Here is a 72,089-nt window from a genome sequence, read left to right as displayed (position 1 = left end):
TAAAAATAAAAAAAAAAATTGTATGATTTGACTACTTAACCTTTTGAAGAAAAGCAATTTCATGTGCTCCCACTAATGGATTGATACGCACGTGGCAATGAATCCATCATTATTGACTTAATGAGATACTTTGGAAATTACATGAATATTGTTTGATTTTTTAATATGGGGGTGCACTTTTTTTTTGACATTATTAATTTGCAATATATATATACATATATACTATGTTCAAAACACGATTAATATAACATTGTAGTTTGTACTCCATATCTAAAACTTTATTATATTAGTATTTACTACGAATACAAAGTCTGCACTTTTTTTTACATTATATTTTTTTAATATGGGGTTACTTTTTTTTTTTTTTTGATATTGCTTGATTTTATTAATATGGAGTCCACTTTTTTTTTTACCGTGAGTTTGGAGATGGTGGGTTCCACTTTTTTTTTATATTGCTTGATGTTGTTTAGTATGGGGTCCACCCTTTATGGGGTGCACTTTGTTTTTTTTTTTATATTATTAGTTTGCACTATTTTTATGCATATAATATATATACATATACTATGTTCAAAACACAATTAATATAACATTGTAGTTTGTGCTCCGTATTCTAAAGCTTTATTAGATTAATGTTTACTACGAATACAAAGTCTGCACTTTTTTTGACATTGTTGTTTAGTATGGAGCCCACCCTTTTGGACATTATTAGTTTGCACGCACTCTCTCTCTCTCTATATATATATATATATATTCAAAACACAATTAATATAACATTGTAATTTGTGCTCCGTATCTAAAACTTTATTATATTAGTATTTGCTACAAATATAAAGGCTGCATTTTATTTTATTTTTGACATTATTTATTTTTTTAATATGGGATTCACTTTTTTTTATATATACATATAGTGCTTGATTTTGTTAATATGGAATACTATGTTCAAAACACAATTAATATAACATTGTAATTTGTGCTCCGTATCTAAAACTTTATTATATTAGTGTTTGCTACGAATACAAAATCTACACTTTTTTTTTAATATGGGATTTACTTTTTTTTTTTATATTACTTGATTTTATCAATATAGGATACTATGTTCAAAACACCATTAATATAATATTGTAATTTATGCTCCGTATTTAAAATTTTATTATATTAATATTTGCTACGAATACAAAGTCTAATTTTTTATTTTTTTTTGACATTGTTTGTTTTTAAGTTGCACTTTCTTAGAACTGAATTATTTCTAATCCTCGGAAATGTTACTCCTTTTTATAAGAGCTCTAGATAAAGAATTATTAGTTTTAAATAAATCCATTCAAGATAATTTGATTAATTTGGGATAAAAGAGAACTGGACATGATGAAATGGTAAATTTTTTGTGGAGATCACATGGTGATGATATCTGCTGCCAACAACGTGTGAAGTGAAAGTTTTCGTGGTGGAGCTCACGTGTAAAAAAATATAAACTATAGTAGTACCTTTTTGACCATAAGGGACAAGTTACATACTCTTTAACATTCAGTACAACACAAATTATGCATAAAAATTACGTAATACCATAAATGTCCAAACGGACGACGAAAAAGTGAGTGAAACTGGCTCTTCTATATAGTTAGAAAATTGATGGTTCCTTTTGTCCCCCTTCAAATAAAGGGGCTATTACTGGAGTCTTTCGGAATAACAAAGGTGATTGGATCCTAGGTTTTAATCAAAATTGTTATTCTAATTCTCCCCTTCATGCAGGATTACTTGCAGCAAAACAAGGCCTAAAACTAGCAGTTAGCCAACAGGTCTTTCCATTGGAAATTGAGCTAGACAGTAGTGATGCAATCTCGGCCATCCTAACGGGGCATGAAATGTATGCTAACATAATTTCCTCTTGTAGATGGCTAATGACCAAGGGGAGTCAAGTTTCGCTCTAGCATAATTTTCGGCAAGAGAACAAAGCATCGTCTGGCAAAGGGAGCTCTCAAAAAACCCAGCTCCACCAATCCTTATATCTATCCAAGTCCCCCTATTTTTGTAATTAATTACCTAGCTCTATATAAATGTGCTAGTATCTTATGTATTAAGAGTATTACGAAGTGTGTTGTTAATCTTTTAGCTAGTATGGGTAATCTCAGTGTCCTAAGCGACACTATGGATGTAATATGAACTCTGCCTGTTTTTGTTTATATAATATAAGTACCGTTGCTGTTCAAAAAAAAACAGAGAAAGTCCCTCTCAAACAAATTATATCTTGACGTGATTTAGAACACCCATTTCAATAAAAATTACACTTTGACATGATTTAGAGAAGACCCAATTTAAAAAAAAAAAAAAAAAAAACATTTTTACATTATTTAGAGAAAACCCATTTCAAATTACACTTTTACGTGATTTAGAGAATGCCCATTTCAAATTACACTTTTACGTGATTTAGAGAATGCCCATTTAGAAAAATTACATTTTGACATGATTTAGAGAAAACCCATTTCAAAAAACTCTGACCCATATAAAAAAAAATTGATTCTAACTGGAAATTAACAGAGACCTTACAATATAGGATTAATATTAATGAAGAGAACTAATTGAAAGAGAAGGATAGCCTGGTTAACCTGATTATAATTGGAATTTAAGAAATTTGAATAGTAATGAAGAGAGTTAGATGAGAATGGAGATATGGACTCCACTCTTTGGTCTATTTAACAGGTGGAGATATTGTTGAAAACTTCGATCTATGTGTGGTGATGGGAAATAATATTGGCCGTTGATGAGGATATTTGACGTTGGAGATGTAATGAGATGAAAGTGACGAAGATTGATGAGCTGGCGTGTTGTGTTAGTTTCAATTGAGGTTCCAAAATTTGAATGTTTTTTCTCCAATTGTGGGGTGTGGGGAAATAGAAATATGGGCGGGACTAATTAGCGATTACCGCCATGGATATGGGCCAGAAGCAACTGAGCTTTAGGTTTTGGGCCAATCATTCTGTACGGCCTTCAATTCGAGTTTTTGCGCGTATTGGCCTTCATATGGACTGGTCTAATCTTTGTCCCTCAAATCCCCAGTCATTTGCAGGATTGTCCTTCGCGGGGGTGGCCTTTAATTTTTGGCTTTCATTAAAAATTCCTTGATTTTAGATTCAAATCACGCTCAATCGAAAATTTAAAAAAAAAAAAAACGCAAGACAAAATTTTGCATGCTCAAGGTAGAGTTTCAAACTCTAGTTTAAGGTAGAGTTTTGGATAAAATTCTGCCTTGTAAAATTCCTTCTTTATTTCACTAAGTTAACCCAGAACTTCGGGATATTAGCCGAAAGACAAAAATTATAGACCACCCCCAAAAAAAGGCCAATCTGCGCAAAAAAAATGTGCAATTCGTAGGAATGCCCTTATTTTGTGGTGGTCTTTAATTTTCCCCCATTAAATTGGTGGTCTTTAATTTTTGGCCTTCGTTAGAACCCCTTGGTTTCGAGTTTGAATCTCAGCTTAGTCAAAAATAAAATCACAAAGTATAGTTTGGATTCGCAAGACAGAAATTTGCTACCTTCAGACAGAGTTTGAAACTCTACCTTGAGGTAGAGTTTGCAGTCAAACTCTCCCTGATCAGGCCGAGTTTTGCCTTATACCTGAAGGCCAAATTCTACCTCAAGGCCAAACTTTGACCCGAACAGGCCTAACTTTGCTACAAAACTCTGCATTGCGAAATTGTTTTTTTTTTTTTTTACTATGCCGAAGTTCGAACCCCAAACCTCATGGTATTAGGCGAAAGGGTCAAAAATTAAAGTCCACCAATTTGAGGGACAAAAAATTAAAGACAAGTGCATTTGAAGGGCAGTCCGCACAAAAAGCTGATTTTTGCCCCAATATCTCATTTAATGAAAATGTGTGTTGTAAAGTACATTTTTTGTGCGGATTGCCCTTCAAACGCACTGATCTTTAATTTTTACCCCTTAAATTGTTGGTCTTTAATTTTTTCTCTTCGCTTAAAAAAGTAGCCGAAAATATTCCAAGATTCTGGGTTCGAACCCCCGATCACTAAAAAAAAAAAAAAAAAAATCGCAAGGCAAGGCTTTTGCGAAACCTCTTCCTTAAGGCCTAACATTTGCCCAAAATTAAGCCTACTCGGGCAAAAGTTAAGCCTTAAGGCAGAGGTTTGCCTTAAGGCCTAATTTTGGCCAAAAGTTGACCTTAAGGCTTAACTTTTGCCCGAATAAGCGTAATTTTGGGCACAAGTCATGCTTTAAGGCCTAATTTTGCTACGAAATTTTACCTTGCGGAATATTTTTTTTCTGAGATGGGGTTCAAACCTAGAATCTCGGGGTATTAAGCGAAGGGAAAAAATTCTAGACCAGTAATTTGAAGGGCAAAAATTAAAGACCTCCCCAGAATAAGGACAATCGTGCAAATTCCCTTATTCTGAGTTCGAATCCCAGAAGAATAAAAAAATAATTTTGCAAGGCAAGGTTTCATAGAAATTATGTCTTTTCGGGCAAAGTTACATAGAAACTATGTCTTATCTGACATAATTTTCTAGAAATTAAGTTATCCTATTGAAACTATGCATGTAACTTTGCTCCAATAGACATAATTACTATGAAACTTTGCTTTGCAAAATTATTTTTTTACTTTGCAGAGATTTAAATACAGAATGTCAGGAATATTTTTAGTCACTTTTTTATTGCTTAAAATGCCGAAGGACAAAAATTAAAGACCAGCGATTTGATGGACAAAAACTAAAGACCACCCCAAAATAGGGGCAATCGTGCGAATTGTCCAGTTCAATTTCCACTGGACTATTTGAAGTGATGAGATCAACTCTTTTTTTTTTTTTGGTTAGAAAAAAATAATACTTCTAATTTCTCAAATATCGATAAATTCTGATTTTATTCCATGTAATTTCTTGTTAAGCATGCATGACCTTAATCAATTGATATATGTGTTTTTGATCCCGCTACATTGAATCTTCAAAAATTAACATATTATTATGAACTAAATGATTCCATTATCAATGTATTATGTTACTATATACGGGTAAAATCGAGGATACGGGGACGCTCGGTTTCCCGTTGTCATGGTTATGCTCGGGCACCGTACGACCGGCTCATCGGGAACGAGGCATCGAGATCGATTTGGGATGAGGCGATAAAGAAAGGGCGATTAACTGCCAGAAGTAGAAGACCGAAAAGGATATTTCGGCGTCGATCTTGGTAACAGCTGTCACCAGATTTCTTTTCTTTATTTAGAGTTGTACTAGGGTTGGGACTCCTCTACCATATAAAGAGGAGGTTCCCATCCATTAGGGGGTTGGCAACGGAAAGACAGAAAGAGTTCATATCAAAAATAATAAGAATCCTTTGAAACCATTCCCATTTATTCTTAAGTTCATCTTTATTATACACCGTGTAAGTACTCAACAGAGGGTATCGACCTCGGTTTCTATACCCGAGGCCAGACATACTTAATAGTTGGTCGGATCTGCTTCTTTTTTTATTTATTGGCTTATGTCGCAATTTCATCCGTAATTGAATTTAGCCACATATTTTTGGCGTCACGCATAAATTTAATTGTTCTCCATTTTAAGGTTAAACAGTTTGGCGCCCACCGTGGGGCCTTAGATAGTAGTGGCGGTTCAATACAACATTCTGCTTACACTCGATATTTTACACTTGTTCTTTAAGGTTTGATTTCAGGTATACCGGAAATGTCAGATTCCCATTCTGTCAACTTCCAAGTGGAACCAAGCCATCACGAGCATGACGTCGGGGACGTACCAAACAACAACGCGCCCCCCGTTACTCCTGTTCAAGTCGGATCATCGGTGGGTAACGAACCGGCCGACGAGAATAACGGGGTCATGCTGCAACAGCTCCAAAACCAGTTAGACATGGCTATGGCTCAGTTACAGGCCTAGCATGAGATCATAACACAATTGTAAAACCGAGGTCAGGAACCCGATATTGCCCCATCAGAACAGACCCAGGATACGAAAGAAAGACACGTCCCACGGGGTAACGAGAACCACTCCGGGCAAAGCCGCAAATTGATAAGAATGCTCGAAGAATTGACTAAACGGGTCGAGTCCGGAGAAAAGAAAATAGAGGCGAACGACAAGAAGGTGGAGAACTACAACTCGAGGGTCGATCAGATTCCGGGGGCTCCACCAGTGTTGAAGGGACCAGATTCGAAAAAAATTGTTCAAATGCTATTTTCTCCGAATGCGGCACCTATGAAAATCCCTAAGAGATTTCGCATGCCCGATATCCCGAAGTATAATGGGACGACAGACCCAAATGAACATGTGACTGTGTATACATGTGCTATTAAGGGCAATGATCTCGCCGATGACGAAAGGGAATCAGTGCTACTTAAGAAATTTGGGAAAACTCTGTCAAAGGAGGCGATAATTTGGTATCATAACTTGCCCGAGCATTCAATTGATTCATTTGCCATGCTCGCTAATGCTTTCGTCAAGGCTCATGCCGGGCCATCAAGGTCGAAACACGAAAATCGGACTTGTTCAACGTCAAACAACGAGATGATGAGACCCTCCGCGAGTTTGTGGCTCGATTTCAAATGAAGCGCATGGACTTACCCCCAGTCACTGACGATTGGGACGTTTAAGCTTTCACCCAAGGGCTCAATTCAAGAAGCTCAATCACATCTATGGGGCTAAAGCAAAATCTGATAGAATACCCGGCGATCGCCTGGGCTGATGTACACAACATGTATTAGTCGAAGATCAGGGTAGAAGATGATAAGATTTTGAGGGCTGCTTTGGTATCATGGCATTCCGGTAAAGGGAGTGATCGCTCGAGGAGATTGGTAGATCAGGACTTCAGATCATTATATGACAGGTACCAGCCTTACCTACTCGATCGAAGGGGAAACTGACGAAATAGCGAATCAGGCAGGAGTGATAGGAGGAATGATCGAGGCCAAAGTAGCCGTGGGTTGATAAACAGAAATGCTGTCGATAGAGCCTCGGGAAACAGAGAAACTCCAAGGTTATCCGAGTACAAATTTTGCATCGATGTAGCAACCATAGCGGCGGCCGTTATCCGAAACAAAGAAACAAGACATCCAAGGTCAATCTAATCTGATCCAGAGAAGCGAGATAGAAGTTTTATTTGTAAGTATCATCATACTCACGGCCATCGAACCGAGGATTGTCGGCAGCTGAGAGAGGAGGTCGCTCGTCTGTTCAACTTGGGGCATCTTCGAGAATTCCTAAGTGAACGAGCAAAAACCCATTTCAAAAACCTGGACTCCGATAAGCAGGATAGGCCAGAAGAGCCTCAGCAAGTGATACACATGATCATGGGAGGAACTGACGTTCCCATTGGGCCGGTTATAAAATGTACAAAAATTTCCATAACGAGGGAAAAGCGTATCCGGAATAATGACCCCGATGGTCCCATCACGTTAAATGACGAGGACATGGAAGGCATCGCCCAGCCTCATAATGACGCACTGGTAATATCTGTCCTTGTCAATAAGTTTAGAATTAAACGCGTACTAATTGATCCAGGTAGCTCGGCTAATATCATCCGATAGAGAGTCATCGAACAGCTGGGACTATTGGATCAGATTGTGCCGGCAATACGGGTCCTCAATGGATTCAACATGGCATGCGAAATGACGAAGGGTGAGATCACTTTACCGATCAATATGGCAGGGACTACGCAGTAAACAAAATTTTATGTGATAGAGGGATACATGGGATACAATGCATTGCTGGGCAGACCGTGGATTCACCTCGTGAGAGCGGTTCCCTCGACTATGCATCAAGTATTGAAATTCTCGACCCCAGAAGGTATCAAAACCGTCCGTGGTGAACAGCAGGCCGCAAAAGATATGTTCGCGGTTGAAGAATCTATTAAGACTATAAAGGCGCCAGATCGGAACGAAGGGAAGAATGCCAAATAGCAATCACATATCCCGATCCCCGAACCTTCGGAACGGAGACACACTAGACGAAGAGTTAAAATTCGGAGTACCGAGAACCTTTGTGGTGCTCGATGATTCTGATGCCACTAAGTCCACAGTCGAAGAACTCGAGCAAGTCATACTGTTCGTCCATCTACCAGAGAAGAAGGTATACCTGGGCACGGGATTAACCCCCTAGCTCAGGAAAGAATTTATTGAGTTTCTTAAAAATAACTCAGATTGCTTTGCTTGGTTCCATTTAGACATGACAGGTATTCCACCGGACGTGACGACACACAAGTTGAGCCTGGATTCAAGTTTTCCTCCGGTCAAACAAAAGCGGAGGCCACAACCCGAGGTAAAACATGCATTCGTCAAGGACGAGGTAACCAAGTTCCTTAATAGAGGATCCATTCGAGAGGTAAAATACCCAGATTGGTTAGCTAACGTTGTAGTAGTGCCTAAAAAGGGGAATAAGTTTAAAATGTGCGTAGATTATAAAGATTTAAACAAAGCCTGCCCTAAGGATTCATTTCCTTTGCCCAGCATCGATCGCATGATCGACACTACTGCGGGTCACGACACGCTGAGTTTCCTCGATGCCTACTTCGGGTACAACCAAATACAAATGGACCCGGAGGATCGAGAAAAAATCTCCTTTATAACTAGGTCTGGCACATATTGTTATAATGTAATGCCCTTTGGCTTAAAAAATGCCCGTGCCACCTATCAGCATTTAGTCAACCGCATGTTTGAACAACAAATAAGGAAATCCATGGAAGTTTATATAGATGACATGGTCGTTAAGTCCCTGCGAGCAGAGGACCACTTGAAATTTTTGCTGGAAACTTTCAGCATATTAAGAAAGTACAACATGAAGCTGAACCCGAAAAAATGTGCCTTCGAAGTCGGATCGGGCAAGTTTCTCGGATTCATGATATCAAATCGAGGGATCGAAATCAACCCGGATAAGATAAAGGCAATTGAAGATATCATCGTGATCAACGACATCAAAGGGGTACAAAGATTGACAGGACGGGCAGCTGCCCTAAGCCGATTCATCTCCAGATCCTCGGACAAGATTCATCGATTTTTCTCGTTGCTAAAGAAAAAGACTGACTTTGCATGGACCCCCGAATGTCAGATGGCCTTAGCAGAACTCAAAAGGTACTTATCAAGCCCACCTCTACTCCACACACCAAAAGCGAACGAGCAGTTGTATCTATGCTTGGCGGTGTCCGAGATAGCGGTGAGCGGTGTCTTGGTTCGAGAGGAGAAATGTGCGCAATACCTGATTTACTATGTAAGTAGAACCCTCGGTGACGCCGAAACCAGGTACCCACATTTGGAAAAACTTGTTTTGGCTTTATTGAGTGCATCTAGAAAATTAAAACCTTACTTTCAGTGTCATCTCATATGCGTCGTAACGTCGTACCCCTTGAGGAACGTCATGCATAAACCCGAACTCTCAGGCCGACTAGCAAAGTGGGCTGTGGAGATTAGCGGGTATGACATTGAATACAAACCCCGAACTGCGATCAAATCCTAAATATTGGCGGATTTCGTGGCCGATTTTGCACCGGCCATGATTCCCAAGGTCGATAAGGAAATGCTACTTACCTCGGGGACTAGTACGGGAGTCTGGACTCTTTACACAGGCGGTGCTTCTAATGTAAAAGGGTCCGGGTTAGGGATCGTTCTTAAACCTCCCTCGAATGACGTAATAAGACAATCTATTAGATAAGCTGATTTAACTAACAATGAATTCGAATATGAGGCTATGATTGCAAGTTTAGAACTAGCTAAAAGCTTGGGAGCCGAGATCATTGAGGCCAAATGCGATTCTCTACTAGTAGTCAACCAAACGAACGGAACCTTCGAAATCAAGGATGATCGAATGCGGAGATATCAGGAAAAATTGCATGTTATCCTTCGCTGGTTCAAAGAATGGACGTTGGAACACGTACCCCGAGATCAAAATAATGAGGCAGATGCCCTGGCAAATCTGGGATCCTCGATAGAATCGGATGGGTTCAATTCCGGAGCTGTGGTGCAGTTGACAAAATCAGTCATAGAGACCGGCCACACCGAGATAAACTCGACCAGCCTCACTTGGGATTGGAGGAACAAATACATAAACTATCTTCAAACGGGAAAGCTACCATCCGATTCCAAGGAATCAAGAGCCCTCCGAACCAAAGCAGCTAGATTTTGTTTAGTCGATGGCCAGTTATACCGAAGGTCATTCCACGGCCCCTTGGCGAGTTGCCTAGGACCAGGAGAAACCGACTACGTTCTGAGGGAAGTTCACGAGGGGACTTGCGGAAATCATTCGGGAGTCGATTCATTGGTTCGCAAGCTGATCAGGGCAGGATACTATTAGAACGAGATGGAGGAAGATGCCAAAACCTTCGTTCGAAAATGTAACGAATGCTAAAGGCACGCCCCGTCAATACACCAACCCGGGGAAAAGCTCCATCCGGTCCTCTCCCCATGGCCATTCATGAAATAGGGCACGGATATTGTAAGGCCTTTGCCATGGGCCCCGGGTAAGACGTAATTTATTTTACTTATGACTGATTATTTCTCTAAATGGGTCGAAGCACAGGCACTCGAGAAAGTCAGGAAAAAAGAGGTCATTGATTTCATTTATGACCATATAATCTGTCGATTCGGGGTACCCGCGGAGATCGCGTGTGATAACGGGAAGCAGTTCATAGGTCAGTAAGTTTTTTGAGGAATACCAAATCAAGAAAATCTTATCGGCCCCGTATCACCCGAGCGCGAATGGCCAGGCCACCAATAAAACTATACTGCAGAATTTAAAGAAAAGATTGGCCGGCTATAAGCACCTATGGAAAGAGGTTCTACCCGAGGCTTTATGGGCCTACCGTACAACGGTAAGATCAAACACCGGGGAGACTCTATTTTCCCTTGTATACGGAGCCGAGGTCCTGATACCCGTCAAAGTTGGTGAGCCAAGCTTAAGATTCCGATATGCCATTGAGGACTCGAACCATGAACCAATGTGTGTCAATATGAATCTCGTGGACGAAAGAAGGGAAGCTGCTCATATCCGGATAGCCGCACAAAAACAAAGAATGCAAAGATATTATAACCGGAGGACCAACGTCAGGCATTTTCAGATTGGGGACTTGGTACTGAGGAAGGTCATGCTTTATACAAAGAACCCTTACGAAGGGAAATTAGCCCCTCGAATTGGGAAGGACCGTACCGAGTCACTGGAATAACCGGGAAAAGTTCTTATCAGCTCGAGAACGAAAACGGACAGCAACTGAAACACAACTGGAATGTAGCACACCTAAAATGATATTACTGTTAAAGGTACAAATAACTTTTCTTTTGTTTTTCTTCTCTCTCGATCTAACCACGCAGGGATACGGTACGAGAGACAACGAAGCAGCACAACGAAAACTGGGAAGTCATAGACTTAGGACTAAAAGCACGTGCTGCACTCTTTTTCCCTTTGACCGTTTTATCCCGAAGTAGGTTTTCGGCAAGGTTTTTAATGAGGCAGCGCTGAACAGGGTGCTACGCAAATAGAGCATACCGATCAAAGACCGGAGACTAGGGACTGCACATACTGGGCTAATAGTACCCGAGCTCTCATAGGACTCGAGTACTAGGGGACTATTATACTAAGTGATAACTATGTAAAAGCCAAGGCTTGAATGATAGGATCAAATGTAAGGACCAAGCGATCGATTGAATCGTGTCCAATTAGTTTATTCTTGCCACGACAACAATTGCGGATACATCTCCGATCGGGTTTTTAATAAAAAATCTTAATTCGATCACAATGATCTAATGTTGCCAGATACTGAAAGGCTATGGCCCAAACGATTAAAGACTACGGTCTAGAAAGCATACACAATGCTAAGAAACTATGGCCTAAATGATTAAAGACTACGGTCTAGAAAACATACACAATGCTAAGAAACTATGGCCTAAACGATTAAAGACTACGGTATAGAAAGCATACACAATGCTAAAAAGTTATGTCCTAAACGGTTAAAGACTACGGTCTATAAAACATGAAGATTACGGTCTTAAAACACAAAAAGTATCGTGATCCGGTCTGTCTTGCAACTTATAAATAAAGCAATGACTAAAGTCAACACAGACTAAAACCCGATCACGACCCGTTACCACTTGAATTTTATCCCGGCCGAAACAATAAGGCAAGCTAAAACGATGGCATAAATCGAACAAACATTGAACCGAGAAATAGTTTGCAAAGAGCAACAAAAGGCGATGAATAGACCGAATGAAGATCTTCTTTTCATTTATACATACATATAAGCGGATTTACAAAGGCTCGAATTAGCAGCCTTAAAACAAAAAGCAAAAACAAAAGCAAAGGGGGAAAAAGGGGATATAAGGCCTACGAGCCTAATCTTCACCCGATCCCTCAATCTCTTCCCCGACTAACTCAAGGTCGATATCCGAATCCTCAGGGTTGAACGCAGCCTTTACTTCCGCTTTGAGCTTCTTGGCTTCCTTGATCAGAACTGACAAGTCCATTCCGGTGGCTTGAACTTTTTTGAGGGTTTTCCTTCGGGATAAACACCGCACATACTCGGCTCATAGATTACTGGCCTTCTCGGCAGCAGTCACATCCGCCTTATACTGCTCTAACATATCGTCATAACCCGAGATCTGGTCAAGAGCCTTTCCACGTTCAGCCTGTAGATCGGTGATGACCCGGTTCAGTCGATCCCGTTCAGCTTCGACTGTAGCAAGTGATGAGCCGAGTCCGTTTATTTGTTCCACCGACACCCGAAGCTGCTTCCTGAGAACATCACGTTCGGCCACAGCACCAATGGTCGTTTCTCGAAGGGCATTAAGCTCGGGCTTGATCCCATCAAGCTCTGCCCGAAGTTGATCAATCTGGCTAACATGTGCCCAAGCCTGAGAAAGAATGGCATTAGCATCGGCTATTGAAGATTTATTGTAAACTTTGAAAGCCCTTACCTTCTCTGTCAACTAGTCACATTCTCGCTCAGCCTCGGCAGCTTTGTTTCGAGCCGCTGCTAAATCCGATTTAAGAATAGAAAGGTGAGGAAGAGACGAGATATATTGCAACTTCTGCTTATATAGATTCATGAGCTCGTCCACCTCCTGACTCTTGCTTTTGAGCTCCTCTTTGAGCCGGCCCACTTCGTGCCTGAGCCAGTGGAAGCTTGTATGATGAAGCACGGAGGTCTATAAGGGAAACAGGAATGGTTGTTAAAATGAGGCTTGAAATTAAAGCTAAGTGAAAAAGGTGTAAGAACAAGACTTACCAGGTTCAATGCCTGCTGAGCCTCGTTGAAAAGGCACGATTCGCTGACTTCGGCCATTTTCTTACGGTCTTCTTGGGACACCAAAGGGTACAAATAACTGGCCACCCCGACCGGCCCCGAAACATGTTCATATCGGCCGGCACCTTGAAATTTATTAGCCTCTTCCGATTTGGATCGGTACTGGGGGCAGGAAACAATTCCTCCAACCTAGGACCAGAATTAACCTCGAAACAGTTTTCCATGGGGATGGACAAATGCTCAAAACCCGACATACCTGGAGCGGGTATTTTATAACCCTCATGACCTGCTGCCCCTTCCTCGGTCATCATGCCTTTGGCTTTTTCAACGTCGGCGGGAATATCCACCAATAGGGGCGGAGAGTCCTATATACAAATTATTGTTTCAAACGAGGCCACCACTTGTATCGGAAGGACAGGACCAATACCATACAAAGGCGGAATATTAGGTACCTTTGAGCCTGGTACCGAGGAAGCTGCCTTCGATCCAGCAGCTGCGGCCGGCAGCCTTTCAAAACTTCGAGTATGAGTGTGCTCTGTCGTAGGTTCTATAGATGCCCCGACCTTCGGCCTCGGGACATCTCTCGAACCCGCCAGGATTCGACTTGGGCTTTCCACCAATGGTGGACTAATCACCACAGAACCGGTCAGATCCTGCTCAAGGAGCTCGTCGACAAGATGATGCCCGCCAACACCTGGTCGTCATCATCAGAATAATCTGATAGTTGATCGATAACCTCGGAGTCCAGAGCACGCACCGAGATATCTTCCGAAGAGGCCTCTCTCATAGTGAGCCTCGATCTTTTCCTGGCCTGGGAAGAAGCTCGAGAAGATTCGTAGGATCGTCTTTTTCTCCTTTCAGCTATGTCTCCTTGATCAGGAGCTTCGATATCTTGCTCATCGGCCGAGGCCTCGGTAGCCTCCAGGCCCTGAATTTTGGTGGCCTTTGATAGACCTGTGAAGCGAAAAGAAAAACAGTCCTTACTTATCTGACATGGCGTAACACGTGGGGAAGACGGGACAACGCTCTAAAGGAAAGACTTACCGTTTGTTCCGGCCTCCAATCGGGATCAGGACAAACGTCTCCAGGTACGTTCGGCATAATGTCATGGGCGGCTTTCCAGCCATGCCCCATGACCCCTTGGGCGCGCCCCATGGCGCCATGGCAAGCCTCTCAGCGCCTAGCGCCATGGACGACCCCGTGGTCTCGGACGCCCCAAGTGACAAGGTTGCTTTTGCCTATGTCGCCCCATCAATGTCCCTCGCGCGCGCCCCTGTGCTGGCCGTGCCCCAACGCGTGCCCAGCGCCCAGTGTCAGTGCAGCCCAGCTACAGTGCCAGCGCCCAGCGCCTAGCGCCCGCGCCCCAGTGCGCGCGCGCACCGTGCCCTGCGCGTATGATAGTGCCCCGACCGAGGGTGCACATGGACCTGCTCTAGTTAGGTCTCCTTTGTTGTAATTATAGAGTAGTTTACTTTATGTATTTTTGGTTGTGTTTCTCTAGCAAAACCATGTCTAGTTCTATGACTTGGGTTTTTTTTTTAAAGCATTATTAGGGGGGATCAAGCAATCAAAACTTTCAAGCAAGCAATCAATTCTCTGTACTGGTGTCTCTCCCCCTCGACACCGCTTGCTCTCATTGTAATCAATTTTCATTAATGCAAACAAGCTCTCTTTCTTTCTCATTCTCAATTCACTTTTCTGTTCTCTCAATTGCTTTTGACATTGGTTTTCCCGCACGGCACTGACAGTCTCGTCTAGCGTGCGGAGCGAACCCCGGTTGGCGGACAGCAACTTTGGAATCTTCGGTTGCTTAGCCTTACGTCGCCCTTCCAGGAAGTCTCAGGAAGGCGCCGCGTAACAGTTGGTATCAGAGCTTAGGCTCGACATCGGACGAGGGAACACGTTGCTATTGTCATCATTTTCTGACCATGGTGAACCATGGAGACCGCCTCTTGATTTTGGAAACGACGGTCAACAGATTTCGACCCGTGACTGAAAGGGTGGAGGACCTGGACCGCAGGATGCGGCAGGCCGAACAAGACATTGTAAACATTGCTACTGACACTGATGCAGCCGCACAGGCGGCCGCCACACAAAGAGATGAGGACCTAGCCCATAGGACTCAGGAGGCAGATAGACTGACTGCCATGCAAGTAACCATCGACAATTTGACTAATCAGCTCAATGTTGTCAATGCTGCCTTACAAGGCCTACTCCGAGGAGGGGGCAATCCCATCGGGGGCGCGGCAAACATTGCCCTGGCACCCCAGAAACTCAAGATTCCTGAACCAAAGCCCTACCAGGGTTCTCGAAATGCCAAAGAAGTGGAAAATTTTATCTTTGACATCGAGCAGTACTTTGACGCGGTGGGTGAACTGGAAGAGCCCAAGAAGGTCGCAACTGCTGCCATGTATCTACAAGGCGACGCCAAACTCTGGTGGCGTGTCAAATATGAAACCATAAAAGCTGGCGAGGATGCTCTTGAGACATGGGAAGAACTAAAAGCAGCCATCCGCTTACAGTTCTTCCCCGAGAACGTCGAGTATAATGCACGGAGGAAACTTCGGGAACTCAGGCAAACGAAGTCAGTCCGAGATTATGTCCGCGAGTTCTCTGCCCTCATGCTGAACATAAGGGACATGGGCGACAAGGACAAACTTTTCACGTTCATGGAAGGCTTGAAACCCTATGCCCGCATGGAAATACAAAGACAGAGGGTGGATACCTTGCCCAAGGCCATCCAAGCTGCGGAATGCCTCAGTGACTATCAAGTAGATGCTCGAAAGGATAAACCTCAACCACCAGCCCATGGGGGATTCAAAGGGGGCCAATCCTACAATGCTGGCCCCAGCAGAAGTGGGGGAGATCGTAGTGCAACCAAATCAAAAGGTTTTTCCTCAGGCAGCAATAGTGCTGTATCTCATAATAATGATCGGGGGCGGAAGCCCCCCTCAGGATGTCGCCATTGCGGCGGACCACATTGGAACAATGAATGCCCGCAGGCACAGATGAACGCCCATCAAATTTTGGATGATGGGACGGATAATGATGAGGATGATGCGGATCAAACAGAACCAATAGGTGCCTTCAATGCACTTGTTTGTTCCATTTCCAACGCTGTAGAAGGCACCAGTGCTGGCATATGCAAAAAGAAAGACCCAAGCTCAACTGCCAAGAAGGGAAAGGCAAAGGCAAAGGCAGGCAACGGGCCTCCTCCCAGAAAGGAGAAGACCCTGATGTTTGTCGACTTGAGAGTAAATGGCAAGCCTATTAAGGCCATGATAGACACAGGTGCTACGCACAACTACCTGGCCACCACAGAAGTAGAACGCCTTGGCCTAGCTGTTGGAACGGGTAAGGGTCGTGTCAAAGCTATCAACTCGCCACCCCAACTGGTTGGCGGAATAGCCAAAGGAGTGCCGGTAAAGATGGGTCCTTATGAAGGCAAGTTCGACTTGCGAGTAGTGATCATTGATGATTTCGATTTGATAGTGGGGTTGGAATTCATGAGGCAGACTAACATCATCCCCATACCCTATGCGGACATGCTTCTGATGATGGGAGAAAACGGGGCCAAACCTTGCATGGTCCCGTGCACAACCATAAATATGGCATCAGGAAATATCTCTGCATTGCAACTGAAGAAGGGGGTCCATCGACAAGAACCCACGTTCCTGGCTACCCTTTGCATTGAAGAGATTGAGTCTTCTTCAGGCCCCATTCCAACGCCTGTGAAGGAGCTCATGAAGGAGTTTGAGGATGTCATGCCACAAGACATGCCGAAGCGACTCCCGCCTAGGCGGACAGTCGATCATGAAATTGAATTGGTGCCCGGCGCGAAGCCACCTGCCCGTGCACCCTACAGAATGTCACAACCCGAACTCACCGAGCTTCGGAGACAATTGACGGAGATGTTGGACACGGGGATCATCGTGCCCTCCAAATCACCTTATGGGTCACCTGTACTATTCCAAAAGAAACATGATGGTACCCTAAGGCTCTGTGTTGACTATCGAGCTCTCAACAAGATCACCGTGAAGAACAAGTATCCCATACCACTAATGGCGGACTTGTTTGATAGACTGGGCGGCGCCACAGTGTTCACCAAAGTAGACCTGAAGACAGGTTATTGGCAAGTCCGCATTGCTGAAGGAGACGAGTCCAAGACGACATGTGTAACCAGATATGGCTCGTTCGACTTCCTGGTCATGCCGTTCGGCTTAACCAATGCTCCAGCCACGTTTTGCACCCTAATGAACCAGATCTTTCGAGAATACATTGATGAATTTGTGGTAGTATACCTGGACGACATTGTGGTGTACAGCAAAACGTTAGGCGAACACCTGGAGCACCTGAGGAAAGTCCTAACTCGGTTGCGAGAGCATGAATTGTACGTAAAGCTGTCCAAATGCTCTTTTGCCCAAAAACAGATTGACTTCCTCGGGCATGTTGTTGAAGAAGGTCGCATCAAGATAGACCAACAAAAGATCAGGGTTGTCACAGACTGGCCACCACCCAAGGATATCCATGCCTTGAGGGCGTTCCTTGGCCTATGCAACTTTTATCGGCGGTTCGTCAAGAACTACTCCCTCATTGCATTACCGCTGACAGAACTCCTCAAGAAGATCACCCCTTGGGACTGGTCGCCAAAGAGAGCAGACGCTTTCAACTCACTAAAAGCGGCTATGTCTAGTAGCCCTGTCTTGGCCTTGCCCGACTTGACCAAACCCTTCGAGGTGGAAACGGATGCTTCCGATTACGCCTTGGGCGGAGTCTTGCTACAAGAGGGGCACCCGGTGGCCTACGAGAGTAGAAAGTTGAAGGATGCAGAACGGCGCTATGCGGCTTACGAGAAATAATTATTGGTTGTTGTCCACTGCTTGCGCCTTTGGAGGCACTATCTTTTGGGATCCCCATTTGTGGTGAAGACGGATAACACAGCTGTCAGTCACTTCATGACCCAGCCAAGTCTAAATGGCCGCCAGGCCAGATGGCAGGAACTCCTAGCGGAATTTCACTTCAATCTGGAATACCGAAGTGGGAAGACCAACCATGTTGCGGATGCACTAAGCCGAAGGGCCGATCTAGCATCGGTATGCTTGCTCGCCACCCTCAGGGGGAGCGAAGTAGCTACCACCATAAAAGATCAAATCCATGATCTCCTCACCAAAGACCCTTCGGCACAGTATTTGGTCGACCTAGCAGGTCAAGGGAAAACTCACCAGTTCTACATGGAGGACGGGTTCTTGAAGGCAAAAGGAAACCGCCTTTATGTTCCTAAGGGAGGAGATTTGCGGAGAACTCTCCTAAAGGAATGTCACGATACTCTATGGGCAGGCCACCCAGGAGAAGAACGTACCATGGCACTGCTACGCCATGCATATTATTGGCCCCAGATGGCAGATGATGTCGCTCAGTATGTGAAGACTTGCCTAGTATGCCAGAAAGACAAGTCTGATCGCTTGACACAAGCGGGCTTGTTGGAACCATTGCCGGTCCCAAAGAGGCCTTGGGAAAGCGTCTCATTGGATTTCATCACCGGCTTGCCCAAGGTCGGAGATCTCACGACTATCTTGGACGTGGTTGATCAGTTTTATAAATATGCAACCTTCATTGCAGCACCCAAGTATATATCAGCAGAGGAGACAGCTCGACTCTTCTTCACCCATGTTGTCAAATATTGGGGTCTGCCCAAGGATATTGTTAGTGACCGCGACTCTCGTTTCACCAGCAATTTTTGGACCCAGCTCTTTAAGTGCTTGGGGTCTAAATTGAGTCACAGCTCGAGCTTTCACCCGCAATCCGATGGTCAGACGAAGCGGTTCAATGGCATGTTGGAGGAATATTTGCGGCACTTTGTCACCGGTTCGCAGAAAAACTGGGTGAAGTTGTTGGATGCAGCTCAACTGTGTTTCAACTCACAAAAGAGCTCTAGCACAAACAGGAGCGCTTTTGAAATTGTTACCGGGCAGCAACCGCTACTCCCACACACTGTGAATTCCCCAAACATGGCCAAATCTCCACGAGCAGCTAGCTTCTCGAAAGAATGGAAGCAGAATTTAGAGATAGTGCGGAGCTATCTAGTGAAGGCACAAAAGCGGATGAAGAGGCATGCAGATCAAAATCGCCGCTTTGTGGAATATCAGGTTGGGGACAAGGTGATGGTGAAGATCCCAAAGAGATACCTATTTGCAGGGGTCCATGACCCCCGCCTGTTGCAAAAATACATTGGCCCTCTGTCCATTGAGAGGCGCATTGGGAAGGTAGCATACCGGGTGGATACCCCAGCTTGGTGGAAGATTCATCCTGTGTTCCATGTCAGTCTTCTAAAGCCTTTTCGAGAAGACACAGAAGATCCTTCACGCAGCCAGCTCACAATACCCAGTATTCGAGGCCCACAAGCAACCGGAAAAAGGATAGTAGAAGTCATCCTCAACGATCGAGTCATACATGCCTCAAGAAAAGATCACCAAGAGTTCCTGGTGAAATGGTTGGGATGTGATGCCGAAGAGAATACATGGGAGAGAGGCACCAGCCTCAAAGCCTACAAGCACCTGATCGATGACTATCTTGCAAACAAGGCGCCGAGGACGTCGCCAACTCAGGTGGGGGAGAATGTCATGGGCGGCTTTCCAGCCATGCCCCATGACCCCTTGGGCGCGCCCCATGGCGCCATGGCAAGCCTCTCAGCGCCTAGCGCCATGGACGGCCCCGTGGTCTCGGACGCCCCAAATGACAAGGTTGCTTCTGCCTATGTCGCCCCATCAATGTCCCTCGCGCGCGCCCCTGTGCTGGCCGTGCCCCAACGCGTGCCCAGCGCCCAGTGTCAGTGCAGCCCAGCTACAGTGCCAGCGCCCAGCGCCTAGCGCCCGCGCCCCAGTGCGCGCGCGCACCGTGCCCTGCGCGTATGACAGTGCCCCGACCGAGGGTGCACATGGACCTGCTCTAGTTAGGTCTCCTTTGTTGTAATTATAGAGTAGTTTACTTTATGTATTTTTGGTTGTGTTTCTCTAGCAAAACCATGTCTAGTTCTATGACTTGGGTTTTTATTTTTAAAGCATTATTAGGGGGGATCAAGCAATCAAAACTTTCAAGCAAGTAATCAATTCTCTGTACTGGTGTCTCTCCCCCTCGACACCGCTTGCTCTCATTGTAATCAATTTTCATTAATGCAAACAAGCTCTCTTTCTTTCTCATTCTAAATTCACTTTTCTGTTCTCTCAATTGCTCTTGACATTGGTTTTCCCGCACGGCACTGACAGTCTCGTCTAGCGTGCGGAGGGAACCCCGGTTGGCGGACAGCAACTTTGGAATCTTCGGTTGCTTAGCCTTACGTCGCCCTTCCAGGAAGTCTCAGGAAGGCGCCGCGTAACAGTAAGTTGGGAACAGATTTTCCCGATCCACTGATCAAGGTTAGGAACTGCACCAAGGGTTCAGATAAGCGCTATACACACACGAGCAAATAAAAGGTTTAGTATAAGTACAGGCATATGGTCATATCGCACCAAAATAAAGTTACTTACGGTTTGGGTTCCATCTCTCGGGAAATGACAACTTGTTAGTGGGAATCAGATCCGTTGTCCTGATTCGGACAAATCTGCCTTACCAGCCTCGGTCTCTATCTTCATCCAGACCGGAGAAGGGCGCCTTTTCAGCTCGTTTTGAGAGTTTAATCATGCCTTCTCTAAAGACACGGAAACTATATAGCCGGAGTAGATAGTGCACCGTGAATGGAGCATTCACGTTCGAAGTGAAATAACGGAGGACCACAACGATCCTCCAAAATGACGGATGAATTTGCCCAAGGGTAATCTTATACCGTTTGCAGAAATCCACTACCACGGGATCGAGTGTGCTAAATGTGAAAGGATAGGTATAAACACTTAAATACCCTTCCATGTAGGTCGTTATGGCTTCATCCTGGTCGGGAATAATGACCTCCTTACCCCTGCCACTCACAATCGACCTTGACTTGATCGAGCTTACAATGGGCTATCGTGCACAAGTAAGCTGATTTCGACACCTCGATCCCCCTATTGAGAAGGTTTCTCGACCTTGAAATCCCGGATAGTCGAGCAATCTTAAGGAATGAAGTCAGTCAGTACAGGCTCCAATTTTGGAGCCGAGGAGGTTTTACCAGTTTTAGCCTTTGAAGATTTGTTCGTCATTTAAGAAATATGATGATAAGAAGGTTTGAATGAAGATTTGAACATTAAGTAGGAAACTGATAAGGAGATATGAAGATTTGAAGGTATGAAAGTTTAAAGATATAAGGATCAACGTGCACGAAGGTAAAACTCTCTTTGGTAAAAGTCAGAAAGCTAAAAATGAAAAGGAAAACTTGCTTTTATTGAGTGGGGCCGAGACGGTTTGCCTTCCATAACCGTCTTCAGAACCAATAGGGTCCTGACACGTGCCAATGTCAGACGGATGTGATAGATGTGACCTTGATCTTATCCAACCACGGGGAGCGTACGCGAGAAGGAACCGGGACGACTGCTCGATCAACAAATCGTACTTAAGCAGGTCGACCTTCCGATGAGACCTCGGTCGGGATCTCACACGAATATCACTATGATCAAGTAAAGCTTCTGTATCAGTTGCAAAAAATGTGGTCTCGAACCGATTACGGTCAAATTTTGAAAAAATGATCGAACATGACAGCCGGTAGCGAAACATTTCGAATTTTTATAAATTATAGAACAACAGATTGTTGATCGAATATTGTAAGGACATATACAAAAATTCAGGTACAAACAACGCACATGGAATGCTCAATCAAGTCCAATAAAAACTAATTCGCAAAGTCCTATTAAAAGTTGTTCCATTCCATAAAATTGCGACTATGTCGGATACATCAGTATGACAGGAAAAACGGGAGAAGCCCTACTCTACTGTTACTAATTGGAAAATGAAAGTAAAACAACAACACCCCTAACCGACCTAGCAAATTGAAGGTTGAAATCTTTAGCCTATTCCACGGGATGCGGCGATGACGCATGATACCGATTAGATATCCCCATGACTTGCACCGGAGGCGGATGAACCGGGGATATTCGGCCCCGGTAGATCTTCTTCATCAAGCACTATTGTTAGCGGAGCTTCACCAAAAGGCCTTTCTCGACGGGTCTCCATGATATGACGGGTTCGGACTCGAGATCCGACCCCCGAATGCCTACCTGGGAAGCTTCCCATCTCTCTGCGCCCAGGTGCACTCGGTGGCGCAGATGCTCTTCTTCCCTGAGTAACATCGTCGGCTACAACCTTTTCCTTGGAAGCCCTCCTCGTCTGAAGTCCTGAAAATCAAATATATTGGGATAAGACATAATACAGGGAAATGAGGGTCGAAACAATCAAATTATGAGATTACCATGGTCTTTGCCTATCCACCCTTCGGGTGCCATCCTTCTCAAAGAACGTCCTACGCTACGAGAAGCTCGAAGAAGGGCAATCACCCATTCAAAAATAGCCGTAACAAGCTCGGGTTCAATCGGATTTGGTGAGGGGTTCCACACCTCAGGAAAATCGGCAGACGATGGACGATGAAGTTGAGCTGTGCGTATCATCACAAACCGATGAAGCCACCCTCGGTCGTAATCGTCTTCGGGGTCGATCAGGCTTCGACTCCCCTGGGAATCATATAAACAATTCCCCCTCGGATCATTCGAGGTATATATATGTGAAGCAAATGGTCAAAGGTGAAGGTGACTCCAGCCACATTAGTCAACTTCTCAATACAATACACAAGTCCCCAAACCTATGGAGCGATCTGCCTGATACATATCCGATACCGGCGACAGAAGTCCTCGATCACTCAGTGAACAGGGAGAGTGAACCCTATGGCAAAAGGATACGTGTATGACAATGAGCAACCGACAATGTGGTGATTCATTTCCACACCGTCCCCAACAGGGCGAACGTCAACATCTGCGCCTAAGTTGCAATCTTCTCTGACCACGGTAATGGCGCCATCATCAATACCAGATTCAAAGTTCTCCACCGAATCAAAATAGTGAAGAATTTTGCAGTCGTTCGTATAGATAAGACCCGACGGGAGAATACCAGCAGCAAGAGATTCTAGTCCCCGATCAGAACCAACGGCTCCCGTTGATGACGTAAACGAGTGCTGATCTTCACCTTGAGTCAATAATGGGACGTGAGCCATGTTCGTGGAAGGTTTTTTCTTAACAGTAAATAGTCATGCCCTGATGAAGGAAGATTGAAAATTCGTGGATTACTACAAGCTCAATTCGGGAATCGCAGAAGGTTTTTAAGGAGAAGCAAAGTGAGATTTGAAGAAATGCAGATGCATCGGGCAGAGTGATTCCCAAAAAGATTTGGCGGCTGGGTAATGATGACCTAGCATCGGGCAGAGTGAGATTTTGACTGGAAGGTCTTATCCTAGGTAATGGAGGCAGCTGTTCAGCTTTATTTGGGTCCATTCCCCGCCGTCAGTAATTTTACCTCAAGAAATGGGGGGACTATCTGTATACGGGTAAAATTGAGGATACGGGCACACTTGGTTTCCCGTTGTCATGGTTATGCTCGAACACGGTACAACCGACTCATCGAGAACGAGGAATCGAGATCGATCTGGGATGAGGCGATAAAGGAAGGGCGGTTAACTGCCATAAGGAGAAGACCGAAACATCCGCCCTCAACCGGATATTTCGGCGTCGATCTCGATAACAGCTGTCACCAGATTTTTTTTTCTTTATTTAGAGTTGTACTAGGGTTGGGACTCCTCTACTATATAAATAGGAGGTTTCCATCCATTAGGGGGATTGGCAACAGAAAGACAGAAAGAGTTCATATAAAAAATAATAAGAATCCTTTGAAACCATTCCCATTTGTTCTTAAGTTCATCTTTATTATACACCGTGCAAGTACTCAACAGAGGGTATCAACCTCGGTTTCTATACCCGAGGCCAGACATACTTAATAGTTGGTCGGATCTGCTTCTTTGTTTCCTTATTGGCTTATCTCGCAATTTAATCCGTAATTGAATTTAGCCACATATCTTTGGCGTCACGCATAAATTTAATTGTTCTCCGTTTTAAGGTTAAACAGTTACTTCAAATTTGAGAGTAATATAACTCTAAACATTGTCTAGATATCACTTATTTCAAATATAAGGAACAAAAAACACATTTTAATTAATTTAAAATTAAATATGCTTAGCTTGATATTATAAGTAGGCGTTTGGTCATGCGATAGGAAATCATGATTTCATATTTCGATTTCAAATCAGTGTTTGTTTGCACAAAATTTCAACTTCAAGATCATATCATGATTTCAAATCTCAAATTCTCCAAAAAGCTATGATTTGGAGTTCCAAATCATGATTGTAAATTTTTTTTTAAAATGTAAAACTTGACCCATAAGTTTATATTTTGTAAAAAATGATTCCTAAGTTGATAAATATATTTGTCAACCATTTATACCAAATATTAAAAGATCGGCAAGTTGGTAGTATATTTATAACAAATTTACTCTTGGGAGGATTATATTAAAGAGTAGTTACACTACAGCTCATGTTCAATTTTTCTTTTTATTAGACTAAAGTTCGATCAATTGATGTTGTATTTGTTAGAACAGTCTTCTAGTAACGTATTAATTTTCTTATTAATTATGATTTGCTCATTTGGATAAGAATTGAGAAAGTTTTGATGATTTTCACAACTTATAGAATTTTTATGTCTACGGGAAAAAATACAACTTAAGGAAATCCAAATTCCATGTTCAAACAAAACTTCAATTTCGGATCATCATCATTTCAAATCACTAATTTCATATCATGATTTCAAATCATGTCCAAATGGCTCCTAAAGAATCAAAACTACAATTCATCAATGACGAACCAAAAGCATCACCGTCACTGCCGCAAAACCGTATCAATCGACACCCTCTAACATGCAGAAGAAGCCTTGGATGGTGATACCCAATCAATATGGTGGGTGCAAATTTGTAGTAGAAATCTGTAAATATTCTTAACTAGGTACGGTCATAAATAATCTCATTAAACTTACGAACATCTTTTTTCAATATTCAAATTTTAAAAAAAAAAGAAAAAAAAAAAGATAAATTCTAGTAAAAACTAAAGATATTACGAATATTTCAACAAAAGTTGGATGTTTTGGCATTGTCAGATATTTCAAGAACCGTAAAATCTATAATGAATGATTGAAAAAGTCTTGATGTTTGATAAATTTAATCTTTTACATATTTTCCGATCGTAACATTTGTTTGTTGATATAATTATCCCATCAATAATTTTTTTTAATATTTAGTACTACTATAATAGTTGGTGTAGTGACATTGTAAATACATTCATACTAGCTAGCAACAAAGAATTAATACTAACACACACCATGAAATAAAATAATATTAACGTACAAGTTAAACACCAATTCATACTTGGATAAGAATTGAACTGAGAACTTTTTCTCTTCGCACATCCACCTTCAGTCGTTAACGTGGGTTTGAGCCAATGAACACTAATACTCGCTATGTGATTGGATTACCTCTAGTAGACAGAACTTATAAGAGATTTCTCCAATCATATGCCCCTTTTATTAGATGATTTAGTAATCCTATACAACTACTTTTTGTTTAGCTTTTGTGAATTTTTAATGAATTAAGCAGGCTGCTCAGTAACCCCAAATTAGGTTTTACTAGAAGTCTAAAACATAGACAAGATTCAAATGCAAAACATTGATAACATTTATGGGCACAGCACTGGAGAAATAACAAGTTTTTGACAGTATTTAAACAAGATACGATTTCTAAATCAAATAGCTGCTGATGATTAACTTGGTGACAGAAAGACATTACAGTTAACCCTGATTTGCTTATGCAATTGAGATTCTAAGTGTGTGTTCGAGAATAGCTTCTATAGCAAAAATCATATGAATACAGGCATACATCATAAAAGCCATCAAAAATACTAATTGTAAATTGGCTCATTCAATCAAAATGTTACCATGTTATGATTAAATTAGTCTTTAAAAGAAAAGAATTGTGAGTTCCTCAGAGCAACAAAGTCCACTCCTCATGGAAAATAGCACTTTTGACCTACAATAAAACAAAAGGTCTAACAGAGATCTGGGTGCAAACCTCTTTCATGTTGCAAGCATTTAAATGGCACAACTAGGCGTGTTTCCGGTTTGGTTAAAAACGATCCATACCGAAAATGATATCAAACCGATTAAATATATTGATATTTTTTTTGGGTTTGGTTTTAAATTTTTAGAAACCAATAATATTTGGTTTGATTTTATTAAAATAGAACGATGGACTATATATATATATATATATATGATCAATATTATCATGAAATTTACTAAGTTTAATCACATCTTTTTCTTCCCGTAAATATTATCCAATCTAACAAAATCCAAAAACTCCAAGAACAACAGAAAAGAAGGCAAAATCCCTATGTTATATGTCATTATTTTCAACTTTATCGACTCTCGCTACTTTGAAGCTATCGGCGGAAATCGAGTATTTGACCTCCTCCTCCTCCGTTGGTAAAATTCTACCAATTCTTAGTTTGGTTAGAGATTTGTATTTTAGAAGTACCTCTAGTCAAATTATTGAATTCTGTAATGAAACGAGTACAGTTATAGCCGACCCAGTTGTTTGAGGTTGAAGCTTTGCTGTTGTTGTTGTTGTTCTTGTCTTTGTTGGCTTCATGAATTAGTATAAAATATAAAGTTTCATTTTTTTAAGGATGTGCTTGGCGTTCTGCTTTTCAGTTAGGGCCGAGAAAAAATAGCAAGAGGAAGGAGTTGGTGAAGTATTAGGAAGTCGGACTAGGTTATATGCTCGAGCAAGCCGGGTCCGAGTTTTGGGTCGTTTATTAATGGACGAGTAAGATTCTGCTGAATCTGAAACATGTAATGGCTGGGACCGCCACCAGAGAGAATCGAAGCTTCGATTGGTTCCGGCTAACCATTCGGAGAAACGGAAGTAGGTTCAAAATAGTCCCTTAACTATGCACTTAACGGTTTTGATCCTTTAAGTTTGCCACAAGTTAATAAAAATGGTCTCTCAACTATGAGGGTTGGTTTAAAATAGTCCCTTAAGTATGCACGTAATAGTTTTGGTCCTTTAAGTTCGCCGAAAGTTAACACTTTTAGTCTCCGACAAATATTCATCGAACTCTGTTTTGTTATATTTGATGAGAACTATGAAAAAAAGGAAAAAATTAGCGAGAACTCACATTTATAGGTACACATTACTAAAGAAAAGGTAAATACCTCGGGACAAAATCAACGGACGTCAGTCGGTTATAGGAAAAAAATGAGGAAAACCTGCAGACTTAAAGATATGATTCTCATTGGCTTGAGTGCATTTATAAAGCCTATGATTCGTGGTGTAGCTCAACTTAGAGTCTATGATTTTCATGGGAGCTTACTCACCACATTTGGAGCGTTTCAAAGGGCCTCACGTGTGTATTTCCACACTACACACTTGATGATGATCAATGATGAGAGCCAAGTCTTTACAAACTTCATAGAGGTGGAATCCTACAAGGTTGGGGAGATTGCTTGGTTGGGAGATCTAGTGCTCGAGGTCCTTGCCCGCAAGACTTGGAAGATAGCTTAGAGGGCTCTTTTCCCAAAGGGCTATTTGTGCAAGTGGCTACTTTACGCAATGACGGTTATGATTGCAAGAAGGCCATGCATGCAAGGTTGATTAGAGGGATATCTATGTAAGGAGGGACGTGTTTGGCCATTGAAGGCCAATCCTTGAATACACTAAAAATACTAGCCAAACGAGGCCCTTACTTCATTAAGGTAACATTGTAATTGCCTATTAGTCTTCTTTATTAGCTTGTCTATATAGCTTCTCATTCATTTCATTAGATATATTATGTTGAATTGAGATGAATACTCTATCTCGCTATTTTTCATCCCAATTTCTTCACTTCTCATCCTTGATTTCTAATCTATCTTTTGTTTTCGCATTTTTGTTAGTTGAATCCGCATCTTCCACAAGCCGGATCGTATCATTTGGTATCAGAGCAAGGTAGAGGGATCATTCCATTGATTCTTCAATCCTTGGTTGAAAAGAAAAAAATATTTTGAAAATTCCAAAAAAAATCAAAAATTGCAATTGTGGTTTGATTTGGGTTTTTTTGAAGTTGGATTTGAGTTTGTTGAAGTGGAATACATCTAAATTCGAAGTTTGGTGGAGTTTGAAGGTGTTTTGAGAATTTCACCATTATTGGATCTTCGAGCTTGAAGAACAAGTTTGGGTTTGGTTGAAGGAGGTAAAATTGGAGGTTGAAACCTATCGGGCTTTGTTCTCCACATCATAGAGAACTTAGATCCGAAATTTAAGTTGATTTGGAGCTAATTTGAAGGATCTACCCTTTTTGGGTTTTGAAGGTTTGAAGGACTTGAAGAACTTGAAAGTGGTGTCATACCCCATTTTAATCGGGTTGAAAATTAGGGTACAACATATTGGTGATTCCTATTTTGCTTATTTTAAGGAGTCGCCACCTAATTAATTTTAAGGTGAATTAGGGCACCTAATTATTAACTAAGGTAAAGCTAACTAAACCTCTGTTAATAGTCTGCTTAATCAGTGTGATTCTAGGTAAGGATTCTATATTATCCTAAAGCGAAGGGGTTAGGCATCCTTTAGAATCCGTTAACTACGGTTATCCGACCAAACTTAGGTTAATTAATTAGATTAATATAATGCTTAAATTTTAAGAAAATAGGTTGTAAATGTTATTAAGGTCTTAAAGGAAAATATAATAATGCTATTTAAACTAATTTGTAGAAATACATAATAGTCCACTTAAAAATAAAACTTATAAATGTTGTTAAGCTTTAAGTAATAATGTTATTCTAAAAAATGAGACATGCAAAATATAATGATTTGCATATAAATAGAAGCTTTTTAAGAGAAAACCTAACCAATTTAAACTTGCGATAAGATGACATTATATGAGTATAGTGGTGTAGGAAATCTAGACTTGTTATAAATAGAATGCAAAAAAAGTTTAAGGTAATGTGAATGAAACTTTAAGATTCAATTGGTTAGATATGCTTACTTAATCTAAGCTATTTTATAAATAGAATGCAAAAAGTGATGGGTTTTCTTTCTCTTTCTTATTAATTTTATTTAATTATGTTCGGCTCAAAATATGTATAATCGAATTAATCTAAAATGTTTATAAAATATACTTGGATTAATATTTGTATGTTAGTGACGTTTAATTTTCTAATAAAGTAATAAATAAAACATAATTCCTTTGATTAAAAATATTCTATTTTAAAAATTAATTGCTCTGAAAGTAAATATTAAGATAATATAAATAACTTTAATGTAAAGAGAAGAAAACGAAACTTATGGTATTAATTGAGCTTCTCTCTTAAATTTACTACCCATTATACTAAAACTAACCCACTAAATTTGCTAAGGTTCACCTAAATTAAGAGAATAAAAACAAAATAAAAAGTTAGTCACATAATACAAGTTAAAGGCATAAAAACAAAATAGAGGCTGAAATAAAATTTAATGGGCTCAGTCCACGTTTGAAGGACTGCTGCTGCTGCTGTTGGTGAGAGTGGGCTCAGCCCACGTTTTTTTTATGCTGCGGATCTGCCTGCTATTGGGCTTCGACCCAATAAATTCTGTTTTCTATTTTCTGTTGCGGACAGGATTGATAGGGAATGACTCGGAAAGATTTCGTTGGGCTCTTAGCCCAACTCCGAATGCGGGAGAAGAACGAGTCCTTTGGACTCGCATGCGATGGTCATGCATAAAATGAAAGGAAAAGATTAGTACCTAATCAACGAAAACCATGTAAATATAACTCAAAACAAATCAATAGATTATGTATATACAGTGTATATTTAGGTATATTTATAATGTACGTATGTAGAAATCAACGGATTCAGGAAATATGATATGTTTAAAGAACTGAATCTACTGATGCGGAATTAATCAAATCAGCTAACGGTCATACACCTAATGACTATCCAAAATGAGTAGCTTAGGCACGGCCTAGTCACATGGACTTTTAAACCAGGGGAAGCAGTGATACTCGACACAAGCACTTCACAACAAGGGTAAAACAATCAACCATTTCCCATAATCACATTAGTGGAATGAAACAGATTTCAGCTTTGCCCAGATATTGATATGGAATTTAATACACCCAGATCACATTATAAAGAAAAAGAAAGCTAACTTTCTCATAGTTAACCAATCATAATACTCAGGAAAGCCTTAAAGAAACATACTGAACTATCAGTCCTTTAAACAGAACAGCAAATAAACTGAAGATTCCCATTTCTGACAGAAAAACAGGCATGAGATCTGTTTCTCTCTGTTACCAACATGATAATTCTTTCGTAGCAAATATGTCATTTTTTTAACACAGCGTTTCCGCAATATACATAGAGAGTAGGATAAGTTAGCACCTAAGATTTCATGACTAGATGGGGCAAAGTAAACAGGATATTGCAGCCAAGCGAGGGAAGCAGAAGATGGGGAACAGACATATTAAGGGAAGATAAGAAAGGTTATAATGTCAACACCACCCAGACCACATTATAAAAAAAAAAAAAAAAAAAAAAAAAGGAAAGGATAAGAATCCCCACATGGCCAAACATAAACACTCACTGAATGAGGTGTGATAGGCAAAATTTTATGATGAAGTGGTTAGAGGGCAGTTATATGCTTAAGCAGCCCAGACAATCATTCAATGATCTTAAGGCATGTATGTTCCAGGGGACAGAAGCATAGAGAGTCACACAGGACATGGATGATCACACACCTAATGCAACAATAAGTAAGCCAGATATTCAAAAATCCTTCAAGTAAGGTGGAAGTTTAAAGAGAAGGCAGAACTGGTTTCAAACAAGAGGCATACATGGGATGCAGGCATAGCTAACATAATGGTCAACCCCTATAGGCATCTTATCCAAAGCATGCTTACCAAATAGTTTTGTATTTAGGTTGAAACAGGAGAGAGGCATGATAAATTACAGTGTAGATGATTAAATGCATGGTGAGAGTTGTTTCAGATGAAGTGTTGCACAAGATAAGCAAGTATGCATGAGCAGGCAAGCTGAGATGCAAGAAAGAGGAGGCGGGGGGGGGGGGGGGGGGGGGGGGCACACATAGTAACATTTTACCTAAACTAACAGAACATAGCATTGGTCAAGTATGATCCAAGACAGGCTAGCATTCAATCACTAAGATGTTTCTAGTATTATTCCCCTTTGTAATGCTATCAGAATACCTCTAGCATAATACACGAACCATATAAGATTTTGACAGGATTACACAATACATTTAAAAGGCAATGAACAAGGTTCAAAACAAGTAAACAGGTCCAACTACTAAGCATTAACTAAGGCAGAGAGGCATTACTCATCTAGTATAGCTGTCATATAAACATACTTAAACACACTAAGCTTGTACATAAAAGCACACTTAATTGGGGTGGATTAAACCAAACAGCATGTGACCAACATTCAGGAGTAGGAGATCAAATGCAAACAGCCAACAAGACAACTTAAGCATGATGAGACTAACTGTATCAATATACCTGGCAGGTTTCTAAATCATATTTTGAACATGGAAATAGACAAGCAACATTATTAGTAAATTCTAGGTCCATAGTTTAACCTAGACGCTAACAACAATCATGCTTTCATAAGAGGGCTTAACCAAACTAAAATAACACTTGTAAAGAACAGGCTTGGCTCAAACAGGTTAAACCAAACCCTGTTTAACATGACAGATGCATAAGACTAGGCTAAATTGATATGCAGGACCAAATCTAAGCCACTCCGCGAAGATGAGTTTCTACCATTAGACAACATTAAGACATATGACATTTTTTATTTAACTGACACATAACCTATATGCATGCTAAACTAATCTAATACATAAAGCTTCGTCCAACTAAGATAGATTAAACTGGATTTAATAAGATCTAAACAAAACTTTGATCAAGATTAACATACCAAAACATACTGCATGAACTAAATTAAACAGCCGAGAAAAAGCATTTTTAACCAGATTCAGGCTAAATTAACACATAAAAGCATCTGACACAGATAACTAAATAACTCAACGATTAAGGGTTTGCAGAAAAGAAACAAAGAAAGAAAAAGAGGGGAAGATTACCTTTTTTGAGTGCAGCGAAGTGGGTGCGAAGCCTTCGATATACACTCGAATACTTCAAAACTCGATTCCCAGAAATAAAAAAGACAGATAAAACTGAAATTTTGCTTAGGGGATTTTTTAGCGACAAAAACGAAAGCTTTCAATTTCTATGGAATTTTTCAGGCTAAACAACTCAATTTTTCAAGGGATTTTTGTGCGTCTGAGAACTTAGTTCTTGGGGAATTTCCTCAATCCCAAAAAAATCTCCCCTAAAACTGACTTGAAAACGATTATTTATAAGGCGGTTTAGGGTTTCTTATGAAGAAGAGAGAGAGAGGAGCGTGGGGAGCAAGGCGAAGTGGGGTGGCAGAAGCGTGGGGAACAGGGGAAGGTGGAAGTGGCAGAGGCAACATGGGAGACAAGGGAAGATGGGGCGGGTGAGGGAGATGAGGAAGACGATGAAGGAGAAAAGGGATAGAGAGAGAGAACAGGGGGTGGCGGCGTGAAGGAGACGAAAATGAAAGGAAACCCTGGGTTTCCTTTATTTTGAATGAATCCGGGCCGGGTCCAAATGATTTAATGGACTGGGTTGGCTGAAATATGGGCCGGTTGGGTAATTATTTGGGCTGAATTTTATGAATTGATCCAAAAATAGTACGGGTTGATTGGGCTACTATATTTAAATAAAAGACCTATTTAAATAACTCTATACTAAAGTGTGTTAAAATATTACTTAATATAAAATATGCAATTATTAATGCTCGGATAATAAAATTATATGACATCGTAATAGCCGTGTAATAATATTTTGAAAATCCACAATAAATAAACGCTATTATTTAATTATGCGAAGATAAATGCGACGTGTGTGCGTAAGATGGTAAAATGATTATAATGTGAATTGCAATGATACCAGTATTGATAAGAGGCTAATAATTATAGTAAACATATAAATATATTTTTTAATTTGCCAAAAAATATTATAAGCGCGAATAGGTATTTCGGAGGAGAGGCGGGACAAAATTGGGTGTCAACAAGTGGGTCTTGATGATAGGGTGGAAATTGAAGCGCAATTTATAGTGGTCTTTGTTCTACAAGTTAACGGGAGCTCATAGCCGAAATTTGGGAGGAAGCGGAGTTGATTTGGACATACATTGGATTTTGAATCGTTCTTAGTGTTCTTGAGAACATTTGAATCTTCAAGAGGAAGAAGACACTAAAAAGGGGCCTTTGATCCAAAATTCTTCAAGTAAAGAGGTAAAAAGTGTTTGTGGTCCCAAAAAAAATCAAAAATATTTAGTCTAATTTTTTGATTTTTCAAAAAAAAAAAAAAAACAGATTTGCCACGACAGCGTCGCGCCTGACACACTCCCAGTCACGCCTGATGTGCGCATGGAGCCCAAATTCAGAGGGGCATATCTTTGTGTGTGTAAGGAGTTACGAGATCCATAACCTATCTAAATTGAAGTTCATCGAGTCTTCTAAGTGTTTGTCCAAGGTTTGTTCACTTCTTCTTCTCATTTCTTTAATTCTCCTAGCTAATTAACAACTAGTAATTGATCCTTACTTGGTTGTTAACTAGTTCTTGAGTTCGTATTTCTTTCGTGCCAATTCTTTTTAAGTTTTTTTCGTTTTAACCTCGTTGAAACTTCTTTGGCTCTTTTTGTTAGTTTTTGAGTCGTCCGTCTTTCAATTAACAAGAATCTATTCTTCCACAAAGATTATCAACCTTGTGAATTGATTTGGGATTAGCGGTTCATTGTCAACATCGGAAGAAGCTTTAGGTTTAGAGGTACGTTTGAGTGCAAATACCAGAGATGTAAGGAACCTTGCTACTAATCTTGTTTGCTCATTTTGTAGGTACAAGAAGAGGAGTCATGAGGAGAAGGAGACATAAGGATGTCATCCATAGCAAGTGCATTGGCTATGCTCACGAAGCAAATGTCGGGTTTGACATCGAAGATGGAATGTATGGATGGGAAGTTGAATGGTATGGATGAGGGGATGGTAAGTGTTGAGAAAACTCAAGCGGATGGTTCGAATAGAATGGGCACTCCCCGTTCTAGGAATGAAGGTGATGGGGATAAAGCCCAAGATACTACACCAACTATTACCCTAGGACAAGCACATGTCTTGTGCAATCCCAACACCAAAACCACCTCCACCCAAAGAGCTCCACCACCCTAAACATCCATCGTTCCACCCCAAACATCCACATTCCAACAATGGGCGAAGCAGAATCTAGAAGAGATTCACCTAATGATGGAACGCTTACGCAAGGAACTACAAATGAAGGTGAAGAAGTCTAAGCCTTGTGAAGCGAACGAAAAGATTGAAGTAGAGGGTTTCCTTAACCCTTGCAAATAAGTACTTGGCACTTGTCTCAACTCCCACAAAATTAAGAGAGAAAATATTGAGAGGAGTAAGGGATCGAAAAGTGACAGCTCTAGAGTGGAAAAATGAGAGGTTGTGAGGAGTGATGTGAGGGATTGTCACAACCCCATTCTAACCCTTGTAACTTTTCTTTCTTCTCTAGTTGTTCTAGTGATGGTGCAGGTATTCTTGGAAGCAAACCGAATGATGAACCTCAAACTTTGAAAGATCATGAGGTACTTGAGAGCATCCCGGAGGAGCAAATGGGCTCCTAAGTTGTGAACCACTGTAAAGAAGATACTTTGTGTGCACTTTAAGGTAAAATAGCTAATCTTAACACTCCAAATCTTGTGAATGAGCATGTTGACTTGAGTGTGAGTGATATCTTAGCCTTATGTGAGCTTAATGAATCTTTACCATGTGTTGAGCTTAGATCTTTAATGATTGTTGACAGTGTAGTTGATATGGGTGCTCCAACACTAGTTGATCCTATTGATGAACATCTTGATTCTTCTTGTAAAATCAATTTGTGTCCACCTAGTGTTGATCTCTATGATTTTCATGTTAATACATTGTTATATGATTTGTTAGTTCACCCACTAGTTGATCCTAGCGATGACCGAGTTGATTCTTCTTGTAAGATCGATTTGCGTCCAACTAGTACGGGTACTTGATCAATTTGATTGCTATGATAGTCCACTAATTAAGGAACCTTGTGATATTCTTAATGACCCTCAATTTAGTGATGATGTTGATATAGTTGATCACTTATCTAGTCATGTGCATGAAAGTGATCGGAAAAATGACATTTGTCCTTATGAGAGTAGAATTGCATGTTTTGAACCTTTATCATTTAATGATTGTCCTCCCATTAGAGATAATGCCTTATTTGAAGTTGACATGACTTGTGGAAATGATATGCCTAGTGGGGTGTGTGGTAATGTTGAGCATGTAGTTTTCTTTGGAGACTATAATGTGTTTTGTGACCTACTATGGGATGATGATGAGCTTAGTCTTGATGACAAGCATGGGGTGGGTAAAGTTCTTGACACCATCCTCGATGACGAGGGATCCTTCTTGAGGGTTTGTGACCCACTTAATGGACCAACGTCGAATTTGAGAATGGCTTCTGAAAGTGAAGAGTGTTTTTTAAAGAAGGGGGGTGAGTTACATCAACAAGAGCATACTTCTTGGAAGGACTATGCTAGATCTCCTAACCTAAGGGATGGGGAGATGCTACTTCTAGCTTGGCATAGGTTAGATAACCCTTTCCCTTGTGATGGAAACCTTCCCTTGAAGGTAAATGACATGATAGTTGGGGAAGGATGTTTTGAAAAAGAAGGTGAAACTTGTTTGCAAATTGTCACTTCTTCCATGAGTGTTCCAAATAGTAGTGGCTTGCTTAAACTTGTGCTTGAACCGCATAATGAGTCTACACTTGAGGTCACTTTAGTTGAAGAAGTTGTTTTGTGTAATACCTTTCTTTATTACCTATTTTCCTATGATGACATTCATGTTTGTGTTGAGGGTGCATCCTAGATTGAGAGGGGTAATTGCGGGGTGAATAGTTGTCTCCTTAGCCATGCTTTGTGGATAATTTTTCTCTTCGACCCCGGTGCTAATTGTTGTGCATTGGTCGTGGGACGACCTTTGGAGAGTTCTTATTTGCGAAATGAGGGTCCAATGTGTGATATGTTTTCTAGGATCAATGTAGCATTGTATGTTTATTGTCTTAGGTCATTCGGTTTCCTTATCTTACCCTTGTTTCGTAATCTTTGAAGGGGTCAACTTTTTGGTGCCCCATATGTGGAGTTTTTCTTCACAATGATTATTGATGAGTGGTTATACCATAAGTTTGTGCATCCATGGTATGTTGGTCGATTTGTTTGTGCTAACACTAACCCTTATGCTTTGAAGATCTTGCTTGTTGTTGTCTTCCCTTGGTTTTTGCTAGGTTCGGATTCGAGGACGAATCCTTTTAAAGAAGGGGAGGATGATATGATTCTCATTGGCTCGAGTGCATTTATAGAGTCTATGATTCGTGGTGGAGCTTAACTTAGAGTCTATGATTCTCATTGGAGCTTATTTACCACATTTGGAACGTTTCAAAGGCCTCACGTGTGTATTGCAACACTACACACTTGATGATGATCAATGATGAGAGCTAAGTCTCTACAAACTTCATAGAGGTGGAATCCTCTAAGGTTGGGAAGATTGCTTGGTTGGGAGATCTAGAGCTCGAGGTCCTTGCCCGCAAGACTTGGAAGATAGCTTGGAGGGCTATTTGCGCAAAGGGCTATTTGTGCAAGTGGCTACTTTGCGCAAGGATGGTTATGATTGCAATAAGGTCATACATGCAAGGTTGATTAGAGGGCCATCTATGCAAGGAGCGACAAGTATGGCCATTAAAGGTCAATCCTTGAATTGAAGACTACACTAAGAAGACTAGCCAAACAAGGCTCTTACTTCATTAAGGGTAGCATTGTAATTGTCTATTAATCTTCTTTACTTAGCTTGTATATATACCTTGTCTTTCATTTCATTAGGTATATTATGTTGAATTTAGATGAATACTCTAAATTGAGTAATAGTTTGTTTGGTAGTTTAGTGTAGTGCTAATCTAGTGATTAGTGATAGTTAATCATGGTGGATTCCATTATTGGCTATGAAACCCTTTTCCATTGATTTTCAATAGAGTTGTTCATTTGTGGATTCATTTGGATTACTCTTGATTGATTATCAAATAGTATAGGTTCGTTAGCGGGAATCGATTAGGAGGGTTTAGGTTTCATAGACCTAAGTTTGCCTATAATTCCTTTACTAATTGGCTCTTACTCTATCTCTCTATTTCTCATCCCAATTTCTTCACTTCTCATCCTTGATTTCTAATCTATCTTTTGTTTCCGCATTTTTGTTATCTGAATCCGTGTCTTCCACAAGCCGGATCGTATCACTTGATAATGTCAGAAAATAGTGTCTTAGAACACAAAGATCAACGGACTTTGTCGATTAAAACCGAGGGAGTCCATCAGCTAAGTAAAATACACTAAACTCGTTTTTATTGTAAAACCCGAAAATAAAACTTCCATCATAGTGATTCCTATTTTTTTTTTTAAATAGTTTCCACGCATTTTTCCTCGAAAATAATTGACAGACGTCCGTCGGTTTTCGTAAAAAAAAAATAGTGTGCCCCAATTTTATCCATTGGTTTCCGTCTATCGTCTTTTTGCTTGTTTTTAGTAGTGACAATTTTTGTATTTTCTGCTATTTCTAATTTATTTCTAAGGCCTGTTGTATTTACTTAGCCTATAGACTCCCTCGGTTTTAATCGATGTAGTCCTCGGTCTTTGTGTTCCGAGATACTATTTTATAACATTATCAAGTCTGTTAGTTTTTTCTTATAACCAACTAACATTCGCTGGTTTTGTCTCGAGGTCTTTGGCCCTTTCTTTAGTAATGCATACCTCTAAATGTGAGTTCTCGCTAATTTTTCATTTTTTCGTAGTTCTCGTCAAATCTAACAAAAATTGTATTGAAAAGTATCTAATAGGTACACTTTATCATGTATATGCATAATTAGAATACGTCGTAGTTCGAGTGTTAAGGAGTTTTCAATGTATCAAGCCTATTTTAAAAGATAGGGGTGAAAAGTGGTCAATAACAACTATTTTTTCTAGAAGAAATTGCACGGCTTGCCCTTCAAATGAGTTTGTCTTTAATTTTTGTCGATTAGCAATCGAACTTATGTCTCGCTAAAGGAAAAATCATGCGAGGCGTAACTTGTGGGATATTATGATACTTATATCTCTTAAAAAAATTATTTGTTTACGAGGGGCAAAAATTAAAGACCAGCACAAAATAAGGACTTAAATGTCAATGGCCCTATTCCTACAAGATCTAGGTGTTTCTTCTTTAAAGTTTCTTTTTAACTATATTACAGAATTTTGTTACATATAGTAGTCTGAATAGAATTCTTTTTTAAACAATATCAATATAACTATCAGTAGTTGCAATTTATATATATAGATAATATACTCTTTTATTACTATATTTTATGTGTAGTTTAATTAGTCTTAAAAAGTTATAGACGTTAGCAAATACACTGTTACTTCTCTATTTTGCAAGAGATAATTGTGTAATTTAGTACTATATAATTACTCTATAGAAGTGGTCTCTAAGCAATTAGCAAAGCCCCCCTTATTTAAGGGTATCAATTCGTTAAAAAATAACTATATTTAAACTTGGGCATAAATCAATAGTGAAACAATTCATGGAGAAATGGACCGTAAAGATTAACTTAAGACTTTTGAAATATTCTAACTTTGTCTATTAACGGTTTATTGATTAGGAAATTGATTTTGGATAGCAAATTTTGGAACTTTGTTCGGGTTGCATTATACAAGTGTTACGGTAAAGTGGTAATTTAGATAGCTGATAGGTAATTAATTAATCATCTAAGATTAATTAGCCCCATTTACATTATTATTGATTAATGAATGAATCTTTTTCATCCAAAATATACAATTTATTAGATTGCCTTAGAAATACTATTTACTAAACCAAGCATAGAATCTAGCCCCTTTTTCCATTAATTTGGTTTCAAAATTTTGAATTCATAGTTGGAAATTGTTTTAAATAAGTATTTTCTTATCAAACTAACTCATTACTGCAACTTCAAACTTAAAATATGAAATTTGAAAGACTAAATAAATGCATTGACAAAAGGACTTATGTCAAGAACCTTTCAACAAAATAGTGCTTTTTCACATCTCTCAAAATGGAATTTATTTCAAACATTTATGTCATGATTTCTTACTGCGATAGGGTACAAATATCTACATTTAATATGTTTAGATATTTTTTTGGACCTATTGCCAATTTGAAGTAGCAGTCAAAGATTTGTATTCATTTTTATGATTGTATGCATGGATAGTTATATCATGTACAAATCTTCAGAAAAAAATACGTCTTCCACAATGAAATATGGAAGAAAAAATATCTGCAAACATATAACAACGAAACGAACTTGAATATGTTGACCTTTTAAAAACTACTTTTGAAATAGAACCTAAATCTATCTACAGGAGATACTTTTTTATTCAATATTAGACTATCCATAACAGTAATATTTATCTTTCTAAGCTATTCAATAATTTCTTTCTGTGATCATCTTGTTCTAACCGATCTTACCTCTTAGTATTAACAATTTTTTATGAATTGCTCTTTCAAGTTAAAAAATAAGTTGAATTTTCAAATTTTACTCACAATATTTTAGTCGTATTTTTATATACAAAACATAGTTTCAACTTTTAAGTACGTCTTTTGAAACTTAATTGTGGTGAAATGATAAATAGGGTCGTTATATTTAATCAGGTCCCGTATTTCAGCCTGGCTGAATATAAAACACTTTTGTTAGGAAACACTTTATCCTCCAATTATGGGACTTTTCTAATTCAAATTTAATAAATACTACTTCTCGTCCTAATTTAAATATCTTACTTTTCTTTTTAAGATGTCCCAAAAAGAATAACTCTTTCTACCTTTAGTAAATTAACAATTTAAACATCCTGCTCCTTATATTACTTGTCCATTTACTTTTTAAAAGTCAGACTATATAAATTTTAATCAACATTTTGAGATATATTTTTTCACCATACAGATATAAGAAGAATTGCAACTTGTAATACTTTTCGTATAGTTTTTAACTATCTAAATTATAATTTCAAAATGTTGAATTGATCTAATCCAATTTAACTTAAAAAATTAATTAATTTAATTCTCGAAAAACGAAACATAACAACTAATTTGAGACAGAAGAGGAATACATGACAAATTTAAAATCACACTTTGTTTCTTAAATTCCGTAACTACTCCGCAAGTGGTCAAACTAAGACAAACGTATTGGGACGGAGGCAGTAATAATACATAAATTAGAGACATCAAATAAGCGAAGGGGTATCAGAAGGGGGTTTGCTGGACGGACAAACACATACTAGTATTTCCAGTCTAACCTGCATAGAGTGAACAGACAACAATGTTGAAAGTACCTATAGGTTGTGAACCGGTGGTGGGATCTTTAACACCGTCAAAGAAAAAGGAATACAGAGTGACTAACAGACTCCAAGAAGGCAAACGGCCGTTATATGCTGTTGTTTTCAACTTCATTGATGCTACCTATTTCAATGTTTTTGCTACCGTTGGCGGAAATAGGGTATTCCGTCTCATCCTTGTTCTTTTTCTTTTGGGGGTTTGGTCAAATCTATTTTCTTTCTTCTTCTCTATATTTTTTTGTTTTTTTTTTAACCACTTAATATAATTTGATTAGACACTAATTTTAAAAAAGAAATGAAGACTTTTGAAATTTGTAGTAAAAAATAAATCATAGATATCTGTGCGGATGTAAATCGGGAAGCTAAGTTATATTATTTCTATTATCTTTCCTTTGGGACTGACTAAAAAGGAATGTGTATGAGTGTATCACATAAATTGGGACAAAGGGAGTATTGGTTTTGTTAGAGATTTTTATGTCAGCTTTCTGGATTGAAACGGGTTAACGGGTACGGTATGGCCGACCCAGTTGTTTGAGGTTAAAGCGTTGCTCTTGTTGGCTGTTGTTCTTGTGTTTGTTGGCTTCATGATTTAATATAAAAGTATAAAGTTTCATTCTTTTAGCATTTGTCTCGAGTTCTGCTTTTCGCCTGGGGCTGAGAAGCTATGTGGCTCGAACACTTGAAAAATGGGACGGGTGAGTGTCAGATACTCCAAATGTAGTGCATTTTAGAGAATCCGACACAGGTGCGGCAACTTTTTTGGAGAGTCGGAGCAACATGGGGCCGAGCCACATAGGGACGAGGGGGTTCATCTGAAAAATAACAATGTTTATACATGGTTAAAATTAGTTTTTATGTATATATAGGAGATGTTGAATCCCCTTTGGCTTCTTCAAGTGTTTATTTTTTAATATTTTGAACCCCTTAGTGAAAATCGTGGCTCCCCACTGGCAACATAGCTGAGAAGTACAAGAATTCACGAGTCTGATTTGAGCATATACTACTAGTTTGAGGTTGAAGCATCTGTATTGTAATTCTTGTGCTTGTTGGCTTCATGAATTAATATGGAAGTTTCAAAATTTCATGCTTGTAGGATTTATCGCTGTTTCCATTCCACAAGTGTTACGGATAATCTAGGTATTTGATACAACAACAAAATACCTGGTGTAATCCCACAAGTGGGTAGGGTGGTGTGTACGCAGACCTTACCCTACCTCGTGAAGGTAGAGAGGCCGTTTTTTATAGAACCTCGACTCAATCTAGACATTTGATGATTAATAAATTAATCAGACAGTTCAGATTAATTAGCCTCATTTACACAAAAATGATTACTGAATGATTCTTTAAATGATTCTTTTTCATCAAAATTATAAATTTATTAGATTACCTTACAAAAATCATTACTAAACCAAACATAGAATCTAAATACTAAAACTTTGGCAAAAAAGGAAAATAGAGAAACAGTGAGAGGGGTATAAAAGCAGTGAGAAAAACGTCCTCTTTTCATTTTTTCTTTCTTCTCTAACCTGAGGCGCCAGAGTAAGCAGAGAGCAATGTCGAAAATACCTATAGGGTGTGAGCCAATGGTGGGATCACTAACGCCGACCAACAAAAGAAAATACAAAATGACTTGCAAAATCCAACAACCCAACAAACAGAAGAACAACAACAAAAAAGAAGGCAACCGCCCATTATACGCCATTGTCTTCAATTTCATTGACTCTCGCTACTTCAATCTATTTGTTGCTGTGGACGGAAATCGAGTATTTAATCTCCTCCTTTTTCCTTTAGGGGATTGGTAAAATTATACCGATTTTTGGTTTGGTTAGAGATTTGTGTGTTTCCTTCGGAAGTAATGCTAATAAAATTATTGAGTTCTCAAATGAAACGGGTTAACGGGTAGGGATATAGCCGTCCCAGTAGTTTGAGGTTGAAGCTTTGCTGCTGTTGTTGTTCTTGTGCTTTTTGGCTTCATGAATTAGTATGAAATTTAAAAAAAAATCATTCTTTTAGGATGTGTTTCGCATTCTGCTTTTCAATTAGGGCTGAGAAGTGCAGAACACATGTGATTTTGGGCATTTACTACTACTTGTTAGCTTGGTGAATGTGATACAGAAAAGCTGTACTATTTAGGTAGAAAACATCTGTACTATTTAGGTAGAAAACATCAATCTTTTTTTTTTTCCCATCTTGGTCTATCTATTTGTTTTAACACCTTAAGGTCGATATTAGCTCATCTGTTGCTCGTTTCAGATGAAATGTGCCAAAAATTGACCTGAAAGTTGCTTTAATGTTGATGGTTCAAGGACCTCTTTTGTTTCCTACAATTGCTCTTATGCTTATCTTGGTAGATTCGTTGATGCATCACAAACTAAAATGTCTTTATGCACTTAGGATGGGTGGGCCAGCTTTGTTCAAAGTTACCTTGTATGTTGTACCTTACTATTATAAACTGTCCATGCCAAAGATAATGATTTTCAGAATTATGTATAAACTGTAAATCTTATACTATCTCTTAACATTGTAGAGTTATGCTATTATACACTGTTCTATTTCTTATCAAACCTGAAAGTTATGCATGATGCAAAACTTTTATTGCTTAAGATAAATTCATAATTCAGAAAGGTCATGCTCTTGTAAATGAGGTGTATTCTCTTGGTGTAGATCATGTCATCTGAGAATTGTTCAATAATATGGAACTGAAAGAAGATAATAATAACAGAAGAATCAGAGTGCTAGCTTCAGTATACATTTCTACTGTATGCCAATTGTCGATAGCTCAGACTTATATGCTTTTGATTTTCTGCTGGTTTGTCAGGTTACCGTATACCAATGTCTCGAAGGTGGTGTTATTGCTGTGCTGCAATCTTATATTGATGAAGATATAAGAAGTTGCAAGTACTCAGTTGTTGCATTTGTACTTTACATATGTCATCTCCTATGCTTAAAAAGCTTTTGGCCTTTTCCATGTGCTTTGTTGATCAGAAAGATGAATCATTTTACACGGTAAGTTGGGCCTGCAATATTGATGGGAGTCCATTAGTAGTGGCTGGAGGAATAAATGGAATTCTCCGTGTTATTGATGCTGGCAATGAGAAGATACACAAGGTCTTGTACATGAAATCTTTCATTCGCTTTTACATGGTTAAACAAAAGTAGCCGCTTCTTTAGTTATAAAAAATGAATATCTGCAAATGAGTTCGTATCATCCATCTAATTAATCTTTATCTGAACACTAAATTATTTCCTTTCTTCCATGATCCGATCCATCTTGTTCATCATGATATGAACAAGTTAAGTTTTTTGTCATGATTCGTTCCATGTTAAGTTTTATTAACAATACAAACTTGAAAGATAAAGGTGCTCTTGAAACTAGTTACACGTTAACGTAATAGCATATGTCTATTCACCTTTGTTAATCTACTTGTTTATGATTGAACAGAGCTTTGTTGGGCATGGAGACTCAATAAACGAAATTAGGACTCAAGCCTTGAAACCATCTCTTGTAGTATCTGCCAGCAAAAGTATGTTATTTAAGTATCCTTCTCCTACTTTGTTTCTTAACCCTTCCTCAAAAAGGAAAATTGTATTTTCCTCTAAAATGGGAAGAAACAATTGTACTGTTGCAAGATGTATGATGAGTGTCAATCAATTTTGCATTTGTTTCACATGGCATATTTTAATTATCATGAGTGTTCCAGGATGAATCCGTTCGCTTGTGGGAATGTTCATACTGGAATATGCATTTTGGTATTTGCTGGTGCTGGGGGTCACCGAAATGAAGTACTCAGTGTGGTAAGATACTCTGCTAACTGCAGTCCCACTCCAACGATGGAGCTGGTGGCAATGTAATGTCTTTCACATCTAGTGTCAACAATACTAGGAACTAGGATTTTGAGCTTATCCGCTGGTTTGTGATGGTTGTAGGACTTCCATCCTTCTGATATATATCGCATTGCTAGCTGTGGAATGGATAACACTGTTAAGATCTGGTCAATGAAAGGTAAAATTTGTAACACTTTCCATTTTACATAGATTGTTGAAATGACATGATATACAGCTAACTGACTAAGTATCATCATCTACTAAAACTTTGGAAAAGAGAAAAGGGTGTGATATCTAGAAGAGCAACTTATCATTGCTCATGTTCTCAGGGCTTCTCCAGAAGCTTTGGGATGATGTTAATATTGTGCTTACAAGATGCCTCTACTTTTTCGGATTTGGTGACTTGTCACCTATATACCGTGAACCTGACACGACTACCTGGAGTGTTAAACTAATGACTTGCACCCAATCTACAACATGGGATACATTAATGTAATAGCAGATATATCTATGAGGATATCCTTTTCTTCGGTTACAAGTGTTGAAATGAAGTCAATTGTTTCAAAGATCCAATTGTAGTTATAAATGCGCCAACTAGAAGGAAATATGAGTCAGCATGCAGTTATCCTAAACATTTACATATTCTGGCATTGACAATGCTTGTTATGTAGACTACTTTACTACCCCATTTATAGTCGCATATCAGCAAATACTGTACTGTTGTTACTGGCAGGAGGATGTAGTGTTGGCTGTGGATCAGATTTGTATTGCATCATCTATTCCATTGGTGCTAAGTGGTTACACAAGTTTGAAAAAATAAATGAAGTAACATCAATTTGAGCTGACATGTCTTTTCTGATGAACATCTTGTGCTGCAGAGTTCTGGACATATGTAGAGAAATCATTTACTTGGACGGATCTTCCTTCCAAGTTCCCCACAAAATATGTTCAGTTTCCGGTGAGTATTGTCTTGTTGCTTCTCTCCTTCCCTGCCTTTTTCCTTCTGAAACTTTGGTTGGAGATTTTTTTCTTTCTATAACCTCCTTTTATCCTTTCAGATATTCATAGCTTCAGTCCATAACAACTACGTTGACTGTAACAGATGGCTTGGTGATTTTATCTTGTCCAAGGTGAATGGATTGACCTGCTTACTACTGAGTTGTTTGTTTTTTCCAACTGTTCTGCTGTATGAATTCTTGATTGGCATTAGCTTCCTTTTCTTGGAGATATTTACTATTCTGAATTCAGAGAGGGGAAATCAGAATAACCTGGGAACCTTGGAAAAGCAAAGGATAGCTTTATATTTGACCACAGATTGTCTTCTCATATAACCTGTACTGATCTGTAAATTTTGTTGGAAATACTCAGAGTGTTGACAATGAAATTGTACTATGGGAACCAAAAATGAAAGAACAGTCTCCTGGAGAGGTTAGTCCGGTCATGTTTGGGACTGTCTTTTTGATAATTACTTTCTAAATAGAAAATTTCCTAATACATATTGCTCAACGTTTAGGGCACCGTTGACATCCTCCAAAAGTATCCTGTCCCAGAGTGTGATATCTGGTTCATCAAGTTTTCATGTGATTTTCACTTCAAAGCAGCAGCTATAGGTAATTCTAAGTGTTTTATCAATTTTTTTCAACATTTCTTTTGTTAATGGGCTGATCACTGGATAATGCTCAAATTTGGAATTAAATGTTACTGCTTGTGTAAGACCATCTGTGTTTCTGAGTTTGGTATGAAGTAACTTGGAACCCAGTGGGCAATCGAGATTATCTAATATTATGCTATTAGCCCAAGTAGAATACAAAGGAAAGTTTTTCGATGCATTTCCTGGTTTCTCCTAGCAAACTTAAATTCACCGTTTGACCTTTTATCTAACAGGAAATAGAGAAGGGAAGATCTTTGTCTGGGACCTACAGACCAGCCCACCAACTTTTATTGCAAGGTTGATCTCCGTCCATGCACTACTCCCTAGTGTCTGATCCTCCTCATTTTAATGCTTTGGATTTCAAGTGTTTGTGCTTGACTTTTGCAGGTTATCTCATGTTCAATCTAAATTACCAATTAGACAGACTGCCATGTCTTTCGATGGAAGGTTAAGATCCAAAATCACTTTAACTGCTTCTTTGCGTATGTTTTTGCAACCTGTGCATTAACTAATTATGTCTTTGTTCTTCAGCACCATACTTAGCTGCTGTGAAGATGGGACTATATGGCGCTGGGATGTAGTAGCAACTTCTTGAGTTTCAGCAGAACATGTGTCTCCTGCTGTGCTAGTGAATTAACTTGTATTATTAGTGCTTGACATAATGCTGTAATTATAGCTTTTGGTAGTGGCCAAAACTAGTGTGGCCTTGAGTAGGTCTGAGATTGTTGCTAAGTTGTTGAAACTAATCTTAGTTTGTTTGTCTGAATTGGCGTACTTTCCTGATAGACCTTTTCCCCATCTCTGTAATGGCTCATGCTGCAAGAGGTTGAAGGAAGGACACCAACTATGCTTAAGATGTGTGATTATAAGTAAATAAATGTAATCGTATTTCAGAAGTGCCGAGGTTGTGCCAAAATTAAATGTTACTAATTTGGCAAACTACAATACAATATCAAAAAACCTGAGAGCCCCAGAGGTGGTGCCAACAATCAATGATGCTCAATTCGGCACAACATGCTATGAAAAAGACTTTGGATGATTAACTTTGTTCTCCCCGATCCGTAGGAGTAATATCCATCTTTTTAAGTTATTTCGTAATTCCTTTGGGTGATTATTTTGTTCTACCCGATCCAATCTTATATTGATTCTCTTTTTTATGGGTTGCCATTTCAACTTTCAAGCAGAAAAATAAGTTTTTAGGAATTTTTCAAATTTTAGTCACAAAATCTTGTATTTTTATATCCAAACACAATTTCAAGTTTCCAATATGTTTTTGAAACTTAATTTGACTTTCTTTATCAAATATCAAACAAATCACGTCCAAACCAAATATCAATGTCTGGGATGGAGGGAGTATATTCAAAAAAAAAAAAAAAAAAAAAGTCTACTTAGTCATTTGCACACCCCTTGATAAAATATTAACACCTAGGAAAAATAAGTAATTTGACTAAACTACTCCTAATTAAGTAAGTGTTAAAATTGGTCACTTAACATTTAATAAGGATAAATTTGAAAAAATAAAATTAATTCTTAATTTGATAAGTCGACACTTTTTTTAACCCAAAAAAACTAGTAAGTGAACACTCTCTTTGAACCTTATTTAATTAGTACTTTTTTTGAACCAATACTTTTGTTATCAAAAAAAGAATTAACCTTATTTTTTCAAATTTGTCCTTATTCAATATTGAAGTGACCAAATTCAACACTTATTTAATTAAGAGTAGTTTAGTCAAATTATCTATTTTTTTTAGATATTAATATTTTATCAAACAGTGTGCAAATAACTAAGTAGGCATTTGTTTTTTTTTTAATATACTCCCTCCATCCCACACATTTTAATTGGTTTGGACGTGATTTGTTTGATATTTGATAAAGAAAGTCAAATTAAGTTTCAAAAACGTATTTGACACTTGAAATTGTGTTTGGATATAAAAATACAAGTAAGATTTTGTGACTAAAATTTGAAAAATTTCTAAAAACTTATTTTTCTGCTTGAAAGTTGAAATGGCAATCCATAAAAAAGAAAATCAATATAAGATCGGGTAGAATGGCCCATTCGATCGAACTGTTACCATGTTATTGTTAAACTACTCTTTTAAAATAATTGTGAGTTCTACAGAGCCATAAAGTCCAATTCAATCTTCATTTATCTTTCCTAAGCCAGACATCCACAGTAAAGAGAACAGAACAAACTCAGCTCCAAATCCATCATCACAACTGCCGTAAGCAACTAAAGTGCCAACAATTCACAAACCCTTGCAATTATATGCTATTAAAGGACAACGCAATACACTAAGCTCTCGCTATACACAGGATCTAAAAAAAGGCTGGACCACAAAAGGCTATTGTACTAACCTTATCTTGCATTTCTACAATTATACACAACTAATTAACATTAATGCAAGCCAAGTATCATCTTTAACATTACCCATAAGAACAAATACACAATCAAAACCAATATAAACACAAATTAAAGCGAGTATGAGACATGTGAAACTGAACCAGTCAATAGCAGTCGTTGAATTATGGCAAATTTCAGTAGTTCTGAAACAAGATTTACGACCTTACAAAAGAACCAGTACTACTACTATAACACAGTTACACAGCCATGTCCCCTACAGAAACCATACTAATTACACCAACACAAACCCAAAAGGCAAAAACAAGAATCCATATCCCTTACTAACCCTTTAATACAATTGTTTCTTTTCTTGACAGCAAGACTTTTGCAGACGAAAACAAAAGTCTGCACCAAATCTACCCTCAACCACCAAAACCATAGAGAGTCCTTCCTTGCCTCTTAAGAGCATAAACAACATCCATAGCAGTAACAGTCTTCCTCCTAGCATGCTCAGTGTAAGTAACAGCATCACGTATCACATTCTCCAAGAATATCTTCAGCACGCCACGTGTCTCCTCATATATAAGCCCACTTATACGCTTCACTCCTCCTCTACGTGCCAAACGCCTAATAGCAGGCTTAGTGATACCTTGAATGTTATCTCTAAGGACTTTACGGTGTCGTTTTGCTCCTCCCTTTCCTAACCCTTTTCCTCCCTTTCCACGACCCGACATTTTCAATCAACCTTAGTTTATCTTATCTGGTTCAATACAACAAATACAAACAATTTATTAGTAACTTAAAACAACAATATAAACATCACCCAGACAAAATACTGGGATTATTGATGTAAATATAGCAATGAACCAATGAAAAGAGAACCCCAAGTTAGTGATAACGTTGAAAATAAAAATGAAAAGATTTGTTCAATCAAATATTGTGGAAAAATATTTGAAAACAAATCACATTTTAACTGTATTATTAAACTATGTAGAAGAAAGCAAACCTGAAATTAGAGAGACAATTATTGAAGACAATGGGGATTGGGGTGAAAGTGGGGTTTTATTTATAGTTGGTGACTGTTTGTGATGGGGTTGGCTTTGATCCGCGTGGTTGGTTAAGAAGCGTAATTGACCGTTAGATTATACAATTTGGACAGTCAAGATGCGGTAGTGAAGGCTGACGAGGATTGCCAGCGCGGCATCATTATTTTTTTGGCAAAAGTCATAGATAGCCCCTAAACTTTGTCACATTTTTCTCTGGGTATCTAAACCGAGAGTTGTACCTATTGGGTATCTAAACCAGTCCGAATTCAATCCTATTGGGTACCTTTTTCACAATAATCAGTAAAATTAGGAGAGTGCATTACACTCTCCGTGACATGACAACTTTGTCAAATGAAAACATGACACATGGTGGCAGGGTCCATCATAATAATTAAAAAATAAATTGTACAACACCCCTCCCCCTCCATTTTCATCTCCGGTTGTTGCGCGCCCACCACTAGCCGCCGCACCACCACCCCCAGCAACGATCCGCCCACCCCACCAACAATTATTCCCCTTTTCTTCCTTCATTTAGGTCCACCAATGTCTTTCCAAGACCCACCCCTCCTTTTTTATCCCTTTCTTTCCCCTCTCATTAGGATCCCTTTTTACTTCTTCACCGTCGAATCCAGCGACGGCCACCGCTGGATCACCACTAAAATTATAGTCCTTCAATTTTTAAAATTCTTGTTAAATATAAGTTAATCAATGAAAGGTGAGAACGCACACTTCATAAAAAAAGAGTGCTAACAGTGGTGAGTCTCCATTTTTTCCGGTGAACAAGATGGTGATGGTGCTTTTCAGATTTAGAAAAAATAAAGAAAATGGTGATCAAAAGAAACATCTAATTCGCAAATTATTTTTGTAGAAAGAATCAAAAGAAACAAAAAACAAAAGAACAAAAAAAAAATTGAAGAAGAGAAGCAATGGTGGAGAAGACGAAGAGGGGTGAGGGGAGGTGACTGACGGGCTGCTGTCCAGTTTTTAGTTTTTTTTTTGTTTGAATTTAAGTCATATTTTAAAAGAGGTAAGCTTTCAACTAAAAAAAAAATTAGTATTGAAGAGTACTTCACGCGTCCAAGGAGAGTGCATTTCACTTTTTTTGCTACATCAGCAAAAAGTATTTATGTGGTATAAATTCGGACTGGTTTAAGTACCCAATAGATATAACCGTCGGTTTAGATACCCCAGAGGAAAATGTGACAAAGTTTAGGGGGCTATCGATGACTTTTGCCTTTTTTTGTTTCTTTTTTTAGTTTGTTGGGTTTGAAATTATAGGGTGGGAAAGACCGAAATTGTTGAGCACTGAGCGGGAGAATTAAATATTTTTGCCAATTAATGATCTGGTTATGCTATGCCAAATTTACTTTCAAAACTAGATTAAAATTCAAAAGAAAAAATCTAAAAACGATTAACTAGTGCTTTTCTGCGTTTAAATATCAGGAAAATGACAGCAATCGTCCCTTATTTACATCAATCATCTGCGATTAGCTAATAATAGTTATAATTATTAGTATAAATATTTATCGAAGAAAATATTTCCTAACCTCATATCTAACATTATTATATTTGCATGAGTGGTAAACAAATAGTAAAGTCGCTATTAATAATTTTAAGTAATAATATGATTTATTTGAAAGGTAAATATTATTTCTATGATATTATTTATTAATTTATAATTATTTAATACTATATTTTTGCAGAAAATATTTATTTTATACCTCACAATAAAACTTATTTATATGTTAATCCAATTTTTTAATTTAACAGTGTAATTACATTTGTCCAATCAAACAGGATAGTGGGAGTTACACTATAATTACATTCTCATAAACAAACAGGTCATTGTAATTATTATATTGTACAATTACCAGGGTGTGTAATTACTACCTTAATAATTACACAGCCTGGTAATTTCACATCATCACATGACTTTCCAAACAGACCCTAAATATATTTATTTGTAGTTTTGGAGTTAAAAAAAAAAAAACTAATCATTCTTCCTCTTTTTTCTTTGTTCTTGCAAATTCTACTATTAAGAAGAGGGAGTTTGGGGCACTTTCGTCGTACGTTGTGGACCCTCCTCATAAAAAATAATTGTGGATCCCATATATATTAAACAACAACTAATATTAAAAAAAATTGTGGGCCCCATATTAAACACCATACGTATTCGTAGCAAACACTAATATAATAAAGTTTTAAATACGGAGCACAAACTACAATGTTATATTAATCGTGTTTTGAACATAGTATCTCATATTGACAAAATCAAGCAATATATAAAAATAAAAAAAAGTGCAGACTTTGTATTTTTAGCAAACACTAATATAATAAAGTTTTAGATACGGAGCATAAATTACAATGTTATATCAATCGTGTTTTGAACAAAGTATATATAAAAAAAAAAAAAAAATGGGCCCCATATTAAATAGGCCCATAAAAAAAACAAAATTGTAAAAAAAAAAATGTGGGCCCCATATATATTAAATAACAATTGATATTAAAAAAAAATGTGGGCCCCATATTAAACACCATCCAGTATTAAAAAAAAAAAAGTGGAACCCACCACATCCAAACTCACGTGAAAAAAAAGGTGAACCCCATATTAACAAAATCAAGTAATATTAAAAAAAAAAGTGAATCCCATATTTAAAAAACAAATAATGTTAAAAACAAATTGTGGGCCCCATATATATTAAACAACAACAAATGTAAAAATAAATAAATTATGAGCCCCATATATATGCATAAAAATAGTGCAAATTAATAATGTCCAAAAAAAAGTGCACCCCGTATTAAAAAATCAAACAATATTCATGTAATTTCCAAAGCATCTCATTAAGTCAATAATGATGGATTCATTGCCACGTGCGTTTGCTATGTGAATCCCATATTAAAAAAATAAACAATGTCAAAAAAAAGTGCAGACTTTATATTCATAGAAAACGCTAATATAATAAAGTTTTAGATACGGAGCATAAATTACAATGTTATATCAATTGTGTTTTGAACATAGTATATATATATATATTATATGCATAAAAATAGTGCAAACTAATAATGTCCAAAAGGGTGGTCCCGTACTAAACAACACCAAGCAATATAAAAAAATAAAAAAAATAAAAAAAGAAACTATATAAAGCATGGGTTTAGACCCATGCTTCGTTGTCCGTTGTCCCTTAAAAAAAATGGTGGACTCCATACTAAATAACACCGAGCAATAAAAAAAAAAAAAAAAAAAAAAAAGTGGAATTCACCATCTCCGAACTCATGGGAAAAAAAAAAGTGCACCCTATATTATCAAAATCAAGCAATATCCAAAAAAAAAAAAAAGTGAACCCCATATTAAAAAAAATATAATGTTAAAAAAAAGTGCTGGCTTTGTATTCGTAGCAAATACTAATATAATAAAGTTTTAGATACGGAGCACAAACTACAATGTTATATTAATCGTATTTTGAACATAATATATATATATTATATGCATAAAAATAGTACAAACTAATAATCTCCAACAAAAAAAAGGTGCACCCCATAAAGGGTGGACCACATACTAAACAACATCAAGCAATATAATTAAAAAAAAAGTAGAACCCACCATCTCCAAACTCACTGTAAAAAAAAAGTGGACCCCATATTAACAAAATCAAGCAATATAAAAAAAAATAGTATTTCTTTGTTTCGTTTTAAACATGTAAAATTAATTTAATAATTTGAATTAGAATTATCCAAATCAAAATTTGGTAAAAAGGAAAATAGTTTCCTTTTAAACAAGTCTTCTCTTTTAAAAAATATTAATAAATTTGCCGATTTTATATTCGTAGCAAATATTAATATAATAAAATTTTAAATACGGAGCACAAACTACAATGTTATATTAATCGTGTTTTGAACATAATATATACTCTCTCTCTCTCTCTCTCTCTCTCTCTCTATATATATATATATATATATATATATAATCACTATTCAAAGACAACTACATATACATAGATGCACTATAATCCGAAGTATTGGGCGTGCGCAGCACGGGCATAGGCCGTCTAGTTGTATATATAATGCCTCAAAATTAGCAATTTAGCATCAAAGTAAAGCATAGTGGTGTTATGAAGCACCAACCTAAGAGATATTTTGGAGGTCGTGCCTAGTTCATTTATCATGTTGATGTTTCATAAATAAAGCTATCATAATCTAACCTAGCATTTGAAGGTGAGCGTTAACGTAACTGATAAAGTTGTTATCATTTGATTAGGATATTATAGGTTTGAGTCGTGAAAATAGTCTCTTGCAGAAATGCAGGGTAAGACTGCGTATAATAGATCCTTCTGGAACATGCATTTAACTTGGAAAAATTGAGTTTTGTGAGCGAAAAAAAAAACCCCCCCAAAACTTACCTGGATCAATTTTTGTTAATCTTCACAAATTTCTTTTTACTCACCACCACCGCCATTTTACTTTTTCTTCATCCTCAACAATTTATTCTTTCTCATCATTGCCATCATTTTCCCTTCTTCTTCATTCTCAAAAAATTCTTCCTCCTTGCCATCAAACTATTTTCACTCCTTCTTCATCTACGATAGTTTCTTCTCCCTAACTATCACCATCCTTTTGTTCTTTTACTGATCTATTATTGATTTTCTTTAGTCTATTAGTAAAGACAGCCAATACAGTATCTTCGTCTATTTGTTCTTTGTCTATTCTTAACTTTTTCGATCAGTCATGTAATATATAGTGGACTTCCCCCACCGGCCACCGATATACTACCACTGACACTATTTTGATATCTTATTATTTTTTGTTCACTTGCATTTTTTGTCCTAGCCATAATTATGATGTAAAATTGAAAATAGAAAGTGTGCAAAATCAGATAAAAGATGGAAAGTGTGCAATTATGTACTGAAATGCTAAACCTTCGTATAGGCAATATGGAAATCTGTGATGGGCTCCCTTCAGCTAACAAGTTTGTTAAATGATAAGTTCCTAACCCTCTGTTTGGATGGTTGTTTCCCGTGGTTCATTAATGTACAGTATGGTATGGTACAGTATGGTGTTGTATTGTATTGTATTGTACTGTATTAATGAATACAATGTTTGGATAAACTGTATCGTTTGTTGTGGTTTAATAACATTTGTATTGTTTGGTTTGACTATATGATACTGTATAATAACTTGTGAGTTTACTAAAATACCCTCAACTCTTAATTAGAAATAATTATATGTATTAATAAAACTCAGGTAAAGAATAAAATAGGAACTTTAAAAAATAAGTAGGTAATGGGTGGGGGAGGGGTGGGTGGTGTGAGGTGGGTGATTGTGAGATGAGAGTCGGGGTAGTGGGTAGTAGGGTGGGGGTGAGTGGTTGTGGGGGTGGTGGTGAGGGGTAGTGGGTAGTGGGTGGTGGAGGGGTGGGTAGTGTGGGATGAGGGTGGGGGTGAGTTGTTGTGGGGTGGGGTTGGGCGGTGGTGAGGGGTAGTGAGGGGGTAATGGGTGGTGGTTGGGGTGGGTGGCAGAAGAGTGGGGTAGTTGGGGGTGAGGGTGGGTGGTAGGGCGGGGGTGGGGTGGGGTTCGGGTGAGTGGTGGGGGGGTGGGTGGAGGTGAGTGGTAGCGTGAGGCAGGGGTGGGGGTGGGGGTGAGTGGTAGGGTGGGGGTGGGGTAGGGTGGATGGTGGAGGGTGGAGGGTATAATGGAGAAATGAAATATGTAACCACGGAAAAATCACCAAATCCGTGGTTTCAAAAATTGGGACTTTTCATGGTTATATAACTATGGAATGAACCACAGGTTTACAACACCATATCACATAATTTTAAGAACAATGGAAACAAACATGTTTCCTAGAAAACCAAACATTAATGAACCACGGGAAACCACCATCCAAACAGGGGGTAAGTAGAATTAGCACGAACCTAGTTGAATCCAAGTTAAGTAAAGCAGTCCATGATGGTATATGGCTGTGGCATTTCGCTGGCCCGAATACCTTTCATCTGTTCTTCCTCCACGCTTTCACTATTTGGACCGACATTTGTCCAGTCTAATTCTGGTTGATCCGTAGGTTCGGTATTCGGTGTCCGTATTTCTTTCATTCGAGTTTCGTTTGTACCTACATTATCAGTCTGGTCGTCTTCGAAATCGTGTTGGTTTCTTTCTTCCTCAGTTTGATCCGGGATCACATCTATGTTATCGACCAAGTTACCTGATCCTTCGGCAAAGGGAACTTAGTCTCGTAAAAGTTCACATCTCTTGAGACTAAATATTCATCGTTCTCTAAGTCATACAATCTCCAACCCTTCTGTCTGTAGGGGTATCCCAAGAAGACACACCTACGACTCCGACTCTCAAACTTGTCCCTCGTTCTTCCCTTTGTGTGTGCGTAGCAGAGTGACCTTATCACCCTTAAGTGAGCATACCGGGGTGCATTCCTGTACAAAATTTCATATGGGGTTTTTCCATTCAAAATCGAAGACGGCGTTCTATTGATCAAATACCCTGCAGTCAAAACACATTCTCCCCAGAATTTGATCGAAAGATGATCCTGAAATTTTAATGCTCGCGCCACATTAAGAATGTGATGATGTCTTCTTTCGACTCTTCAATTCTGCTAAGGTGTCTCTGTGCAAGATGCTTGAAACAGAATTCCATGTTCGAAGAAGTAGTCTTCATACATGTGAACTCAGTTCCGTTATCACTTCTAACTAACTTCACTCTTTTTCCGAACTACTTCTCCACAAAAGCGAAGAAACTCTTCAAGGTTTGGGACACTTCTTTCTTATCAACTACGAGAAAGATCCACGCGGCTCTTGAACGGTCATCCAAATAGTCAAAAAATATGAAGCACCACAAGAGAAAGGGGTTCTATAAGGTCCCCATAAATCGCAATGAATCATCTCAAATGTATCCAAAGTAACATCATCAATTAAAGGAAAAACACTTCTTGTCTGCTTTGCCCGTTGGCATACATCACATTCTCTATCCAATCTATCACCACTCTCCTTTAAGCCTAATACCGCAATAGACTTCGTTACTTATGCTGAAGGATGACCAAACCGTTTGTGCCAAAGATCGAACCAATCAACTGCCTCTGCCTTTATAGCCCGTATCAGCATAAATAGTAAAGTCCACCTCAATGCTCACTCTTTCCAATCAGCTTCCTCGTGGTGGAGTCCAGTATATAACACATAATTCTATTAAATGTCATATCACAATCTAAATAATCAACAGGTTGTGATACAGAAATTAAATTGCATGTCAAATCCGGAACATAAAGGACATTATTCAACCATATCCTGTCATTCAGCCTCGTTGTTCCTTCTTTTGTAGCCACCGAGCTACTTCCGTTCGGAAGACCAACCGGGCACTTAGGAATGTCTCGCTTATTGCTCAGTTCCTCCGGATTTCCTGTCACATATTTGGTAGCTCCAGAGTCTATGATCTAGGATTAGTTTTCGGTCTTACTATCCATCTTCCGATTTGAGTTTATTCTCTGGGAATTCAACGTGTGAATCACAGTCTTCCGAATCTCATCGCTCAAATTGTGAAGTTCTGTGCTGTTTGTGTTCACCGTTCCTGTCTCCGCCTGAGTTCCTTCTTTGACAACCACAGTGTTAGCCCCACAATTGCCTTATAGATCTAGCCCATTCTTCATAATTTTCACCCTTTAATTAGACTTGTGTCACCACAATTCTAGGGTTATCATTTGACGTAATGTCGTAGGGAGAGATTGTTTTTCTTTGGGTTTTGTTTTCTTCACCGGTGATTCCTTTGATGGTATTGCCAGTTTCTTTATCGTCACATGTCATGGTTTTAGGGTTTTTGTGTTCTTTTCAACGTGGCTCTGATACCATGTTAAAATCGAGACAGGAACGAGAATTTAGAGAAACAAGAATAATGGAAGAATTCTTTCTGCTTTGTATTCATCATAATGACCTCCTTATATAAAAGTAATGTCCTTTTTCTCCTAGTCTAACAAGGTCACCCTATTCTTATAGAACTATAATTCTTATATTACCATAATTACTATTGTACCATAAATAAACTACTCCCTCCCTCTGGATTAAAAAAAAAAAGAAGAGAAAATTACACCCCATGTCAATTAGGGTAGCAATGCTACCAAAATTGACCCATTTTTAAAATCCTACAAAAAATGACCCACTCCCTCTTCCTTCTCTTCCTCTCTCTGCACTCACTCTCACCTCCATCGCCGTCAACAACTCCACTGATCTAATTCCGGCGAAGCAAGCCATCTCCAGCCAAACAATGCCCAACGATCTGACTGAATTCACTTTTAACGCCGTCACTGTTGACACCCAATTTTGTCCCACTTTTCCTCTAAATAATTTCTTTGTGCTTCCTAGTCAATAATAAACTATTTTTGTCCTATTGTTATAAATATTTTTATATTTATAGTACAATTATTATTACTATCACTATTAATAGTAACATTGTTGTTGTAGTTACATTACTCATCACTCTTACGTATTATTAGTACTATAATAATAGTCACTACGTTAATTACTACCATTATAGTTCATATTACTAGTATTATTTGGTTAGTGTCTTTATATGTTTGTTTTTAGTTATAATTTTTATATGTTGTTTTGGCTATACAATATAAATATGTATAGTAGTAGATAGTATGTGCTATAATTGTAAAGTGTTTAGGTTATTAAGATGATGAAGCCTAGAGAAATTGTTTTGAGGTAAGGAAAGACCACCTTTCTTACAGCCCAAAACCAAGTCTTATTAGACACCAGAATCGGCCCAATTAGCCCATCTCTTTTCTTTCTCCTCTTTCAAGCATGAACAACTTGGAGCAAACATGGAGTCTTAACACAAGACTCTTCCCGAGCATGAACCTGGAGTCCCTTTCTTTGAGCTATCATTTTCTTTTGTCTTAGCTATGTAAAAAATACAAAATAGTGGAAATATTCCCCATCCCTACTCTCATGTTTGCTTGGGATTAGTTAGTACTTGGTGTGTGTTAATTTAGAGCACATTTTGGCTACTTAGCGTCTAGGATCCATGTCTAATTAAGAGTTTAAATCGGTAACTAAATCTCGTAAGTCTTCTTAGTTGATAAACAAGCTTTTGGTCCAAACATTGACTTATTTTTAGTCAAATTTGAAGTTCAATTTTTTTTTTAAGAAAAATGCTAAAACGCCTCTTTTCTACGAATTTGGCAAAGGAATAATTTTTCTACTTGCTTTATTCAACTTCTTTACGTCAAGTTGGTTTCTCATGTGATTAATTTTTTTTTTTAACGATTCAAATTTGGGTTAGTAGTTCTAACTTTGAAGCTTTCTACGTAGAGATTTTCCTTTATATTAGGCACTATCCTTTTAAAAAAATAAATTTTCCTTAACTGTCCTTATATTAATTCCAAACCTATATATGTTAGCTATTTTACTTTGTATTACTTTTTTTTTTAACTTATATATTTACACTTGTAAGATTCCAATGAATATATCTGGTATCAATGTTATAAAAATACTTACATTTGGTTTTCATTAATTTAAGTCCAGTCGGTTAACCGTTTTAATGCGGATCTTAAAGGGTGCTTAACACTTTCCCTTTAGATTAATTGAACCCTTACCTTGAATCTTAGGTTTTAGCAGACTTTAAATGGAGTTAATATTACGTAATTGATAGGTGTCCTAATTCACCTCTAAATTAATTATGTGGTGACTCCTTAAGTTAGTTAATTAATTTAGGAATCACTAATATGTTGTACTCTAATTTAACACGGATAAAATGGGGTATAACACTCACCGGTCTAATCCAGCGAAGCAAACCATCTCCGGTCAGATCTATATTGTTACAGATCTGACATGATTCTCTTTTTAACGCGGTCACCGGTGACTTTTGTTTTTGTTTAAATGTTAATTGTATTGTTACAGATCTGATCAGATTCGCGTTTTTCCGGCGACCTCCATGAACGACGACAAGTTCCTTTTTGGTATATATTGGTGTATATGGTGTTTATGTATATAGGTGTATAAATATGGTGGTTGGTGTTGCTCCGGCGATGACTGGTCGCAGGTGTATATAGGTGCATATGGGTAAATGGGTTAATAATATTGTATATGGGTGTATATATGGGTTATAATATTGCATATGGGTGTATATGGGTTAAAGCGTTGCAATGTAAGTTTTGGGCTATATTATTACAGTGTAAGTGACTAAATTGTATATTTATGAAATTTCCCCAAAAAAGAGTCTACTTAATCATTTGCACATCCCTTAAGAAATTACTCACTCAAAGAAAAAAAAATGTAAATTGACTAAACTATCCCCTAATTAAATAGGTATTGAGATTTGATCACATAACACCTGATAGGAGCAAATCTGGAAAGATACGGTTAATTGTTGCTTGATTTAATAAGTGCACGCTTTTTTTGACCCGAAAAAAAAGACTAAGTGAACACTTTTTTTTTATCCGGATGAAGTATTATATACTCTCAATAGTTTCACATACATGGATTTGGATGGCAGGACTTGCGCGATTATCTTTAAAAGAATCTACTGACTTGGCCAAGATACTTAAATTGGGAAATATAGAATTACACATTCCCTAAGTTTAGTTGAAGGATATTTTTTGTCAAAATATTATCTTGAAAAGCAAGATATTATAGTAAAATACTGTAGAGTAGAATAGAAAAAAAGTATCAAAAGTTCAAGATTCAGCGACTTTGGAAGTCTTTGTCCTTAGTATGTGAGATGAGTACAGGCTAAAGCGTCATATCCAAACAAACTTCTGATATGAGCTTGTTGTCTAAACTCAGTGTCATTAGCTTTTGTCTAAACTCAGTGTCATTAATTTCTTGGTGCATCTTGTTACTCAGATAAATTGGTAGTGGCTTGACCTTTAGCAGTTTCTTAATTTCGATGTTGAATTTTGTCTCGTAATATTATAGTTGGGATTTGTATTTCGGAAAAGGGCCAAAATTACCCCTGAACTTTGAAAAATAGTTCATCCATACCCTTCGTTATACTTTAGGGCCAATTATACCCTTACAGTTATACTATGAGATCAATTATACCCTTATGTCTAACGGCTGCCACGTGGCATCATCTCAGTCTTTCAAAATTATTTTATCCTCAAATAATGTTTTATCCACTAAAATAACTCAAAACGACCCGAATTTTTTTTTCCAGCAAAAATAATACGGAATTATTTTTATATTTTTTCTGGAAAAATAATTCCGTATTATTTTTGCTGGAAAAAAAAATTCGGGTCGTTTTGAGTTATTTTAGTGGATAAAAAATTATTTGAGGATAAAATAATTTTGAAGGGCTGAGATGATGCCGCGTGGCAGCCGTTAGACATAAGGGTATAATTGACCTCATAGTATAACTGTAAGGGTATAATTGGCCCTAAAATATAACGAAGGGTATGGATAAACTATTTTTCAAAGTTCAGGGGTAATTTTGGCCCTTTTCCGTTTGTATTTTTCTAAGATCTTTGGTGTTCTCATTATGCCGAATTAAGTGCTCAAACTGTCAAACTTCATGGTGCTCATGGATTGGACTCTAGGGAAGAACCTCTTTTTTTCAACTGTTGCCCCTTCTGCAACAAAACTTGGAGGGCCATATGATGCAAACTTGTCATCTTTGCTTGGACTCTCCTAGGAACATTCTAAAGCCGCAGTTTCCGAAAATTGTATGCAACTTTTAGAAACTTCAGTTCTAATGAGTTGTTTTTGCCGGATGCATCTGTAGTTCTCTATCCATATGTTATAGCTAATGATTTGAGGAAGAAATTCTATCATAAGGAGGCAATCGAGATTTAACTGATACCTTTTGGTGCAAGGAGGGTAGTTCGCTGTTAGATGACACCTTTATTCTCTCCCTGTCCAGCAATTATTAAAAAATATGAACCGAGCCTGTTGTGAATAACCTGCCTTCTCATGGATTAAGGATTGGGCAATTCGGCGCAGGAATGGCCTTATTCGGGGTGTTCTTTAATTTTTGGCCCTCAAATTGCTGGTCTTTAATTTTTTCCTTTCGCCTAAATTACCCTGAGGTTCTGGGTTCGAATCCCGGCTCAGGTAGGGGTGAGCAAGGTTTATCTTACTGAAACCGAACTTTTTTATACCGTGGTTTTGGTATTATCGTATTTGGCACGGTATTTGATATGCATTTTTAAAAAAATTGGTATTCGATATTTATAGAAAATATACCGAAATACGAATACCATACTGGAGTATATAGTTATATATACAATTCATATATATTAGTATTAAAATACGAACAACTATATAATCTAGTATTAGTACAAAATTAATTGTTTAGATGTTGGAATTTTGACTAATTAAACTCGATTGAAATGCCCTTTTTTGTCTAATTGATTTACGAAGGGAATTGCTTGTGCTTTCTTTTGAATATTTTTACATGTGTAAGGTGTTAGCACGATATTATTGAGAAATATCTTAAATAGCCGAAGTCATAATTTTCTATTATATGAGTATATATAAGTTGAAATCGAACAAATTATAGTTATCGATTTACCGTATCGTAAAATATTGATACCAAATTAATTTGGTACGGTAATGGTATAGTACTTTTAAAAATCGAAAACCGAAATTACCATACCGAAGTTTCTAATACCGTACCATGCCCACCCCTAGGCTCAGGCATACAATTAAAATAAAAATCGCAAGGTAAGGCTTTTGGAAAAGTCTGCTTTATGCGACATAGGTTGCCTTAAGGCATAACTAAAGTTCTGCCGGATCCGACAGAGGTTTCCTTATAAGGCAGACTTTTAGTTATGCCAAGGCAACCTCTGCCGGAGACGGCATAGGTTGTCTTAAGGCATAACTAAATTATGCCGGATTCGGCATAGGTTGCCTTATAAGGCAGACTTTTAGTTATGCCTTAAGGCAACCTATGCCGGATCCGGCATAACTTTAGTTATGCCTTAAGGCAATCTATGCCGCATAAGGCAGACTTTTCCCAAAGCCTTGCCTTGCGATTTTTTTTTTTTTTACCGAGTGGGGGTTCGAACCCAGAACTTGGGGATATTTGGGCCACTTTTTTAAGCGAAGGGAAAAAAAATTAAAGACCTGCAATTTGAGGGGCAAATATTAAAGACCACCCAAAAGAAGGGCAATCCACACAAAAAAATGTTAAGGATTGGGCATGGTCAACAGTGTGCAAGAACAACTGGATACTGTTGCAAGGCTGTCTGTTTTTCCAGAGACTGAGATGTCTCATTCAATTTTTGATATATCAAAACAGTCCCCTAATCTCAGTTTTCAGTCTGGAGGTTGTCCAACTACAGAAATTGATCCGCAGAAAACCCATATGATCTCTGGATCTGAAGAACTCCAAAAGTTAACTTCTCTCCAAACTATGTGACAATGTCGAAAAAGAAAAGGAAATATTGATATGCTTGACGATAAAGAAATGAGAAATAAAGGCATGTTTTTTTTTTGGGTAACTAACATTGTATTAATCACCAATGTAACACCTCGTACTCTCATACTAAACCATATCGGTAACATCCCGTAAATTCGAGTTAGATGTGAATGTATGAAACCAGTATAAAGATGATATTTTAGCTATGTGAATCCATTCGGGTGATAAACGGTCATTTTGAAGTCAAACCAAAATGTGAAGTTCTTAAGGCCTTCTAAATTCGTCTAAGTTTGAGACAGTCTGTACTTATGGCCAGTTTTAGGGTAGTGATGTTAGGAATTTGAGAAAAACTTAAAACATGGAAGTTGTAGCCCTTTGGAATAGATTTCCAATGGTATCTTTTGGAGCTCAAACAGAGCTCTGTGCTAAGAGTTATGCCTATTTGACTAACGATGGTTAAAGCAGAATTTTCAGATTTTGGGTTACGTTTTTTTAGCCTTTTCCTACTCGAATTGGAACTCCCTATTTTATTATTTTATGAAAAAAAAAACGTCCATAACACTATTATAAACCCTAAGAGACTATTATTTTTCTCTCTACCTCCATCCCTAAAGAACCTAGAAACTTCAATCTTTCAAGAAAGTCATTCTTGCAATCAAGAAAAATAAAAAAACATTCAAGAATTTGGTTTGACAATCTAGTTTCCTAAGGTTTCCTGTAAATATTTTAACCAAGAACCTTTTTATTCTACAAGATTTATCATTTATAAAGACTAGAATAAATCCATCCATCCCGTTACCCTATAAAAATCAAGAGTTGTAAAAAATTGGAGAAAACTCTAGCATTTTTCTGATAGAGTTTCATTCCGACCAGTCATATTAATTTAATGTTTTCTGATAATCTAACAGTTGGATCGAGCCCAAATTTTAACTGAGTGTTCATAACACATAAGAATAAAATATGAACGGTGGAGATTGGATTTAGAGAGTACCCTTTGAGCCACGAACAGTAGCTACGAAAATCAGTGAAAACTCTTCTCAAGGTTTCAAACTCAAAGCTTTTGGAATTCTTCTTCAAAGATTAAGACTTTTATTCAAGTTTTGGAGCGATTAAGGTATGTAGGGTTTCTATCTACGTGTGGGAACATCATTGTTCTTTCCCACGCCCTTCTTCCATGATTACACGCAAGTTCTCCAAAAACTAGGATTCTAGCCATGTTCAAGATAACCCTAGGTCCATGTACTATATTATATTAAGCTTTGTGATATAATATCGTTGTTGTGTTCTTGATATTTCATTTTGATTATTGAGAATCTGTCCGTAGTCCATGAAAACCCATATCTCGTATTCCATGGGTTCTTGCATGCATGTTTTTAAATAAAAATGCTTATTTCATGAATATCCTACATGTCTACAAGTTTTCATGCAATTGTATTATATAATTATCTTCATGCCATGATTCAAGATACATACATGCTAAATACAAGTTATTTTATGAAACCATGTTTATAAGTTATTTCGTGAAATCATGATCACAAGTTGTTTACAAGTTATTTCACGAAAATCATGGGCTTCTTAGCCAACAATATCATGTTCATATTTTTGGGAGTTGCACAGATTACCGAGAAGGCTCAGATAGCCTGAAACTACGTTTGCCACCGTAGGATAAGGATCGCTCTGCCCAGTTAGGACGATTCCTTCATGTTTTTCCCATTGAGGGACTTGGATCCATTCATGTCATGTTCATGTCTTGTAGCTGGTCGGGCAGAGATCAGACGCCACATTTTAATGTGGTGGTTACATGTCGGTTATATTAATGCTCTCCCAACTTAAAATGCTTTTACTCATGTTATATATGCATTCATGTTCATTACCAGGTTTCAGTTTCAGCCCTTATCATGTTACTTTCGTGTGCCACGTTAATTATTTCATTCAGTTGCTTTATATACCAGTACATTCAATGTGCTGACATCCCCTTTTATTGCCCGGGGCCCTGCATTGGACGATGCAGGTACGAATTTATAGGACGACGCCTCTGCTCATTAGGATCTGCACGTACCAGCTTATTGGTGAGCCCCATCTCATTCGGGGTTTATACATTGTCTTTCTTTATTTAGTTTTGCATCTAAAGGTATGCTGGGGGGGGCTTGTCCCAGTAAGTATGTTATGTGTTTCAGACTAATGTTAGAGGTTTCATAGACGAGACAAGTCTCATGTTAGACTTCCAGAGTTGGTTAGCCGGTTTGACTCATTTATGATATTGTCCGCATTCATGACTTAACCAAGTACTTATGTTTAATATTATGACTTACTATGTTTTATAAAAGCTCATCATGCACTTCACGTTATATTTCCACTCATGTATGTCTCATGATGATTCAGCAAGCCATGTGGTTCGCTCGGTCACATGCAGTCAGGCACCGAGTGTCGTGTTACGCCCAGGCCATGGTTCGGCGCGTGACAACCAAGCGCCAACATTACAAAACCATAGCTAGTTAAAACTCACTAGCTATCTGATAAAAAAACTACATCAACCTAACTGGAAAACATCAACCCTTAAGACAACAAACTTCTAGCTAGAACAATAAGCTGTGCGGTAACTTTTGCATTCCACAGGTTTCCCTGACATTGCACATATATGCTACCTCCCTGGCAATACCTTCCCAGTCCCTTGATTTTTGCTCAAAGATTCTTTGGTTCCTCTTTAACCAGATAACATAGACACATTCAGCATAAACAATCTTGAATATCTGTGCTTTATGTGTTCTCCCTTTAGCATTTTTATCACCCATTCTAGATGCTGATCCCAAGTTGTACCTTGTATAACAGGTCATTGTAGTCATGATAAGAGTCTGTTCCATAGTTGCCTGGCAAATGTACAGCCTTCCAATAGGTGATCTCTAGACTCTGAATGACTTTGACATAAGGCACAAGTTGAATCCACTGTAATTCCCCACTTTTCAAGTCTATTGATGAGTAGCTTTCATTGAAGTTGCATCCACATAGTAAATGTTGGTTTAGGTCCTACCAACATTTTTATACATCAAACATTTCCATGTTACCTTAGGATATTCAAGCAAGAGCTGGGAATAAATCTGCTTTGTGAGGCTTCCAGTTGAAGGATTCAGTTGCATAACTTATCTTCTACATCACTTTGTTATTCGGATTGTAGCAACATCTTGCCTTTGTTCTTTGGATAGTAGCAACATCTTTCCCTTTGATGTAGTACTCATTAATCCACTTTATCCATAACTTATCTTCTATGTGGGTGAGATCCAAAAATGTCTTAGCAGTAGCTGCTCTGTTCCAAATGACAATGTTACAAGAATATCTTGCACCTTCCACGGGGCATTAATAAGCATTATTGCTCTCTTTATTGTCCATCATTATTATTGCATAATTCATGGAATATGTTCCCCCGAGTCTGAGTATAAATAGGGCTAATCATTTCATTGTAAAAGACACGGAATACATGAGATATATGGAGAATACTACATATTTAAATTGTTCTTAAATATTCTTGTTCGAATTTGCTTTAGCGAAGCTTCGACTGCCCACTCCCCCGGAGATTCTAGCTCAGAGGATTCTCCAAGGCTCAGGCTATTCTAATTCTTTATTTCCATTACATTTCGCTTATACTAATTTCTATTGTTAGTTATCTCATTATTTTGATCATATTGATTTACGTGTCCTTGACCAAGTATACAAATTCAACTGTACCAATTTTCGAGTAAACAATTTTATGTTTCTTTTCAGTCACTTGCTGAATCATAGGCCGTCCATGTGGAAGGCTCAGAGATTAGTTTAGTCTACAACTTTATGAGGTTTATCTGTTAAGTTTATTTGCTAAGTGAGTTTAATTCTAGTGACGATGAAACCTTATCTTTGTGGTCTTAATTATTCTACTTATTTTTTTGCCAATGTCTACTTGGGAATTGTTTTGCTGTAATTCGAGTTTTTTTTTTTGTTAATTTGATTGGATTAAAGTTCTCAATATCACGTCGCTTATGCACTAAATTTGGTTAGGGGTGTCAAATAGGCGGATGAGGCTGAGTCAAAATGGACTGAGTTGATAAATGAGTTGGGCTAAGATTGAGTCAAAAGTTATTTGGACTGAAATGGACTAAACATGGGCTGGATCATGACCCGCTCACAAAAAATATGTTTTAGAAATACATTTTTCATTCCGTGGACAAATATTTTCCTTCGTATCAAACACATTCAAAACTTATAAGGTACATGATATAAGAAAAGTAAATATATAGGGCCAAATATGTAGAGCATGTACTTCGTATCAAACACATCCAAACCCCTTTTCTCAAAGTACAGGGGTAAATTTGGCCCTATATCCAAAACTTAAAAGCTTTTGTATGTATAATGTATACTATAGAACCCTCTTCATTTTTCTCTGTCACATCTAAAATCTGTATAACATGAGGTTAAAAAATGTATATGCACTATTATACATTACATATACTTCTGTATACACTATTATACACTACATATACATTCTTACACTATATATACTGTATAAATAAGTGTAAGAATTTTTTTTGTTATGTTACATTAACGTATTATTACTTGTGAAGAGTTTTGTACAAGTATTACATTACTAATTTATGAAGTGCAGAGAAGAAAGATGGAGATAAAGCCCTTGACTAATAAAAATAGTCATCACATCGAACGGTGATAAAGATCATATTGCACGCAAAAGGGAGAGAGGGAAAAAAAAATCTTCCTAAAAAATTTCACACAATGCACACCAAGTGTTTGTTAAAAGTACTAAACCAGCTATGCTCAATTATATACACTCGCAAAACCAAAGCTCTTCAAGAATCAGCTCCAAATGAGTATCTCACAAATCGATAAAGTTGTCACGACCCAATTCAACTAAGTCACAAGGGTACCTGCCTTTCTCACCTCGGTAGGCGAACCCTCAACCCAACAACAGTAAAAACACAAAGAATTACTTAAATAAGCGGAAGAAATAAAATCACGTAAGTCTGACGATAATGATATAGAAAGTATGCGAAAGTAAGGAAAATACACCCAGAGTCTGGTCTAATGCATACAAGAGCATCTAACTAAAATCTACAAGTCTTGAATATCAATAATACATTAAGTCTGAGTATGTCTTGGAATAGAAAATAAGACATAAACAAAGAAGAGTCTTCAAGGTGGCGGACGTCTCGTGCTCACCCTGTAGTCTCTAAGCAACTCTCGGAGTCACTGTCAGCCACGAGAAACGGAGGTAGATCCAACCTGCAATTCTGCATTCATAAAAGAATGCAACAAGTGCAGGTCAGTACAAAACCACAGTACTGGTAGGTATCATAGGCCGACTAAGTTTAGCTAACATAATCCAGATAATAAGGTAAGATAAGCAGATAAATCAACAAGTATAAATCAAACACAAATCAAAAGCCAAGTACACGTCGTCACCTAGGTTATAGCATTTAAACCCAAGTGTGCCAAGTATTAATATAATCAATTCGAATCCAAATAACACAAGTATATCACCAGATCGTCAACACAAGCCATAATACAATGCAATGCAACAATGTATGAATTGTGGATTCAATGCAATGCTATGTGAGATGCGAATGCAATGCAATGCTGTGTACACATGTACTTCGGACGGAAGTATCGATGTATCAGTAGCACAACCCACGAGGGACCCGTGAAGTCCACGTACTACTCGTTTAAGATCTTTGCCCAACGGTAACGAGACTCCGGATCTTTGCCCACGGAGGATCTTCATTAGCACAACCCATGTGGGACCCGCGGAGTCCATTTACCACTCGTCCCGGATCTTTGCCCAACGGTAACAAGTCTCCGAATCTTTGCACATGGAGGATCTTTTTCAAATCAAATCATATAATATCACATCACTCGGAACCATTTCCCTTCGGGCATTTAAAATATTTCCTCTTATATATACCATAAGTCTTTCATTAATTAGCTCCAAACAATTTCCATCATGTATGAATGCATAAATGCTAAATCAATGCAATAAATGCCAACGAATATGCCATGGAAGTCACAACACTATAAGCCCTATCAAGACTTATATAAATCAACTCAACAGTAAGCATGATCTCATCGTCTACAGTCATATCAATATCCGAAGTACCAAGCATGGGTAAGCCAACAATATCATGAAAAGGCTACACAAGCCATATAGAACACTATCCTCATATCAAACGTCAATAAGTAAGATACTACAATATCATGAAGAAGCTACACAAGTGTCACGACCCAATTTGGCTAAGTCGTGCGGGCACTTACCTTTCCACCTCGGTAAGCGAACGCTCAACCCAATGATAATAAAAGCATTAATAAATAAATCAATTAAGCGGAAAAGAATAAATCACGTAAGTTTTACGATAATAGTATAGAAGAAAGTGCGGAAATAAGAAAATACACCCAGGGTCTGGTTTAAGCCATAAAAGAGCATTTAGATCCGAAATATACAAGTCTGGAATTATAATAATACATCAAATCTGTATATGTCTCAGAATGGGAAAGTAAGACATAAATAAGAAGAGTCTTCAAGGCAGCGGACATCTCGTGCTCACCCTGTAGACTCAAAGCAATCCTGATAGCGATTATCAGCCACGAGAGATGGAAGAAGATCCAACCTAGAACTCTGCACTCATAAAAGAATGCAGCAAGTGCAGGTCAGTACAAAACCACGGTACTGCTAGGTATCATAGGCCGACTAAGTATAGCTAACATAATTCAGACAATAAAACAAGACAAGCAGATAAGTCAACAAGTATAAGTCAAACACCAGCCAGAAACAAGTGCACGTCATCACCTTTGTTGAAGCATCTAAACCCAGGTGTTCCAAGTCTCAATATATCTAATCCGAAACTAAACAACACAAGTAAATCACCAGATCATCACAATATAAACCATAATGAAATGCCATGTAATGATGTAAGAATGCAATGCAATGTTGTGTACACATGTACTCAGGACGGAAGTATCGAAGTCTCGGTAGCACAACCCATGGTGACTTGCGAAGTCTAAGTGCTACTCATCCCAGATCTTTGCCCAACAGACAGACGAGAGTCCGGATCTTTGCCCATGGAGGATTTTCATCAGCATCACCCCGGGGGACCCTCGGAGTCCATGCACTCACTCAATTCATGATCCACGATAAACATTGGATATCAGACTCTCACGACACTCTCATCCAAACCGAGCCCAGCTCATCACAGTGTTTCATCAAGTATCAACAATGTATCAATAATATATCATGAAAAATGAGAATGCGTGCAATCTATGTGTCAACATCAATAATCAGATTAATATCACAAGTACCAAACATGGGTACGCCAACAATATCATGAAAGACTACACAAGTCATATAAAACTCTATCCTCTTATCAAAATCAACAAGTAAGGTACTACAATATCACAATCAAGATGTAACAACAATCCCAATATCTACTATCATCACGTAGCATCAAGCCAACAACAATAGAACAATCAAGTCACAACACAACGGGGTGGCTAACCTCAATCACACAATAGGGCCCAACCTAAGACGATATTCAACCCGACTTCATACTTGAAGGTTTACATGCTGTATCCGACAATATCATCTAAATATATGCTTCACTACACGAAGTCTCACCAAGGGTAAGCCATAACATACCTGGATGGCCGAACAACAATACACCAACAATCACTCCTTAGCCTTACCCTTCCGCTGAGCCTTAAGATCAAGAAAGTCTAGGCATATTCGAAATCTAGATTAAAAAGCATGAAGATCGAAACCTATATTGCTATATGAAGATCGACACCTATATTGCTATCATTCAAATTAGGTCAAAACCCAACCCTAGAATTTGGGGAAACGGGACCCACAAGGTCAAAACGGGAAATTCGGGGGTAAAATATCTAATTAAACACTAGGTGATCAAAACCCATCAACTAATTGCTAAATTAACTCAAGGATTCATCCAATTTTGAAATCCAAGAAAACCCCCCAATTTTGGGTATAAACCCTAACTCTTAGATTCAAGAATTCAATACTAATAATGGAAGATATATGATCAACAACCTTAGATACATCATAATCTAGCATAAACCCAATCAATTTCATCATTAAAACGCTTAGAATATCCATTAAATCCACGTTTTATCTTCCATTACTAAGGAACTAACAAAGAAAGAGGGATTCTAAGATGATTAGGAATAATGAATTAGCAAGGGGATTAGAGGGACTTACCACCAAGAATGTTCTCAAAAAATCCTCTAGAATAGTTCCCAAGAGCTCAAATTTCAGAATTGTAATAAATAATAGACTAAGGGCTTTTACCATTTCATTTAATGAACTAACTGCACGTCACCCGCTTCCGCAACACCACTACTGCTCCAGCGGTGCCGCCCCAGTGGTCCCATGACCGCTATAGTGGTCATGCCCAATTGGCACAGACCGCTTCAGCGGCAGGGTGATCGCTTCAACGGTACCGCTGTCGCGGTGCTGGTGCCGCCAAAGCGGGCACCAGACACCAGAAACTTTCTCAAGTTTCACACTTCAACTCGAATTTCGACTAATTTTTTAGGCCATCTGCTCATAAATCACATACATAGACACATATAAAAACACGCTATGAACGCGCTTGTGGCCTCAGAATTCTCAATAGAGGCCTCGTTGACCGAGTCAACCCCCCATACCTCAATTATAACTTTCCAACCCAAGTCTCAAAATACACCGAGTGCATTGGGAACCAAACCAGATATACACACAAGTTCTAAATGACCATCCGGACCTCTCAATATCAACGAATTTTTGAAAAAGACCCGTTTACCCAAAAGTCAACTTTGAGTCAACTCTTTTTTGCTTTATGCCCAAATTCTACAAAAAGTCGCCTGAATTAAATCTAGACACCTCGGGAAGGGTGTCAACGGTCCCCTCGGGTCAAAAGTGAACTAACTAAGCTCGGAACGGGGCGAAAGTGCCGGAAAGACTACATCAAGCCATATGGAACTCTATCCTCATATCAAACATCAACAATTAAGATACTACAATCTCATGAAGAGGCTACATTAGCCGTA

At 38.3% G+C, this 72,089-nt stretch overlaps 1 protein-coding gene and 1 pseudogene across 1 annotated transcript; one reads left to right on the top strand and one right to left on the bottom strand.

The window, feature by feature from the left end:
- The first annotated feature begins 40,658 nt into the window (after positions 1 to 40,658).
- On the top strand, positions 40,659 to 47,118 carry LOC132600844 (polycomb group protein FERTILIZATION-INDEPENDENT ENDOSPERM-like; annotated as a pseudogene).
- Positions 47,119 to 48,771: 1,653 nt separating this feature from the next.
- Positions 48,772 to 49,744, bottom strand: LOC132600843 (histone H4). The gene is made up of 2 exons (XM_060314257.1): positions 49,622 to 49,744; positions 48,772 to 49,375 (listed from the first exon to the last, which is right to left on the bottom strand). The coding sequence occupies exon 2, from the start codon at positions 49,347 to 49,349 to the stop codon at positions 49,038 to 49,040; it is 312 nt and encodes a 103-aa protein (XP_060170240.1). The 5' UTR covers positions 49,350 to 49,375; positions 49,622 to 49,744; the 3' UTR covers positions 48,772 to 49,037.
- Positions 49,745 to 72,089: the final 22,345 nt, after the last annotated feature.

This window comes from Lycium barbarum, chromosome 6 (genome assembly GCF_019175385.1).
Source record: "Lycium barbarum isolate Lr01 chromosome 6, ASM1917538v2, whole genome shotgun sequence".
Taxonomy (NCBI): Eukaryota; Viridiplantae; Streptophyta; class Magnoliopsida; order Solanales; family Solanaceae; genus Lycium; species Lycium barbarum.
Note: the sequence above shows the minus strand (reverse complement) of the source record. Positions and strands in the feature narration are given on the sequence as shown.

What these genes read in the sequence shown, in the direction of transcription:
- LOC132600843 (XM_060314257.1), bottom strand. Translation starts at nt 49,349, where the DNA reads ATGTCGGGTCGTGGAAAGGGAGGAAAAGGGTTAGGAAAGGGAGGAGCA.